Below are 69,841 nucleotides of genomic sequence, written 5' to 3'. Positions count from 1 at the left end.
CTCATGGAGAAGGAAGTCAGGAAGTTGGCTGGCAGTCGTTTTTGTAACAACTTGCTGCAACTAAATGACTGATAAACTGGCATCTGTTCTCAGCTGATGATGACGGTTTGATGGTTCAGGTGTTGTTATTTCTGGATCTCTTTCTAAGCAGGAGTTTTATTTGAAGCAGATGATTTTTACAGTGAGGCTTTACTCGAGAAAAGTATCCAAATACTTCCTGTGCACTAAACAGTGTTGAACAGATTCAAAGTTTGCTGAGTAAACTGAAAGGATCAGCAAAAAGCAACTGTCTTAAAAAATGAAAAATGTTTTTACATGTACAACAACTCCAGAGAGAGAGAGAGAGAGAGAGAGAGAGAGAGAGAAAGAGAGTCTCAGCGGAGGGCGACCGACACAAACACACGTTTCAGAGCATTTATTTATTTATTACATCTGCCTCAGCGCTCCGCTCAGCCATGGAGCTGTAGGTCGTGATGTAATCCTGCACATGTCTAAGAGAAAGTGTGTGTGTGTGTGTGTGTGTGTGTGTGTGTATGTGTGTGTGTGATGCCTGGCTGAGTGGACAGAGCATTGCTTTACTTAATGAACGCTTGACTTGAGCGAGACCCTTCTCTCTCTCTCGGGCTCTCACACATCTGTTGGAAGTGGAAGCTGGAACGACTCAACGATGAAATCAGTCACTCAGCAGGAAATCAATCAGCAGCAGGAGATGATGAGTTCACTGCATTATTAATAATGTTTGTTGTTTTAAAACACTTTAAAAGATAAAAAAATTCCGCTTTAATTTAGTTTTTAATATTTATTATTATAGATTGTTTGTCCAGCAAAATTAAATTGAGAAAATACCTCATCTGTTTGTTTCAAAACATAAACGTAAGAGGACGCCAATACGTTCTTACTTTCCTTTCTTCCTTTTTCTTGTATTTTATTTTCCTACCTTCCTGCCTTTCTTTCTTTCTTCCTTCCTTCCTTCCTCTTTCTAGTATCGTACTTTCCTTCCCTCCTCTTTCTTGTGTCTTCCTTTTCTTCCTTCCTTTTCCTTTTGTCTTCCCTTCCTTTCTACCTTTTTCTTGTATCTTCCTTCCTTCCTTCCTTCTTTCTTTCCTTTCTTCCTTCCCCTTTCTTGTATCTTCCTTTCCTTCCTTCTTTTTCCTTCTTTCTTCCTTTCCTTCCTTCCTTTTGCTTGTATCTTCCCTTCCTTCCTTCCTTCCTTCCTTCCTTCCTTCCTTCTTTCTTTCTTTCTTTCTTTCTTTATTCCTTCTTTCTTTCTTTCCTTCTTTCTTTCTTTCTTTTTTCTTTCTTTCTTTCTTTTATTCTTTCTTTCTCTCTTTTATTCTTTCTTTCTTTCTTCCTCTTTCTTGTATCTTCCTTTCCTTCCTTCTTTTTCCTTCTTTCTTCCTTTCCTTCCTTCCTTTTAATTGTATCTTTTCTTCCTTCCTTCCTTCCTTCCTTCTTTCTTTCTTTCTTTCTTTCTTTCTTTCTTTCTTTCTTTCTTTCTTTCTTTCTTTCTTTCTTTCTTTCTTTCTTTCTTTCTTTCTTTCTTTCTTTCTTTCTTTCTTCCATCCTTTTTTCCTCTTTCTTTCTTTCTTTCTTTCTTTCTTTCTTTCTTTCTTTCCTCTTTCTTGTATCTTCCTTTCCTTCCTTCTTTTTCCTTCTTTCTTCCTTTCCTTCCTTCCTTCCTTTTTCCTGTATCTTCCCTTCCTTCCTTCCTTCCTTCCTCTTTCTTCTATCTTCCATTCTTTGCTTCCTCTTTCTTGTGTCTTCCCTTTTCTTCCATCCTTCCTTCTTTCTTCCTTTCCTTCCTTCCTTTTTCTTGTATCTTCCCTTCCTTCTTTCTTTCTTTCTTTCTTTCTTTCTTTCTTTCTTACTTTCTTTCTTTCTTTCTTTCTTTCTTTCTTTCTTTCTTTCTTTCTTTCTTTCTTTCTTTCTTTCCTTCCTCTTTCTTGTATCTTCCTTTCCTTCCTTCCTTCCGTCCTTCCTTCTTTCTTCCTTTCCTTCCTTCCTTTTTCTTGTATCTTCCCTTCCTTCCTCCCTTTCTTCCTCTTTCTTCTATCTTCCATTATTTGCTTCCTCTTTCTTGTGTCTTTCTTTTTCTTCCATCCTTTTCCTTCTGTCTTCCTTTCCTTCCTTCTTTTTCCTTCTATCTTCCTTCCTTCCTTCCTTTGTCTCCTGATGTTTGCATAAATGTTTCAAATCTGTTAAAATGTGTTTATTTGCTGAGAAAAGTTGACCATAGTGTGCGGGAATAGTAATTATTCTCACCACTGAAAAATATCATCTCTGGTGGAAGTCCTGGGTTAGGTTGATCAAATGCTGAAAAGAAGTGAAGACATGATCCTCACATGTTCCAGAAGCTGAAGTGAAGTTTGGAAAGGGGTAATTGTCACCGACCTAAAGTCCAAAACTCAGAGACTAAGAGTTTCTGTCCTCACATTGAAGTGTGTGCTTTAACTGACATTATTAATGACTTATTAACTGATTTTTAAAATAGATGCTGATTAGTTTTCCTTTGATTATCTCAGAGAGTAATCGACTTATCGTTCCCGTTCTTTCAAACTGTCTGAGGAAGCTGCATCTCCTCACTGCTGCTGCAGCGGAGAGTAAACTGTGAATGGTTGTTTTTATCAGATTTGTAAACCCAGACAGCCGCTGCTTCTGCTTCTGCTGGGACTCATGTGTGAGGCTGTGAATGAAAGGTGAATCCTTCAGAGCGTGTGTACATATGCTGTCGGAGAGTGAGGAAGCAAGATTGTTAGAGAGGGGGGAGAAGAGGGAGAAGAGGGGGGAGGTGGAGCTTACCCAGGCTTACATAATGGAAGAGCCCAGCTTCTTTAACCCGACTGTGAGAGACGAGAGAGAGAGAGAAAGAGGAGAGAGAAAGGGGGGAGGCTGCTCCGGCGACGCTCTCTCTCTCTCTCTCTCTATTTCCCCTCTCGCAGCGTGCACGGCGGGGGATCGGAGCTGATGCTTTATTGATGCCCAGCTTGTGTTAGTCTGTGTTAGGCTGTGGATAAGAGCAGAGAGCGGGCATAGAAACAAACGCTGCAGCTGTTTGAGCAGGTGAACATCAGCAGAGGTTATCCGTGCAGAACATGGACATAGCTGCTCTGCATCAGGGTTACTCCACTAACATCTACTCGCCTCACTACCAGGTAGGAGCATCTGCTTCTCTTGTAAAGCAGGTCAGTGCAGCAGCAGCAGAGCAAGGACGTTTTACTGTCTCTGGAAGCGGGAAGCAGTGTCTCAGAAATCATGCTTCTCTTGGTGGTTGTAGTGGGATTTAATTCTGCAGCCTCTCAGTGGGACCCAGTGTTTACTCACTTACATTCTGCATGCATGTGTGTGTTTAAGTGTGTGTTTGTGAGCACGCTAAGACTCACTTTGGAGGCGCGGATAAATATTGAGGCACCAGAGACTCACGTGCAGAGGAATCAAAAACACAGCTGATGCCACACTTCACAGAAACACAGCAGACGGCTTTCAGGCTGTGCACACATTTATCAAAATCTTGCAAGTGCATTGATTTAAAAGTCATTTTTATGACTTAAACATTGATTTATTTGAAACTGCTTTGATCACAGAGCTGCAGGATTGTGCTCCTGCTTGAATTCTGCATGTTTTGCATGCATATTAAAGTTCACGTGCACGCAGAAACACACAGCAGCTGTATTGATCTTAGAAAGTGTGTTTTCTTGCAGGATTTCATGCTTCAGTCTTTCATCGTGTCCCAGCTGCTTCCATTGTTACATGTTTTGCATGTATTTGTGAGCATTACTGTGAGGAGGAGCATTTTCTGCACACTCAGACTCACTGACAGAGTGAATCTCTGTTATTTTACACAACCCGAAGCTCGCTGTAGTGCATGCATTGATTCTAAAGTAACCCTCGTTAATTAATCATTGATTGTTGCTGCTTTAAAGCTGCTGTGATCACAGAGCTGCACGTGTCTGACATGCACTCATAACTCTAAAAGTTTCTACGAGGTGAAGTCGGAGGGTTTGTATTTTTAGTTTCACGTGGACCGAGCCTCATCTGTCTAGCTGACTCATCCAGATCATCAAGGCGCGTGTATTTTAAGTATAAACCGCAGCGTCTCCATTAATGACCCAGAATCCGTCTCGTCTGTCTGCAGCTTTTGAAGCTTTTAATCAGATGTGGGAAGAATATGATGTCAAAGCTGTGTTCATGGTTTACAGTGAAGCTGAAGGACTATCTGATTAATCAGTTAATGAGGTTTAAGAATTAAATCTGCAACTTTTGAGAAAGTTTTTATAGAGACTGGAAAGAGATGACTGGAAATGTGGTGGACAGAAATGCAACAACGGTCTCTGTTCTGACTCAGACTGATGACGGTGCAGCTCATGGTCAGATCGAGGGCGGCACACAGGCTTTTATTTTTTATTTGAACGTGTCCTGCTTCTTTTTGTCTTTGCAAACATGAGTCAACTACCTTTGTGTTTTAGGAAAGACATTTTAAGATGTCACCTTGGAGTCTGAGAAACTGTGACTGTTCCTTATTCTTCTGAAAACAGTCAGACACAAACTCAACAAAGCACTCTGAAAGAGAATCAGTGATGAAGACAGCTGCAGCCTTGGTTTGTTGCACGACTAACAGAAAGAGGAAACATTATTTGTCTCCTTTAAAAGTCGACTGAAGTGTGCGCTCCATTTTGTTCCTTCACCTTGCAGCGCTCGCTGTAAAGACCACTTAAAGGGCACTCACGCATTCTGGTTTCAGGCTTTAAGGACGTTGGAAGATATGCAAGAGACTAATTTACAGAAGAAAGACAGAAATCAAACATTGTCCATATAAAAAGGGAGTCAATCAATCTTTATTTATACAGCACCAAATCCCAACCAACATTATCCTCAGACTCTTCCCAAACAGAGCAGGTCTAGACCGTACTCAAAGACCCAACATCAAGACCGGATAAGATCCAGACCCCTCTTACAGACAGGACTCAGTCTGATCTCATCTTAATCCACCATGAGCAGAGCACTTTGCAGCATTTAGCAAGTTACAGTGGCAAGGACAAACTTCCTTTAACAGGCAGAAACCTCCAGCAGGACCAGACTCATGTTAGACACACATCTGCTGAGACCGTGTTGGAGAGAGGGATAGAGGGAGATGAAGAGAGAGAGAGATGATAGTGGGGAGACGGATAGTAGTAGTTGTAGCAGCTGGAGTCTGGCACGTCCACAGCAGCAGAGATCCAGAGGAACCTACGAGACAAGGGAGCTCAGGGACTCCAGAAAGGTCTATGGTTAGTAACTTTAATGGGACAGGAAGAGTTAAAGTAAGAGACAGGCAGAGAGAGGAGAGAGAGGGAAAGACAGGATCCCAGTGTGTCAGTCTAAGCCTATAGCAGCATAACTAAGAGCCGGTCCAAGCCTGATCCAGCTCTAACTATAAGCTTTATCAGAAAGGAAAGTTTGAAGCCTACTCTTAAAAGTAGAGAGGGTGTCTGCCTCCCGGACCCTGGCTGGTAGATGATTCCAAAGGAGAGGGGCCTGATAGCTGAAGGCTCAACCTCCCATACTACTTTTAGAGACTTTAGGGACTGATGGAGGAAGATACGTTCTTCTCTTTATCAAGTTACAGTGGCAAGGACAAACTTCCTTTAACAGGCAGAAACCTCCAGCAGGACCAGACTCATGTTAGACACACATCTGCTGAGACCGTGTTGGAGAGAGGGATAGAGAGAGATGAAGAGAGAGAGAGAGATGATAGTGGGGAGACGGATAGTAGTAGTTGTAGCAGCAGGAGACTTCCTAGGTCTCAGCTGGTCGAGCAGGCGTCCCATGTACAGAGGCTTCAGTCCTCATCGCACTGATTGATTCCAAGTTCCAGCTTGAGTTGGTGCACGTCATCCCTCCCTCCCTCTCTCACTCTCTCAAGCTCTCCTGTCTAAATAAAGTTAATAAAAGCCCTTAAAGTAATCATCAGTGTTTATCACTACACAAGAGAGCCATACTTGCAAGATATCCAAGCTCATTTCACCCCTAAAGTCCTCCAGAACAGTACACTTCCTTGGCCCTTGCACATTTGGAAGAGGTGGATTCAGTTGCTCATGACGTACAGTATGACGGGTTATAAAGGGCTCAGACTGGTGTGATGCAGAGGTCGACTGTTTTCTGAATTTGGGCACACAGGAATAATCTCTGTGTATGTGTGTTACTCACTGTTTCTGACTCCTTTGCTGACGTAAAACCATGCATCTGTCATATTAGGAAGTGATGACGTGTGTAAGAGGTTACAGTGCTCAGGCCCGGTTGATCCTGGAGCAATGTGAGGGCGTCCTTAGTCTACTATAAAACCATTAGAGGAAAAAGTACTCCTTAAATTGCCAGAGTTTTATCACAGTTTTAAGTTTTCTGCTCTGATTCTTAAATGTAAACTCCAAAATGATTAAAGAATAAATGAAGTGGAAGCACCAGCAGCTGTTCCTTCTGCAAAAATTAAAGAGTGCCTCTATTAAATATGAGAATAACACTCCAGACAGAATTTAAAGTACAAGAGGAGCAGACAGTTCTATTAATAATTTGTAGCTGTGATTATTAATCGGGATGGACGGATGAAAATGACCCAAACAAGCTCTCCAGACGGGATTACAATCCCAGACCGACGCAGGTTTCATGATTACCTGACTTCCTCTGGAGGAATAAAATCACTCTGATTGGAGGATTATTTTTTCAGCCTGTTTATATTCAGATCTGTCCCTCTTGTGGTGTGTGTTTCTCTTGTTTGTTTTGCTGTGTGTATATATTCTTTCTGACTAATGTTCCCGTCCTGTATCCTGTTTTTGTCTCTCCAGCTCGAGGCGTTGAAACAGCAGAACTCCAAATACCAGGAGGAGCTGAGTCTGTCCAAAGAGCGGAGCAGCTCGGAGAACCAGCGGATCGGAGTCCTCTGCAAGGAAATGTGAGTACTCAGGATAACTGATGTGTTTTTTCCTCTATAGGTGACCCCGGCCTGTTCGTGTATTAGACTGTGTCCTGCAGGGTCTGCTCTGATTATTAGAAAGAGAGAGCAGCTCTAATTCAACACAAAGAAACGATTGTTGCTCTATTACACAGAATCATGATGAAACAAACATGTAGAAATAATCTTAATGAGTCTGAAACAGAAAAGGAACATGTGTTATTAAGGTGTCTCCATCTGTAAGTCTCCAGAGAGACACCTCCACTCGTAAATATGTTTTAAATTGCTGCGAAGAGCCCGTAATTATCCAGAGGCAGCTATTCTGTGATTATGTGTATGATAGAGTGGAGAACAACGCACAGCAGACGTAACTAAGACCCTACAGTATCCTCCATTTAAAGATTTACTACAGCATGAGTCACTGAAAGGATTACAAAGGTTGGGGACCACATATGAAAAACCAGAACCACAAATCATCTAAGATTTACATTTTTACTAAACTATGCATGATGAACTTTCTGTTTCCTGTTTTGTTTTCTGTGTTTTTTTGTTTCCATTATTTTATCATGGATCACAGTTTGAGTTATTTGTTACAGACTAAGGTTTCGGTCCATCATTGTAGGTGGTTCAGGTTGGGATCAAAACATCCCTAGACACAATACGACATGATATGATACGATTTGTTACGTCACGTTATGATAAGATGCGAAGAGATGCGATATGATACATTGCAATTCGATATAATGCGTTACCTTCCATTACAATGTGATGCGATACAATATGTTATGTTAGGATAAGTTACATTACGATACGTTTTAATACGTTATGTTACAATAAGTTACGTTACATCACGTTATGTTACGATAAGTTACATTACGATACTTTTTAATACGTTATGTTACAATAAGTTACGTCACGTCAAGTTATGTTAGGATAAGTCACATTACGATACGTTTTAATACGTTATGTTACAATAAGTTATGTTACGTCACGTTATGTTACGATAAGTTACATTATGATACGTTTTAATACGTTATGTTACAATAAGTTACGTTACATCACGTTATGTTAAGATAAGTTACATTATGATACGTTTTAATACGTTTTGTTACAATAAGTTATGTTACGTCACGTTATGTTACGATAAGTTACATTATGATACGTTTTAATACGTTATGTTACAATAAGTTACATTATGATACGTTTTAATACGTTATGTTACAATAAGTTACATTATGATACGTTTTAATACGTTATGTTACAATAAGTTACGTTACGTCACGTTATGTTACGATAAGTTACATTATGATACGTTTTAATACGTTATGTTACAATAAGTTACGTCACGTTATGTTACGATAAGTTACATTATGATACGTTTTAATACGTTATGTTACAATAAGTTACGTTACGTCACGTTATGTTAGGATAAGTCACATTACGATACGTTTTAATACGTTATGTTACGATAAGTTATGTTACGTCACGTTATGTTACGATAAGTTATGTTACGTCACGTTATGTTACGATAAGTTACATTATGATACGTTTTAATACGTTATGTTACAATAAGTTACGTTACGTCACGTTATGTTACGATAAGTTATGTTACGATAAGTTACATTACGATACGTTTTAATACGTTATGTTAAATTAAATTAAGTTACGTTGCGTCACGTTATGTTATGATACTTTAAGACATCATACAGTAAGATTGGATAGGAGACGTTATAATACAATATGATATACGATGTATGATACAATAAAACATGATACAATATGTTACGATACGATAGGATACAATAAGACACGATATACGTTAAATTACAATACGCTGCGATGCGTTAAGACACAATACGATATGTTACGATACTTTAAGACATGATTTGATACATTACATTGCGATATGATAAAACACGGTCTGTCAAAGTAACATCATCAAGTATTATAAATTGAGCTCAGTTTGTGTATCGTGTTTTCTTACCTTTAGACTCGTTGGTTTGTCGGAATTAACATTTTTAAAAGTGAATATTATCTGGTTTCTTTCCAGCTCTTTGACAGTAAACTGAATATCTCGGGGGTGTAGACAAAAAACAAAACATTTGAGGACATCTTCTTTGATTCTGTTGAAATCTTATTGACATTTGAAAGACCGAATAAACTAATCCTGTAATAGAGAGAACAATGAAGAGAACAAAAGTCCAGAGAAATGATTATTAGTCGCAGCTTTTGAGTGACCAGGGATCAAATAAGTGAGAATATCCTTCTCTCATCTCTCCATTAAATACACAGAGAGCAAAGTGATACGAGTCATCCAACAAACTGTCAGAAAAACAACCAACAAGTAAACACCGAGAGGTCAAAGATTTATTGTGTAGATGGGATAAGAAGCTGTAAAGTAATTACAGGATTACAAATGTTAAGTCCTTTAAATACTTGTTACGTAACACAATTAAACTAAGATTAATTTGAATTGTCTTCACTGCTTCACTGTCTCAAAGCTGTTGGCCTTTGTGTGTTACATCTAAATGACATTAAAGTGTATTAACGTGTGTAAATAAAACACTGTACTCAGCATTAATAGCATGAGGAGGATCCCACTCTTTCAGATGTACATTAAAGAAGAAACCCTCGTCTTATATTCAGATCAAAACGGTGAAAAGAGAGCATGATAAAGCAGAAACACTCTCTCTCTCTTTCAGCACGTTGTACCTGACTTTGATGATTTTGTTGTGAATCTCCAGCCTGACGCTGAGGTCTATTTTTAGACTCTCTGTGTGTCACATGAGGATGTATGTGATGTGTCTCCATCCATGTGTGTGAGAGTCTTTACATCATCCTGCCACACCTCCACTGAGTCATCACAGCCCCCCGACTCATGACGTCACGGCTGCAGATGGCTCTAATTGGCTGAATCTTAATCATCAATATGAAGGAGGGCGAGCAGACGGAGACTGAGATGTCATCACATGTTTTTAGTTTCAGTGAAAAAGCTTTGTTCTGTTTGTTTAATGAAAAATTCAAATTCACCAAACAAACAGGACTCGTGTAAAACACGTCTCCCCTCCTGTAGAGGCTCGTCCGTCCTCCCGCTGCTGCTGCTGCTGCTCTTATGTAATCGCTCCAGCTCTCCTCCGAGGACCGCCTGGCTCCAACATGGCCGAAACTCTCAGTATGACATCAGAGAGTGTGTGAAAATGTGTGTGTGTGTGTGTGGGAATCAATGTGGCTTTGTGTGAGCACAGAGAGCAGCTTTAATCTCCACGCATCAGATGGTTCGATTGTTTTTTTGGTGCCACCGGAGTTCAGAGCCGGATCGATTTGTCTTTTTTAAACACAGCTGTAGATCAAAATATTTTTATTCCTCTCTTATTATCTGTTTTTTTTTAAGCTCTTCTAACTAATATAGGAACAGTAACACTCAAATATTCAGTGACAAAGCCCAGGCACCTGTCTCTTCTGGCAGGCTGTCAGTTTTGGCATCCTTACTGTGTCTGTGTTTAGTCCCCATGAATAAGGATGGATAGAGTCCGTACTCCACAAACACAGAGAAGACAAAAATGTCTTTATTGGAATGATTAAAATAACTCTGGAAAGGAAGGAACAAGTGTTAGTAAATCTAGCTTGGATTCACTTTGAGTAAACATCTTTGTTTGTGAATTTTGCATCAGAAAAAGACGCTTCAGGAGCTTTACATGCAGCGTGAGAATGAAAAAGGTGACCCTGTTGCTCGAGCATCCTTAGCAGGTAATTTTTGGCAGTGTAAATTTCACAACTGATGAGAAATGGTCGTATTGGAGATACAAAAAAAATAACTCTGACAGCTCAGTGAATGTGACATTTCATAGTTTGTGCAGCAGATTCTGGATCTGCAGAAAAATGCAAAAAATTTAGTCCAACATTTAATTATTTAGGGCATTTTTATTTGAGATATATGCACTAGGTTATGTCACATAAATTCTTAATATAATGAAACAATAACAGTATATTAATCTAATTTATCTACAATGCTAATAAAGTTTAAAAGGCTTTACTGAGAAGGTTTTAATGATTAATATTTGTTATTGTTATTTTCACAGTGAACAAGCATAAACAAGCAGTGGCACCCTGAATGGCAAGGACCACATAGAAACTAAAATCAAAACAAAACAATTACATCCATCCATCCATCCATTATCTTGACCGTTTATCCTGTTAGGGGTCACGGGGGGCTGGAGTTTTTCCCAACTGGCTTCGGGCGGAAGGCAGGGTACACCCTGGACAGGTCCCCAACCTATCACAGGGCTAACACAGAGAGACAGACAACCATTCACGCACACACTCACACCTATCAATTTAGAGTGATCAATCAACCGGGTGAGCATGTTTTTGGACTGTAGGAGGAAGCCGGAGTACCCGGAGAGAACCCACGCATGCACGGGGAGAACAATTACATACATACATATAAAAATAACTAAGAATAATAACAATCAATACACACAAAAACAGATGCACAGACAGCTTAATATTTGACTTAAATGATTTGCTACTACCTAAACTAAAATCGATTTAGTCACTTAAAAACCACAGATGTTTAACTCTGTTAGTGCATAAAAACGCTGCTAATTTTTAATAGTAATGTGGTTAAAGCCGTGTGAAGCTTCAGATCAATCCACACTGCAACCTCATGTCTTGAGAAATGAAGTCTAAAAACTGCAGTTCCTCGAGTGTCCACTAGAGGCTGGCTCCAAAAGCAGCAGAAGCTACATACACACCCATTCTAAGAAGGTGATCTTTACACCAGAAATAAACATGTTTACAGCCTGGTTCAAATTTTGTTTTTAGTCAGAATAGCTTATTTATCTGACTACACACTGAACTGGGGTGAATTATTTTATATATTTTGTTAGTTTTGATGATATTCAGGTTGAATTTTGCACGATTAGAGGTAGAGCTGACGGGCGGGCACACTGTAGCTCTTTACCTCCTTCTAGGTCGATCTAAAGTTAGTTTGAGTCAGCATTTCTTACATGGTGACCACGGATAGGCTCCAAAACGCCACATCAGAAACCAATAAGTGACGTCACTAAAACTACGGCCATGTTTTATAAAGTTTACGTACAAAACTTCCTTAATCATCAAGCTGAAGGACGCATTTTTGAAGCACAGGTGACTTTAAGCTCAGACTCTTCCCTGGCACTGTGCAGTTCCCCTAAATAATACAAGCTTTGGCGCTTCAGTTTCATACGCCCATCACAATTTTTTAGCAAAGACATAACAAACATGTTTAACGTCTCCTTTGGGGGCCAAAAATGTCTTTACAAATTATTGTCAATCCAGAAACTCTCATCTGATCGACGTGGTCCTCCTGTAAGATTTGCCCATTTCGTGTGTGTGTGTGTGTGTGTGTGTCTTTTTTTCCTTGTTTCATTTCAGTTTGGCGGAGCTGAAAATTACAGTAATAAACCGTATTAAATTTTAGATGATGCATGAAACAATCTCACGAGTAGAATTGGAGGAGCTGAGCCCCAGCTGCTTCCCTCCCGTCTCTTTCAGTTTGAATCAAGCGTCAGTCTGTTCCTGTTTCTCTGACTGACACATGGACGGGTAGAACAACACGGCTCTGACGCTCCCTCTCTCAATCATGTTTAATAAACCACATTTTCATCACGTGCGGGTTTAACTCAGCTTTCTTTGAATGCAGTTTGACGCTATAGAGCCTCAGCCGATGTAATTATACAGCAGGCAGTCGGATATTTCACCCAGCTGGTGCTCAGACGGGTTATTAGTCACACAGATAGCTTCCGAGTTCGTCCTTTGACACAAAGCCTAAGAGCCGCCGACATGGAGCTAATTTCAACTTCTGCTGCAGATCAGTTTCTGTTTCAGCTCCCAGAAATATCCAGAATCATAAATACCCAGAGAACACGCCTGTGCTGCAGTCTCAGGTCTAAATATGATTTCATGCACAGATCACGGTATCATCTTTATGATGTCCTGATGGTCTCTGTTACTGTGTCCTCACTGTATCGCTCTGCAGGGTGTTTAAGTCACAGTGGGGGTCACAGCTTTTAAATCCTTTAAGATGTTACAGAGAGGACGGTGCAGCGGTCTACATCAGCAGCAGATGTGAACACACAGATGGCTTTCCAATGAGGAGAATACGTCAGTGGATTAAACCGGTTTAAGAGCGGTCCTTACTTTTACTGTCAACGTGGGACTAAAGGAGCGATAAAACTTCAGGCTTTTCCCTGCCTCATAAAATCAGAACAAAGCAGATCTGAAGAATACATCTTTAAAAAAACATTTCTTTTGACTTGGTTGGATGTTTTTCTGGTTCGTTCAGAAAGTGGTGGAGACCAAAAACAGAGGTAAAAGAGAACTTTTAATATTGAGTGGTATTTCCAGTAGCTATTAGTGCTGAATGTGTTTTTTCATGATGTGGGGGAATAATGAAGGAAAGGAAAACTCAAGGAGAACCACGGGACGGGGAACAGGTGTATCAAAAGGGGGTCGAAGCCTTCAGATGTAGACCAGCAGCCTGTTGCACCAGCTGTGCATAAGTTGTGTCCTAAGGTATAAAGTCCTCCCTAAACCATAAGTTGAAACTAGTTAGTTTGTAACTTAAGTTGTGTCATTGTTTGGTTGCACCACGGAGATGTAAGGTTCATCTTAACTAGTAGACCGTAACGTCCAAACTAACCAAAACATTGTTGCAAATATGACGTTTACACTTCCAGCAGCCAATCAGAGGAAAGCACCAATTTTGATGCATTGTTATCTTTCGTGCCTAATCGTCTCAGAACTGACCGACAGCTGAATCAAACTAAAGTAAGGTGATAACTACAGCCTCAATCCTTAATCTACGGTGTGTGTATAATAACAGTGACATCGAGTGGTACAATTATCAACTACAACATATGTTAATCATAGGAGGGCAAATCTTGGTCATCATATTTTTCCAAAGGATTTAATCTCTCGCGGATATCGTGTTGCAGACGTCATATAGCTGGGAGGACCCTCTGTATCTCCTCACCACCCCACTTTTCAAAACGACGCTCCATGGCAGCCGATATACTGTACGGAGGACTTTACACCTACTAGGAGCCAAGTGTAAGAATTAAGTTGCAACTTAGGCTTACGTTGGAACTATCTCAGCTGGTGCAACGCCTAAAACGTTAGTAGAGTGTAAACTCCATCCTAAATGAGAAATTACGTTCTAACTAGGCTACGTTTGAACTTACGCACAGCTGGTGCAACAGGCTGCTGGTATCTAGCTCTTGGATCCTTTGCCTAATCAGGTCTTCATTATTTTTAAAGTTAACCATAAAAAGACGATTAAAAAAGTTTTATTTGCAATTTTAGGGCCAGATAGCATCACTTTGTGCAAAGAATTGTGATCAAACATTATTGTAAACATCTGTTTTGCCTCATTGAAATTTAAAAGCAGCTGTTTGGTGAAGTTTGGGTAAACTGCAGATTGTTTTTTGGGAAATCTTGATCCGTGTCTGTATCAGTGTGAAAATATGCACCCCAGTCTCTCTCAAGCTCTCTTAAACGCTGGAAAATGTACTGACATAATCAGTTAAGGCTGTGAGTGTTTACGCAAATATCCCAAACTTTCACCTCGACTTCATCAAGAATTTTTCTTGTTGTTCAATTTCCCAAGAAGTTGGAGGAGCTGATGTGAGAATGCAGCAGGAAATATCTGTAAAAACTAACTTTGAGCGATCAGGCGAACGTGAAAACGTCTATTTCATCTGACTCTAGAAGAGCGACACGTAAAGCAAGATGAATCAAAACATCTGAGGTTGCAGAAGGAGAATCAATTTCAGGATTTGAACAGTGCACATCCGTCAGTTTATATGCAGCACTGATACTCATGCGAAAACTGCATCATAGCATCGGTCTCTGCTGCGCTGTCCTCTATCATGTTGTAAGCTTTACACACACAACATCTTGTCTGGCACTGGGAGGACATGTGTGAACAAGCAATTTAGGGAATAAGGGGACAGAAAGGAGGCTTTGGTCATATGTAGCATCTTCATATTGTTTGATTTGTGTGACCAACAGGTGAAAAATCACAGACGTGCACTTAAGGATGATACAAAGCGTGTAAAAAGGAAGAAACTCCTCTATTTCAACTGATGAAAACTGCTTTATTCACCATTTTCACTCCTGAAATCCCTCATTGATTTATAAAAACGTTGCATTTAACGAACTGATTGTTTCTGCAAGTAGAGAAAAACAAGAAGCTTTGAAACCTTTTCCCCAGGCAGCAGCTCTGAATCAAATCTTTGATGGTTTTGTTGCATCCTGCTGCTCTCACCCTGCAGAAGGTTTTTGGATCGTAGCAGGTGATCGTGCCGTCCTCTGGTTGCATGTCAGAGTCTGTATGTTCGTAATGCTTTCTGGATGTTAAACAGATGTGGCACCACCAGATTAAATCTCACATCCGTGACGATGACACAGATATCAGAGATCTGACTGCAGCTTTTTAAGTGTGTCATCATCTCCCTTCTCTCTCCCTCTCTCTCTCAGTGAGGAGCTGAAGCTGGCCTCCCAGAAGTCTCAGCATCTCGAGGAGGTACTGACCTTTTCTTTAAAAGATGGAGTTATTATATAAGCTGCTTCTTTCATCCCGATACGAGCAGGAGAGTCAGGAGCAGAGTAATTTGATTAATAGGTCTTGGCATAGCGAGGATTTACTTCCTGCTGTGAATGAACTCTTAAAGCTCAGACGGGTTTAGCTTCTATTTAAATGCCTCTTGGTCTGTGTGTGTCTTCAGAACAATGAGGAGAGGAACAGTCAACAGGCAGACATGAAGACCAGGTAAGAAATCTTCCTTATTTACTCTTCTTTGAGAAATGTCAAAAATTGCTGCACTTAAAAAAAATCATATTTCATATTTATTTGACAAACTAAGGATGTAAGTCACTCATTATTTAAACAGATCTAAAGCACACAGGTTTGTTTGCATTGGGAGTCTCTTTCCCTGTTCTCTGAAGTCATCCTTAAAGTAGATATCACCTGTGTCTGATTTTCAAGCCCGTCATAAAACGTAATAAATTCAGCAAAACTCCAAACAAGTTAAATAAGTTTCAGTTTGTGCATGAAGGTTGAGATTAACATGCAAGGAGGACTGAAGGCTGATGCTGCTAGCTCTGCAAAGACCATGAACTTGATGATTAATAAATGTTCACTGAGGGAATAAGACGACTCAGAACATCGTTTTTATTCTCATAGACTTCAATTCAGTTTGAGTTACTTCTGTAACGAGGAGAGTCGCCCCCTGCTGGAGAAGTCAGAGGCTAAAGGCACAACTTAATAACAGTCTTTGATTTTAAGTGCATTAAAAAGCTGCTAATTATTAGTCTAACTATTCTTTGTAAAATTATTTTTATTTATTAATTTAACTCTTTTTATATTTTTTATTTTGTATGTTTGTATTTATTCATTTAAATTTATTAATAAGCTTTTATTTATTTATTTATTTATTTATTTTGTACGAATATATTTATTTATTTTTCATTATCATTTATTTATTTATTTATACTGTATGAACATAAGTATTTCTTAAGTTCAAATTTTTAATTATCTTTTTGTACAAATATATTTAGTGAATTCACATTTTTATTATTTATATATTTAGTTATTTTTTATGTATATATATTTATTGAGTTTACATTTTTTATTATCTTTTATTTATTTATTTCTTTATTCTGTATGTACATACATTTTTTGAATGTTTAATGTTGTAATTATCTTTTATTATTTTTTGTACAAATATATTTAGTGAATTAACATTTTTTATTATCTTTTATTTATTTATTTGTTTATTTTGTACGTATATATTTATTCCATAAAAAAATGTGTTATCATTTATTTATTTATTTTGTATATATATATATATTTCTTATGTTTAAATTTTGTATTATCTTTTATTTAGTTATTTATTTATTTGTTTATTTTAACTTTTGAACTTTGGACTAGGTGTTTTCAAAACACTTTTTTTTATATGATATATTTCTGCATAAGATCTGCCTCCGAGTCTAATGGCTGCAAAAAGCTGCTAATATCCTCAATAGTAATAAATTATGATGTTAAAATGTCATAACAAACATTTTATAGTCATGAAGAGAGGAGACTCTACATAGTTAGGTTGTAACTCTCAGTGGAAGGAGCCGTTCAGCCTCCACTTGGATACTTCTCAAATCTGAGCATCTTAAACCTTCCTCCTTTAATTCAGCTCAGATGTGCTTTGAGTTTTTACATCTGTTCATTGTGTTTGTTTGCTCGTATTTTAAGCCCTCCGCCGTCTCTCATGTCTCAGCTCAGTAATCAGAGGATTAAAACGTGTCAGTGTCTCCACAGAGCAGCGACTGAAGCTCAGAGGGAACGTTTGATAAGAGCGGGGATGATAGACGGCGAAGGCCAGCGACGGCCGTGGATCAAAGTCGTGTTTGTGATGTAAGATAAGAGCAACGGAGCGATGTGAGGAGCACAGCCGGGAGCTCGTGGTGTTAGCTGGAGGGGAAGAAGAGAAGAGGGGATGAGTAGTTAGAGAAGAAGTTGAGAGAGTGATGTCAGGTAAATCTCAATCAAACAGGAGCTCACGAGTAGAGATGTTGTCGGGGCGTCAGCTGGAAGTCCCTGATCTGATGTGATTGAATCTGAAGGAAGGTTGTCACCACATGGCGCTGTTTACCTCCGATAAGAAGAGTCGTTCTTTGAATCCTCTTTACCTCACAGTTCACGTCTTTAGGTTGTGTTAGTTGTGACATTAAACATACATTTTGATGTTAGTATAATGTTTTTTAAGCTGTTAGGGAGAAAATTGAGTACATGTATACATTAAAGGTACTCTGTTGAATTTATGACCACTAGAGGTGCTGTTGAGCAATGTTTTGATGGCTGGTGCAAAAAGAAAAAGTGCAGTGAAACAAAGTCCTACAAATCCAAAAAATACCATATATGAGAAATAGATGTAGCCACTCTGACGTCTGTGCCTTTTTGAGATCACTGAATTCTTGAGTTCAGCATTTTGGTTGCCACCATCTTGGTCGAACATAGCAATACTTATCATAGTTATCCACCTGCCTTACTCTGACGAATACGTAAGTGAAACAGCTAGCCCGTCGCTAAAAACAGTAGCGCAATTTTTCTTTAAATCTCTATTTCTTTTTAACTTAAATATAAAGATCACATCCTGATCACAAGAATCTGTTATTCTGTGAGGTTATTTACCAACAGAGCCATATTAGCTATTTCCCCCTCTTAACTGTCTATGCTAAGCTAAGCTAATCTGCTGTAGATTCAGTTTACAGGCATGCAAGATCATGAATGTCAAACTTAGCCGTAGAGTTCAAAACCTACTTTGTACCGAGCTGTGACGATGTTTAATCAAGCTGTGAAGTTGGACATATATGAATGGAGGTCAATAGAGATTGTCACCTCTTGGGACCAGCCTCTAGTGGCCGTTTGAGGAACTGCAGTTTTTGGCACTTTCACTTTGGCGTAATTTTTTGAGATCTGGAGATTATTACTTGAAAGAAACACAGTAACACAAAAGCAGATGCAGGAAAGAAGAAGAGGAAGAAGAAATGTTTATTATTGAGATGCAATGAATAACAAAAAGTTTGTTTATAAATCAAACCAAGACTGTGAACCTCATCCTCAGTTAACTGTTACCCTTGGGGAATAATAAAGATGAAGAGTTTGGGACGCTGGTTTGCTTAGAGAAGTCATCTTCATAGTTTCTTAATCCTCCTTTCTCCACAGAGACAACATCTCAAACCAGGGGACAGAGGACATCAACTTCCAGAACTCCACTGGATCCTTACCCTCAGACAAAGACCGCGAGCTGGAGACTCTGAGGAACGAGGTACGCTCACTCCGGTTTCTTACACTTAACATCCTGTTGTCAGCGAGGTATTAATCTGATGTCCGTCCACGCAGATCGCGGTGCTACGAGGAGAAAACGCCATGGCAAAGACGCTGCAGACGGCCGTGGAGACGCTGGAGAAGGACAAAGCTCATCTGCAGGGACGAGTTCACAGCCTGGAGCAGAGGCTCATGGGAACGCAGGGGTCAGAGGGAGACAGGGAAGCTCCGCCCACAGGTTAGGAGATAATGATTGGAGTGTTAGCATCAGTCTGAAGAGGTGTGTGTGGTTTGTAAATGTGTTGTGTGGATGTCTCTGCAGCTTTGGAGCAGCTGAGGGAGGAGAAGGAGTTTGCAGAGGGACAGATTAACTTCCTGAACAACGTGATCGTGGACCTGCAGCGGAAGAACGAGGAGCTGAAGATCAAACTGAAGAAGCTCGCTCTGGCGGAGTTCAACGGCAATGAAGGCACCGATGGGTAAGACTTGTCTAAAGTACAAGAGACATCTTTGCACCTTTGTTTTCATCTTGATATCGTTCCTGAGAATGAACCGTCACCGTCTCTTCTCCATCAGATTCATCGAGGGGACGTCAAAGCGGGAAAAGAAGGTTCCGCCGCGTCTCTTCTGCGACATCTGCGACTGCTTCGACCTCCACGACACGGAGGACTGTCCCACTCAGGCCCAGAGCCCCGACTCCGTCCCCCACACCACCTATCACGGGAAACCGTCCGACGAGAGGCCGTACTGCGACATCTGCGAGGCCTTCGGACACGCCACCGAGTCATGTAACGACGATCAGACCTTCTAGTAGCTCCAAAAACTCTCTACCTTCCTCTTTCTTCTTCTCCCCCTTAAAACACAACTCACCTTCTACTCTCCCCACATGCCTGACACCTTACAGATTTTACCATATTGTATTTTTATACTGTATTTATGCATATCACTGGTAGCCACTGTCCTAATCTGAACCCTGAACCCTGAATCCTGAATCCTGAATCCTTTACTCTGCAGCTCTCTAAAGATGTTCTGAATGCTCGTCCAAATCCGCTGCTTTGGTGCAATATTGATGTTTCTAACGAACGGATCCCGTCCGCTGCACTCGTTGTTTTTTACGTGTTGTTTTGATTTGAGTTTGTTTCTAAATTTAGTATAAATATATTTGTTATTTAACTTAAAAAAAAAAGAAAGAGAGATGCAACAGATTGAAGCACAGATGAAGCTGAAGGGAAATGAAGCACCAGTGAGACTCTGCATTCCTGTTTCCTGCAGCACATTCCTCCGTCTGTACGGCGACACACCGACATCAGAGCGACACTGCCGAGTTCAACACTTTACTTTAACTGTATGTTTAAAATCTTAAAGAGTCTGTCTCCTGTATGAACCTCAGAGGGAGTGTTAGGGCCACTATCAGGACAAATATCTAAACTTTTAGGGAGAAAAATGTAAAAGCTTCTTTAAGACTTTATTTAAGAAATATTACACTTTTACTCTGAATATTTTAAAAATATAATGTACGCATTTGTTGAAAAAAATATTTAAATTAAACTAAGAACTCTAATAACTTATTACCACCTTATTAAAAACATATTCTAGCTTTTTCTCAAAATTATTCCATCTTTATTTGTGAAATATTAAAAAGGAGGATTAAAATATGACCTTATTCAAAAAATGTTTTTCAGAAATTAAGACTTTATTATGACTTTAAATATTATGACTAAGTCAACAATATATAAAAGAATTTTAACAACTTTAATCAAAAATATACTCAAGGAATATTTTACTTTATTTTATTTATACTTGTATTTATTTTTCGACTTTATTAAACAGACATCTTTAATTTTATTTCTCAAAATTATTCTCGAAAAGTTATCCAAAATAATAAAAAATATTTTTACTTTTTCAACGATTATTTTAAGTTTTCTCTCAAGATAAAACAACATTTAAGAAATATGTTAAATATTACTTAAAATATTATAAGTATTTTAAAAAATCACATATTTTTGTTTTGATTTTTTTTCTTTTTTGAATAATTCTAACACTTTTTTCTTGAATCTTGTCATGGCATATAATTTGATTTTTTTTCTCAAAATATTTAACATTTTAATTCAAGAAATATTAAAAATATTTCACATGTATGATCACAGTTTAACACTCTTTCTAACAGTACTTATTTTTGAACTCTGTTAGTGGCCCTAACACTCGTTCATAACTAACCCTAACACTGACCTTTGACCCCGTCAATAATACAGACTAACATGGCGTTGGAACAATGTGGCGTTCAGGGTCACCTGCTTGTTTTGAGCTTTAAACTGTCCTCAGTGTTAAATCAAACAGATAAGAGCTGCAAAAGAAGCTGGTAACACAACCTTGAAGTGAAGGGACTCTATTTTACTGTGTGAGGTCAGTTTCTTCTGTTTACACTCTTTTTTTTACAGACCTTGTTATTGATAACAAAAAGTCTCACCACACGGTCAGTCTGAGATCAGCTCTGGAGCTTTAACTCTAACCACACCATCCATATCAGAGAGTTTGAATCCTAAGAGTTCAGCTTTCAGCACTTTAAGGACTTCTCATCTTAAGTGTGGTTAAAGTTTTCTGCATTAATCAAAGCTCCAAACAGACTCTCCTGTACGCTTCTTTCATCAGCCGTCGTTTCCAATGACATCACTTCCTGCGGCGCTCTCCTCTGCAGATCATCGTACAGGTTTACATCTTCATATAACGCCGCCGACAGTCCCAGAGGATGTGTTGTAGTCACAAACCAAGTCGTTCTGTTTCGTTATTTATGGTCTAATCTTTCACTAACCAGTAATGTTCATACAGGAAAATAAGCTAGCACTGATCCCAGGAGTCCGGTCTGTACGAGGACTACTGTAGTATAGGTGGGTCTTTAAAATGCATCTGCCTCAGAGAAGCCTCCACTAACTTAGTTTTGCACTGTCCACTTTAAAGATTCAGCAGAAATGTACGCCGCTTTCACTTTATGATTCAAAGGAGGAATAATTCTATGGACTAAAGGTTGGTTCACTTTATTCTGTGTACTGTTCCAGTTCATGCAGCGCTCTGTAAAGCACACACTCAACATGTTTGGAAACACGCTCTTTTGTTTTGGAGAAAAGGATAAAACAAAGAATTAATGCAACTCTTGTGTCTGTATGCTGAATAGGAATCCACAGGAAGTTGGCTTAGCTTAGCATAAAGTCAGCTCACCTAGCTGGTTGTCTCAGTTCATGTGGAACAAATATTATATGTGTTTGTTTAGTCTAAATACATTTGAAACCTGTAATTAGGGGGGATTTAAAGCTAGCATGATGCACAATTCTCAGCATCATGCTAGCTGGTTTCAGTTAAGCTAAGCTAACCATCTATGCACTGTTTTAAAGGGGGGACTTTCCCAGTTATACACATCAAAATCAGTTTGAAAGTCAAAATATGATCTTGCAGAACATCGAATTGATATTTTTCAGGTTTTGATGTACATTAAAATTAAACAAATGAATTTATGCTAATGTTGCTAATCAGCAACTAGCTAGCTTACTCCATTATAAGCGTAACCAGCTGTCTACTGGCTTTAACTATATTCTGTCTTTAAAGAGTTACCTTTAAAAAATGTTCAAATGAAAGGTAATTAAAAATCGAAGCTATCTGCTAAATAGCCTCAAATGTTAGCATAGCTTAGCACAAAGTCTTATAATACAGAAATAGCTAACCTGGCCTCGTTGAAGTGTAACTTTGTAGAACACCAATTTTCGTTTTCAGGCTTTGATTTCAGGAAAGATTCAACCAAAACACAAAGTTATATTTAAAGTTTTTTGAAAATGGAGTTAGCTTTTGTCAGCATAGGGCTACGTTTAAGTTTAGCTAGCAGTCTATGGACTCGAGCCTATTTGGTTTTGAAGGTGAACTTATTTTACAAACCACATGTTTTTGATAGTTAAAGAAAATGTGAAAGGCATGCATGTGGACGAGGAAATTAGCATTTTTTAAAAAGTTTTCATGTAAAATAATATAAAATGGCGAATATTTACAAATATAGCTTTCGCTAGCAACAGGTTAGCTGTTTCTACTGGAGGCTTAGATAACTTGTCGATTGGCTTTAGCTGTAAAACAATTTTAAAGAGGAAACTAGACACATCACATTATTTACTTTTTGAAATTAGCAGAAAAGTTGGAAAAATTGGACAAATTGATTCAAGTGATGTCACTGGAGTCAGCCTTATTTTGGACCAAAAACTGCAAGTTAAAAAAAATATTTTGAATTCCCATTTCAGAATAAGCTGAATTTAAAAAGACAAATTTTGAGTCCCAAATCTCTAGTCCCTACATGGCTAACTGCTCCTCACAGTTTTAATGCTAAGATATGCTAATAGCCTGCTAGCTTAGCCTCACATTTAGCATACAGATATGACCCTGTGAATTCTCAAAACAAACGAGTGCGTCTCCGAACATGTTGAATTATTTAAATGAACCCTACACTGCAACACGTATCGGACTAATGAAGCACAATATTGAATCATATTGAATCTTCTAGTGTAACAGTGTAATAATACATGATGTAACTAACCGCTGACACTTTGTAAATACTAATCAGAGGCTTCTTTCTGATCAACGTGTACACAGTGCCATGGAAACTAAATAGAGCTTTGATGTGTACTACATTTTATTTTTCTGCCCTGTGGATCAGATTCACGTTGTAGAAGAAAGTTTCCAGGGACAAAAAGCTGATTTGTATAGACTTATTGTGTAACTTTATACGTGATGCGTCCAATTATTAGTGTACTGTTTTATATGGCACCATCTAGACGTGGTTTTGAAATGTTGAAACCAGTTTTACAGATGTTGACGTGGTGTAAAAGTCACTGTTTTCTATGTACTGTATACTCCTGAACAGTCCAATAGAAATGCTACGAAAGGAAATACTTTGTGTTTGTGATATTTATTTTCAGCCCGACAGTATTTGTCAAACCCGGCTTACTTACTACTTCTACTTAATAATAATTCAAGGTTTATTTTTAGGAAACAGTATCTTTAAAGCTCCTCTGAGGAGTTTTTAACTGGTTATAAAACAGACTAAAATTAATCTTGATGTTTCTTTATGAGCTTCAAAAGCAAACAAGACCAAAACAAGAAAGATTTGTTGTTTCCACAAAGTTGTTTTAATGCCTCAAACCACCACTAGGGTGTAGGTGTGAGGCAAAGTGAGGTACAGCATGTGCAACTGAACTTTCAAGAGATATATTTGACTTTTTTACTAAATCAGAATGAGATTCTGTTGAAATATACCACTTATGCATGAATAGGGTGAGATCTGAAAAGGATAAAAGGCATCCTAAGAGGGGCGCCAAAATCGACACAGCTCAAAAGTTCCTCATAGAAGCTTTAAATATCTTCCAAGACCTATACTTTCAGATAAGTCTGGCTAGGTTTCATCACAAGAATAACGTGAATTTCATTTTGAGTTTCTAAGATTTTTCTAACTATCCCCCAATTTTTGCTATGTTTTTGGTCTCCTCCACATCCTGACGCAAAGAGCTGGCTCTATTTGCTTCCACTTTTGAGCCAGAAGAGTAGATTTTTTTAAAATGTACTTATAAACACAGCTACCTTCTCAGAAAAATGATGCTACAAGCTCATCTTTGGCTGCACCAATTGATACACCAACCAGCAGCAGAGCAAAAACCACTCGGTGATGGTGAACACACGGCAAAATATGCCACCTGTGTATATTTCCCGGGAATGCCGCCATCAGTTCAAGTTTTTAATACATAAATATACTTCAAATGCTCCTGTGAGGAACTTTAAATAACTTTAATGTCTGTTTTAGATAGTGTCATGGGTGTGGGATGTTACTAGCATGATCGCTTCTGAGCTTGCCTTTGTTGCAATATGTTAGCGCCCATGGAGGCGGTCTATTGGCTTCAAAGCTCACAAAGAAGTGACCTTCTTTCTGTGTAGTCAATGGTCCAAACCTGTAGAGCCCAATATTCACCAGAGGGTTAAATATGTATGCAGCCTGGTTCTCTACAGGGTGTGTAGCTTTATTCAAACACACTATACTGGGTTTATTTCTTTTCAAAGTTTATAGTTAAACATATATTTGCATAAACAGGAACACAGATGACTGACAGGGGGATAAAGCCCACCTCAGCTCCATCTCTTTCCTGTTTCTTCATTGAAAGTGAAGTTGACACCGTTTTTCCAACATGGCTGTAATGTGAGAAATCTGACACTGAACACAGACACCAACATGTTTTGTGAATTTTATTAAGAAAACAAACCATTGGACATGATAAAAACCAAGCACTACTGATGGAATAAATAAGTCAAACCAAACCAGAAATCTGTACAAGATCTAAAGTGAAACAAAAATGGTCCCAAGAAAAAAAAAAAAACAACATACAAGATTTTATATCTCACAGCTCTTTTTTTAAACACACAGTTATGAGCAAACTATAAGCAATCGGCTCAATCAGGTGAAAGCTACAACATAAGTGAGATCGTTTTTAAAACTGAGTGTACATAATGCTGTTTATAACTGTTAATGTCATTACAATAGCATTTTAAGTTCCAGCGCTGCTGGACTGGGAATGAGGTATATGCTAATCCATCCTCTAAACTGAGACAATTCTTGTTTTGTTTCTTTTCTCTCCATCCATGTGAATGCTGATTTGCTGAAATCTGATCAAGTAATCTGTGGTAAAGTTCTTCTGCAGCTCGGTCATGTGATGAAGTCATTGGTTTAATTGATTCTGATCCATATTCACCAGAAATGAGATCTGACATGTGTGAGGTTAGAGGTCAAAGGTCTGAATCCGTACGAAAAAGTTCAAGTAAGTTGCACAAATCTGGATAATAACCGAGACCTTGATGCCAGGTGTGTGTTAGTGTGTGTGTCTTTGTCTGTGTGTGTGTGTGTGTGTGTGTGTTTATGTGTGTGTGTGGATTCAGCCGACAGACAGCACCTTAAAGGAGGATTAGAGAACCACCGTTTGAGCTAAGAGACTGGACCCTTCTGTGTGGAGCTGCAGAGCCGTGAAGGTTGTGGATAAGTAGTGATAACACGAAGCACGCACAGAGATGAGAGGCGAGGACGTACGGGGTCGCGGTGACGGGAAAAACTCAGCCCGAGGGAACGGGTCTGCTTCAGAGGGACAAAACAACAACAACAACAACAGAGCGCCACCTGGAGGACACGTGGACCAGAGGACCGGGGTGTCAGGTGTTGGAGGACTGCAGACACTAAACGAACCTCTGGATAGTGTTCAAATCCAGTCTGCGTGCTTTAAAGGAATAGTTCCACATTTTTGGAGAGTCAGAGAGGGACATCGACGCTCCTCTCTTTACCTTCAGACTATCATCACCTCACTGTTTCGGCTTCTTTCACAGTCTAAGCCAAGCTAAGCTACCTCGTTCATGTCTGTACGGTAAATACGGGAGTAGAGCTACAGCTAGGAGACGTTAGCTTAGCTTAGCATCAAGAAATAAAACAGTAAAGCCCGCACCTTTTGTCGTTACTTAATCGGCATAAAAATGTACGTTCTCGACGTGATTCGCATAAAAAAACAAACGATATGTAACTTTTGTTCCCCGTTTTTTTGCGTGGGAATTTAACAAACACGTAAAAACTTCTCCTTGATTCCGATACTTAAAATCCAACAACGGTGATTACTTCTCAACAACAAAGGCGACGCCAGAGACATCCATGATCACACGCGTCATATCAAATCCTGCAGGAAGGCACGTTCCCCTTCTGCCTGTTGACACTGTGGTAAAACCGATGCTAAGCTAAGCGCCTCTAGCCTTTAGCGTCATAGTCTTGAGTGGTATTTTAGTCAGAATGCATCCATCAGAGCGTCTGGAGCTAGCTTCTTCAGAGTTTGTGAGATTGCTCGTCTTCAGGTCACGGTTCTAGCCGCTCTTCGTATTCAGTCTTTAAGTGCTTCACAAACACTTCCTCAAACTCTTTCCCAAAATGTGGAGCTATTCCTTCCATGAGAAATCTATTGCGGTTGTAAATAAAAGTGGGCGAATGCTAATTAGTGACGATGATAAGGCAAAAACAAAACTAAGCATGGCACCAAAGTTGTGATTCAAAAACCTGTTTGACCTAAAACGTGTATTTAATCGTAGCAACTCAAGGCACACCATCAGGATCTACGCTACCTATGCCTGTCTTCACTACTTCTCCAAGGAGTTTCTTTTGACCAGTACCGTCTTCTTCTTCTTCTTCTTCTTCTTCTGCTTCTACCAACCACGAGCTAATCACTTTTAAAAACATGTGAATGGAGAACCTTTCATGGATAGAGAAAAAAGACTTCCACTACAGCAGCAAATCTATCTGTGATCGATTGTGACATACCATAACAGTGCATTGACCCTCCTGAGAAAAAAACCCTACACATTTCCTAAACAAAGATAGAACATTAGTCTAACAGGAGGCGAATCGGGAGGATTGAAGTGACGTAGGTCGTAGGGTGGAGGTTCCCCCTGCGGCGGCTGATCTGAGACCAGGTCGGCGTCTAAGCTGACCCGTTAGCAGTATTTAAAAACGGTCTCAGAGCAGCGCGCAGGTTCGACCTCGTCCTACAGTCAGATCCCCAGTGTTAACTCTTTTAGTCACAGGTGCAGGTCAGGGGGTTTGTGGTCTGGCCTGGTGGTGGCTGGAGCTCGGCTGACAGCGCCGCCCCCCCTGGTCGCAGAGGGGGATTGCAGCTCCCGGGTTCAGAGCTTCTCTTGGCATTAGTGAAAAAGTGGAGAACTGGAAGGAAGCACGGAGGGGACCAGTGAATAGAGGTAATATCCATTCTCCCTCTGTGGCAGAGGAGTGTTAGGGCTGAGGAGGCAAACTGGAAGGAAGGAAGGAAAGGAGGGAGGGAGGAAGAGAGACGTCCATTCTCCCTTTGGTATAGTTTGGGTAAAGAAGAGAGGGAGGAGGGAGGGAGGGTGAGAGGAGAGGGAGGAGAGCTGGTGTGTCCATTAGCCCTAAATTATCTAGAGTTAATGGAGGGAGGAAGAGAGGGAGGGAGAGAGGAAGGGGGGAAGGAGACGGGGATTTAACTCTCCTCATAGTCCGGAGGTGAGGACTCCACTTTGCTCTTCTTACTGGGCGGGGCCTCCTCCTCTAGGTCCTGAGAGAAACACAGAACACAGAGAGGAACCATCAGTGACGGAGGAAGGACTCAGACACTCAAGTGTTGAAAAAAGACGCTAACGCAGAAGTGCAAAAAACTGCAGTTCCACACGTGTCCACTAGAGGCTGATTGATAAACACGTGGTCACACTGTAGCCGTTAACCAGGCAGCTTAAAGCCTGCCTCAGCTCCACCTCTGAGACCCTGTATTTCTGGGCTCCTCTTTGAAAACCAGTGAGACTACATCCTTCATTTATACAGTCGACTCTTTCACACTCTGTGTGTGTTCGGAGATAAACTCTGACTTCATCTTTACGTTCAGAAAGAAGTACATTGTGACACACGCGCTCCAAGGACAGCAGCTCCCTGGAGCCAGTGCTGCTGTTGTTGTTGTATCTATGTGGCTATAAATATCCACAGCAGCATTCACTGAATGCCCCGAGGCCGCCGCACACATTATGGTGGAGTTGTAGTCGGAGCAGCTTCAGAGGAAGAGGAGGGAGAGATCTACAACTTCTTCACTTTAGTTTGGTTTTATTTATCGTGGTTTCCAGCGGGGGAACAGAGTCATGCTGTGAAGAGTCAGTCTTAACTACTTTAAAGGATGTGGTTTTTGTCAGTCCTTCAGTCGTGGTCTCACCTGAGTGGCTTTGCTGTCCGAGGAGTCTTTCTCTCCTGAGGACAGACTGTCTCTCTTGGCACTTTGTGCTCTCTCTGAGGTCTCTGATGACGGGGTGGTCTTACCTGAGGATCAAACACATCAGCATCAGAACAGGAACACAGACAGGAGACAGCTACTAAACATCATGATGTAGAGTCAGACTGTTTTCTGACTCGTTACTGACGCCGTGTGGCCGTGTGAGGTAACTGCAGCGTGACGTGGAGCATGAAAAGCAGCAGATACAGACGACTGTTTTGCTTTACAAAATTATATTTAAAATAAAACTGAGTATGAGGAGCAACAAGGAAGTGATGTAACAGTTTAATGAGGGTATATTTAAGCTGTTAGACTGGGTTTTAATGCTAAAGGGTCTTTTTCTGGATCAGTTCACTGTATTTTAAGAAAGAACGACCAATATCAGACTCCAGGAGGGATGTTATTCTGACATGATGGGCTTCATTTCATCCAAATTTCAAGACAAGGACATAAAAGTCTCCTAAATTAAGAAATATAAGTTCTGTTTCTGATTAAAAGAACACATGAAAGTGATGTTTTTGCATTAAAAAAAAGACTGAAAATGTCATTTTTTCCAGTTAGAATGTTAAGAATGAACAGATCAAACTGCTGTTTTTATGATCTATGAAGTTCTGAATCATTTTTAAAGGAATAACGTCAGAAGAGCACTGTCCCAGCTTCTTATCTACGACATCCTGCTGCTTTATGTTTAATAATGTTGCAGTAAAATCGTCTCCTGCTGTTATAAACTGCTGATTTGACTAAAAAAGGAACATATAATGTGCATATTCTGACATTTCAGACCTCAAACGACAGCTAAGAAGAATATCTAGAGAGTTCATTCTTTACTTTCAGCTTTATCCGCTCTCTTTCTGTCTATTGTGATGTATTTATAACTCTGACTCTGTCGGCGTGCTGCTCAGACGCGTTTAAGCGTCCTGTAAATGTCAGTGAGATCGCCGTCCGCAGCGTTCTCAGAGCGTCTGATTAAAGAGCCGCTCGGAGGTCAGCGTCTGCGGGGTCTCTGAGGGAGAGTGACGGAAACGAGAAGCAGGGTTGACGGTTGAAGTCCCGGGGGAGACGGCGAGGCCGCAGCTGTTTGTCCTCCAGTAAACTGTGTGTGTCTAACTAACGAGGAAGACGTCGCTCTGATTCTCAGAGTGATGATGTTTGTCCTGATGTCACCAGACAGACGGAGGAACCAAAACAGGAAGTGCTCATCCTCCGCCCTGACACCTGTGAGCTGTAGAAGGAGCCAGTGTGTGTGTGTCAGTGTGTGTCATTGTGTGTGTGTGACAGTGTGTGTGTCTGACCCCTCTTGCTGTCCGGGCTCTGGTCACTCTTGGTCTCGCTGCTCTCGCGGTGAGACGTGTTGGTGGGCTCGGGGGCGGGGCTCGTGCTACAACTGTTTTCCTGTTTGACCGGAGACGAGTCGGCGATGGAGCTCTGGTTGCTGTTGTCGTCTGAAAACATGAAGAGTGATTCACTTTAGAGTTTCGTTTACGTTTTCCATCATCAGACATTCATTTAGAGAAGAAGATAAACATGCAGACAGTAAGGAGGGATGTTTACGTCCTTAAAAGTGAGGTCAAAACATCTAGAGCTCTTCATACTGGCTGGCTGCAGTACAGCATTATCAGATGCTTCTAACCCACGTAGGAATCTGTGATGCTGTGGATTAGACCCACATGAGGGAGCGACAACAACGCTATCAGGAAGTGAAACACGTGTGTGTTCTGGTGAGTGAAGGAGGCATGATGTGAATGCTGCAGCTCCACCTGCCTGACTGCTTCTGTTCACGCCTGAGCTCCATGATACGTCACCAGTGCAACAAGCTTTACTTTGGCCTCTGTTCTTTCACAAAGGGAGGACATTTAAGGCAAGCTGTCCTTGTATACATTCAGTCATGTGACTGCAAACTTTAAAAGAAGTCACTATACATTTATTTATTTGTTTTTTGTAAGTTATATTTTTGACAGCTGAAGAGAGACAGGAAATGTGGGGAGTAGAAAGCGGGGGAAGACATGCAGGAGATGGTGGACCAGCCTGGAGTTGAACCAGCGACCTCTGCGACGAGAACTACAGCCTCTATACGTCGAGCGCTCAGACCGCGAGGCCACCAGTATTTTTAACCAATCAGTTCAAGCAGGGCCAACCAAAAGTAAACAAACCTGTAGTCCACAAATGACGACGGACACAGAAATGTATCCGATGGCAGCGTAGTTTCCTAATTTGACACAGAAGCCAGAGTTTGAAAGAATCTGCTCCTTAGAAAGTGCTTAAAAAATGTGTTTTGGTGGCGCTGGTTTCGCCCCATGTACAGAGGTAATGGAGCGTTCCATTTAGCTCACAAGTCGGACGTCAGAGCTGGGAATGACGACAGAAACAAGTCGACTGCGCTCCAGTTACGAGCTGTGGTTTAGCCATTAGCTCCTGCTGTTGTTAGCCATTTCTAAACAACACTATGTGATAGTTTGTGGGCTGAAAGCAACAAGACAACATGTCCACAGAATTAACTTTCACAATACTATGAGTGTGATCGATTTGGTTACATAAATCAAGACTTAAGTTGCAAGTTAAGTCCAATAAAAGCACAGTTTTTGAACTGTTGCTGAAGGGAGACGCCATCTTGGATTTTAAGCGTGGAGTTGCTGAAGTTTCAGAGTTTCTGGGGGAAGTTTTGGTTTCATATCCGGATCAAGAAAGACATGAAAAGTCCAGGAAATGATCTTTACTGGCCTAAAGTTTGACCTTGCAGGGTGTGAGGGATTACGCTTTGCTGAAACAAAGATCTGCATGGACGAGGATGAAGATGAGGCTTTAAATGCTACAGCGGGGTTACCCTCTGAGCAGCATCGTCTCGTGCTCTAACGTCCCTCTGTCAGCCGTTAGTTTGAATTAAAGTGTGTTTTCAGTGTTTCATGTTAAAGTCTGAGTCACTACGTGTTCTTCAGCCATGCTCTACTGGAGCTCCTACTTCCCTCTCCCAACCCCCACCGAGCCTCCTTCTCTCCCTCAGCCCTAAAGGGAGACTCAAAGCGCCTCATTTAAAACTCCACACGGACTAAAGTGATCCGGCTCCGGAGCGCCGTCGTCGAATGGATCCAGAGGAGAGAGTTTTGGGTCTTTAGGGGGGTAAAATAAAAACCCCTCCGCCTGCTTCCCTGTGAGCGGCGGGCAGAAATGGCTTCTGGTTCAACCCAGCCGTTAAAAGCAGCGCGAGGGAGAGAGCAGGAACACCGGGGACAGGGGTCTGTCATCTTGGATTTTAAGCGTGGAGTTGCTGAAGTTTCAGAGTTTCTGGGGGAAGTTTTGGTTACATATCCGGATCAAGAAAGACATGAAAAGTCCAGGAAATGATCTTTACTGGCCTAAAGTTTAACCTTGCAGGGTATGAGAGATTATGCTTTGCAGAAACAAAGATCTGCATGGACGAGGATGAAGATGAGGTTTTAAATGCTACAGCGTGTGATATGAAGGGTCTCCAGCTGTAAACGCCTCACAGTAAAAAGGACGGGTCTCACATGATGATCAAACCCCCCAAACAATCAAAGAGTCTCTGAATGATTCTACACGTTGAACATGAATTAAACTGTGATATATTCTATCTTCTCTCTGAAATGAAGGCAGCTTAAAGAAGTCCTGAAGTAAAGCCTGTATCCTCCTGAGTGTCTGAGAACAACATGTTTTTAAATCCTTCACATCCTTTCATAGTATTCTAGTCTTTTGTTGTAAAGTGTGATTATTTTGATGGTAGGAAACATGCAGGATTTAACGTTCTTACCCTCTGAGCACCTACCATGCATGTCCATCATCCCCGGGGAGGAGCTGTTCTCTGGAGTCGTCAGCTCGGAGCCGTATTTCTCATCTTTGCCCTTCTTCTTGTTCTTGTTTTTCTACAAAACCACCAGAAAATAAACCAACAGTTAAGAGTTAACTCAGACTCAGTCATCGTCTGATTTAACAGCGAGGTGGAGGGAGTTTAGAAAAGTGTGTTCACGCATTATAAAATACATTTTGTCCTTGATTCAAAGGCGGAACGTTCTGGACTCACATCATCTGATTTGGGCTCCGTCACCGGCACCCACTTGTAGATACGAAGGGACGTGTCTCCGACGGTCACCCATTTCTTCTCCCTGTGTAGGAGAGAGAGAGAGAGAGAGAGAGAGAGAGAGAGAGAGAGAGAGAGAGAGAGAGAGAGAGAGAGAGAGAGAGAGAGAGAGAGAGAGAGAGAGAGAGAGAGAGAGAGAGAGCAGAGCTGACTCAAAGGCTGCCAGGCTTTACATACTTTCATTACGTCTAAATTAAGACGCTGAGACGTCGTGATGGGAGACGAGCACTGAACGCAGCTCGCTGTCAGGAAGCCGTACAGTCATTACAGGCTTCTTATTCTAATCTCCACATCTTGTTTTTAAACAGAAAACACACATTAAAAGAAGACAACATCACGTGTGCACACAGTTCATACCCCAAACCAAAATCTACAACAATAAAAACCAGAGAAGAAGAATAAATCATCACATTTCAGAGGCTGGAGGATTTTACTCCTGAATGAACGACTGAGATCTGTTGTTTACTGTGAAATATTGTGATTAACATGCAGGAGAACATATGTTTAATAATAAACAGCAGATATAACACGATCAAGGATGATGACGGGGGCTTTATGGAGATTATCTGTCATTTAAGTGACTTAAAATCAGGTTTAGAAAATATATAGTACACTAAATGGTGATGAAAATACTTAAAACTGGAAGAAAAGCAACAATAAAAACATTTAAAGTCATATTTTAAACTATTTTTTGGCCAAAAGAGACAAAAAAACGATGCAAATGTGGATAAAATTACAACATGTGGTACCCTACAATATATTATCTGCACACAAACTCTATTTTTGTCTGTAACTTATGAAATATGTTATTAATGAATCTAATAAGCATTTGAAAGTGAAGTTTAAATGTACTCATCTTTCCAAAAACGGCTTAAAACCCTACAAATTACTTAGAAATAAAGAATAAAAGTACTCATAATTCTGATAAATATCCTCTGGGTGTTCTGTAGAATGACTTTAATGATATAAAAGTAGCTTCCATTAACTGATATATATGTAGTGCATGTATTAATGTAGTGTTTGTACACTTGGTTCTTAAGATTTAGCCTCAAAATGTACAAAAAGTGACAGAAGTTGAATTTTAAAATATTAAAACTCTGAAAGGTGAAGTTTAAAGTTTCATAAAATGGATATAGTTGTGTAAATTAACTTATGTATGATGTATATTCTTAGCTAGTTATTTTCCATTATCATCTCATAGAAACTACAAAGTTAACATTTTATACTTTAAAAAAACAACTTGAAAATTACCTTAGAATAAATTGACTTAATCTCAGAAATGTGTTTACAATAGAGTAGACCAAAAAAGAAAATATTTAAGTATTATTTTCTGTATAGTGAACTAATAAATCACTTTCCATCACTGTCTTCAATATACAAAAAGTTATTTCCCCCCCAAAAAAATTATATACTTTTTTAATAATAATAAATCAAACTTAATTAACATTAACTGTTTGGTTTTAGTGATTGTATTTAACAATACAACATGTTTGTAATTTAATCTCTGTGTAAAATGTATTTATATAGGAGTAGCACAAAAAAGAAAATATTAAAGTAAAGTGTGATTATCTGTATGAATAACTGAATTAGTACAATTGTATAATAATTAATCAAATATAATTAACATTTACTGTTTGGTTTTAGTGATTGTATGTACTAATAAACAATGGTTGTAATTGAATCTCTGTTTCCTGTCTTTTAATCTGTTGTATTTTTGATGCTAATATTAACCAAAGTGTTTAAAATGAAGAAATAAAGTATATAATCATCTATAAGGTTGAGTGGAAGAACAAAATAGAAATATTAAAGTGTAGTTTTATTAACAAAACACTTTTGTACTGTGTAATATTAACCAAGGTGTCTGAAATGTATTTATATAGGAGTAGCACAAAAAAGAAAATATTAAAGTAAAGTGGGATTATCTGAAAAGTTAGTTTTCCAAAAGAATTAGTACAAAAATTGTCTCATAATTAACATTTACTGTATGGTTTTAGTGATTGTGTGTAGTGATGTTTTTTATTTAATCCCTGTGTTTTCTGTCTTTTAATCTACTATAAATCTGTTGTATTTTTGATGCTAATATTAACCAAAGTGTTTAAAATGAAGAAATAAAGTACATTATCCTGTAAAAGGTTTGGTGGAAGAACAAAATAAAAATATTTAAGTGTAGTTTTATTAACAAAACACTTTTGTACTGTGTAATATTAACCAAGGTGTCTGAAATGTATTTATATAGGAGTAGCACAAAAAATAAAATATTAAAGTACAATGTAATTATCTGTATAAAGAACTGAAAAGGTAATTTTCCAAAAATTGTATAATAATAAATCAAACGTAATTAACATTTACTATTTGGTTTTAGTGATTGTATGTACTAATAAACAATGTTTGTTATTTAATCTCTGTGTTTTCTGTCTTTTACTCTACTAAATATGTTATATTTTTTATGCTAATATTAACCAAAGTGTTATAATAAAGTATATAATCATCTATAGGGTTGTGTGGAAGAACTAAATAACAACATTTAAGTGTAGTTTTAGTTAAAAACACTTTTGTACAGTTTGTTTTTTAAGTAATCTGCATTACTGTCACAAAAAAAACACATTTAATAAAAAATAATAATTTATTAAAAATGTCTTTTGTGTTTTGGTTTTGTTAAAAATGTTCTTATTTAGTTAAATATAAATTTAAATGAATGTTTAAACTTGTTTTGTTCTCTGACTTTGACGTGGGTACGTTTGATTAACCCACCTGATAACATGTAACATGTCTGAATTAAACCCCCCGGGCGGGGTTACCCTCTGAGCAGCATCGTCTCGTGCTCTAACGTCCCTCTGTCAGCCGTTAGTTTGAATTAAAGTGTGTTTTCAGTGTTTCATGTTGAAGTCTGAGTCACTACGTGTTCTTCAGCCATGCTCTACTGGAGCTCCTACTTCCCTCTCCCAACCCCCACCGAGCCTCCTTCTCTCCCTCAGCCCTAAAGGGAGACTCAAAGCGCCTCATTTAAAACTCCACACGGACTAAAGTGATCCGGCTCCGGAGCGCCGTCGTCGAATGGATCCAGAGGAGAGAGTTTTGGGTCTTTAGGGGGGTAAAATAAAAACCCCTCCGCCTGCTTCCCTGTGAGCGGCGGGCAGAAATGGCTTCATGTGACTGCATCGAAATGGCTTCTGGTTCAACCCAGCCGTTAAAAGCAGCGCGAGGGAGAGAGCAGGAACACCGGGGACAGGGGTGTCCGTTTCCCGGGCTCTCAGGTGAACCGGAGCCCTGAATCCGGTTCACTAATTCTCCTTTTTTGTTTCCTTTTCATCCCTCACTCCTTCCCTCCTTCCCTCTCCTCCCCCAACAAGCCTTTCTCCTGTTAGATAACGAAGCCAGCTCTTCTTCCCCTTCTTCTCTTTCTTACCATTTTCGTACTTTCTCGATGGCCGCCATGACCCTCTTGATGTCATCCTTCGCCCTGCTCCGGGTCTCAGCTCGGACCGACCTGCCCGACATTGTGCCGCCGCGGTGGGTTTAATATTTTTAAAGCTCGCCGGCAGTTCAGACACAATGCAAACAGTAGAGCGCACAGTGGAGCGGACTGCGCCTGCGCGGACTGATGTAGCATGGAGAGAGGGAGGGAGAGGGAGAGAGGAGAGGGGAGCGTGGCTGCAGCTGCACTGAGAGGAGAGATGTGTCTCCCTGCTGTGTGTGTGCAGGAGAACAAAGAGGCTGCTAACAGCATGGATGTCCTCCGAGCTGGAGGGACAGTCCTGAAGTTCTTACTGTAATAAAAAGTATTAATACCTCACTTTGAATACAACACATTACAGGGACGAGGCTGCACTCAAAATGGTGCAGAAGAAGAACAGCCATGGAAAGAGACAGGAGGCCTACTTTAGTACACATTTAAGGCTCTCTTACTTTACTTACAGACATCACTTTGCAGCCAAATTATTAAACAGTTGATACAAAAATATTCATTTTAACGTGATTTGATTAATTTAGGAATTATTTCAATTATACAGCAAAAAGAAAACAGTCCTTGTAGAGCTTCATTAGCAGCCTACTTGTGGGCAAATTCACTTTTAGATTATTAAGCACAAAAATTCACAGTAAAATGAAAACATTAGCGTACTCCTGTTCTTACGAAGCTCATACTGTGTTGTGGTTTGTGTTGGCTTCATTCGGACAGATGTTTCTTTATTTGATCTCCTTCAACCTCCTCCACCAGTTTCCTCATCTCTTCTCTTCTTTGCCTTCGATCCTTTAATCTAAAGTTGAATGCTCTCCAAATAAATTTAAAGTAATAGAAAAACTTTCCTCCATTTTTTTTACTGATTTAGAATGTAAGCTAACATTATTGCCACAGTGTCAACAGGCAAAATAAAAAGTGTGTGATTCCTTTCCACTGATTTATTTATTCTTACATGTGAGATCAGAGGTAATTGGAGGTAACTATTTCTTAGCTGTGTTTGAGAAACTATTTGAGCTTCTACTTAAGTAAAGATACTAATTTAGTTGAATATATAAGCTCTATTCTACTTACTGTCCTCAATTTTAAATCTTGCTAAAGTGCAGCATTAGAAAGTGAATAGTTATTTTCACAACATTAAAACTATAAGCTTATTTTTATTTTACTTGTGAGCAGTGCTGTAGAAAATATTCATACTTTGACTTGAATAAAAGTACCAGTACAGGATGATTATAGTACATTAATAAACAACCTAAAAGGAAGAGGCCACATGATTAATAAAACTTTCAGTGACGAACACTTTAGTAAATAAAAATCTTATTTTGATGACCTTTGACCTTTCTTCTACATTCCACTCACCTTGAGTGAGGCTGCAGCCAGTTATTATTTCTACAGCTGATTAATCTGTGAATTAAGAGTACAACCAAAACAAATCTGACTATCCTGCAAAGTCATTTAATTTTTCATAACTTTAGTAGCTTTAAATTATTAAATTATTAATCTGATATGAAATATTCTAATTTTATTTTTAATTTTGATTAAAAATGTTGAACTTTTCCTGAAACTTAAATGTCATTTTTTTTTAATTCAATTATTCTATTCTATGTAAAAGTGCAAGTGTTGTTATTCTACTCAACTTGGCCCAAAATCCAAACAAGCACATGGCCAGACTTTCAGTAAAGTTTTCAGACATTAAAAATAACAACACTGCCCTCTGCTGGCTGGAATTAAAACTGCAGAAGTCAGTAACTTCTATACAATCCAGAAAACTAAGCAGAGAGGGACACATCAATTGTTCAACATCATTATTTTCAGTCTTTTTTATTCATATTTATAACAAAAGTTAAATAAAAACATAGATACAGGTAGTCTGAAAACTTAAAGAAGCCATGAAGTGCATTAAAATAAACTTAAGTTGTCCAATTCTTTAATTTTAGATGAAATTTTATTTTGTCTGCTCTTCCAATCTGTATTAAATAAGCTGTGGTGAATACAGTTTATGTCTAATCCATTCAGCTACATCTTGATACGTCAAATTTGGTATTTATGAGCAAAAACACAATAAAATAAAAAGCACATAACAAAAAAGGAAAAATACAATGCAGTGAGAAACATATAAATGGACATTTTACATGTTTATTAAAGCACAGTAATCATCAGCAATTGTGATTTCTACCTTATAAATAAACATTATGTATATTACTTCAACTGTGTTTCACCCTGTTGTCATTTTTTTCTACTGCAGTGGTTATAAAATGTTGGTAAATTCATTTAAATATAACACTTAAATATGTTTACAGCTTTGTTTCTATTAAATGTGATTAATATGCTAATTCAAAGAACTTAAAATTCAATTTGAACCAATTTTCTTTGCATAAAAATCATAAAGGTGTATAAATAGTCAAAGTAAATAAGTTCAAAGACAACAGAAACATAAACAAACAATGTTTCCTCTTTTAAATCCCCTTTTGACTCAAAATTGACCAAAAAAATCCCCTAAAATTCGAGAGGCACCCTACTGCAGGCAAGATGGCGCCGCCACAACATCCACACCGGAAGTCCATACCGGAAGTCCATACCGGAAGTCCATACCGGAAGTGATTCTTTAACCCCCTCTCTACCCAATGCCGGATGCTTCGAACTGGAAGTTTCTTCTTCGTGTAGCGTATTGATTGCATTAGTCTGTCGCTGCTAAATCAATTAGCAGAAAGCTAATTGTGATAGAGAGAGTGAGTGAGAGAGATCCCGCTGTGTATGAAGAACAGAATAATGTAGAGTGTTAGTGTGTGTGGGGGGAGGGGATGAGAAGGAAAAGACTGTAAGTAAGAGGGAAAATACACTCAAGCTGTACACAGAGATCTATATTCACCACAAAAACAACAGAGGCTCCCCAGAAATGTGTACTGTACATCTATCATCAGTGGCTGACAGTGGTGCCTCAAGTTGAAATATTTTAGTCCTAATATTTTATGTTGATTTGGAGTTTGTAATAGCAAAAGTGCATTGTTCTTTTTCAAGTACAACATTATCAATACAAAAGGGTTAAGACATCATACATATAACATTAAAAGAACATAAAATAAAGTATAATTCTACATTTCAAGTAGGGGTTGGATGGAAAGAAACAGTAGCTATGTATACATTTGCAGTTTTTCTAGTCATTCTAATTGAAGGTTCCAACTTCAATGTTTTCATGGACGCCAAATAAAGTGATCTTGTTAAGACATTGGTGTACATGCATAAAGCATTCAATCTGAATAAAACTGTTTGACAAGCTCATAGTGTTTACGCCCATCTAATGTCTCAAACTAGAAGGAGAAACCATTCCCTCCGTTTGTTCTTGTGGTTAATGAACACCCCTGTCACTGTGTCATTGTAACGTGTTACAAATTATGTTAAAAAAGAAACAGTCACCACACACCTCTACATTTTCCTCCTCCACTCGCCCCTGCACCATAGATAACATTCTGCTCTTCTCTCGTGACTGTGGATCTACTCTGGATCTGTATTTCATTCATTCATTAATCTATACATGTGATCACATAGGCAGACAGCATGCAAGGTAATTTGGAACAAACACTACAGCAAACTGTACTGAGGTACAGTCAGGCTAACACAACATAAAATAGCATATGACCCAGACAAAACAAGAGAGGCATATGCAGATGTCATCACGGCAGCATCATAATCAGCTTTAAGTATTTCAACACACACTCGGAACAAAAGGCTGTGCATGGCTGAGACGTTAACACTATAACTTAGTGATTCGTGCAGGCTTCTAAGTAACTTCTCAAAACAGTAAATTCTCAACAGCCTATACACTTTTGGAGTAATAATACTGATACGATTAAAATGTAAGTGCAAAAAAGTTCATAGAATTACTTGTAAACCTACGTGTTTTTGAAGGCTTTTATTTTGCGTTCACGTTCCTGTTTTTCAAGGCTTTTATTTTTGTAACTTTCGGTATGGACTTCCGGTGTGGGTGTTATTGCAACGTTTTTAGCTTTGTAACTTCCGGTATGGACTTCCGGTATGGACTTCCGGTGTGGATGTTGTGGCGGCGCCATCTTGCCTGCAGTAGGGTACTCTTGTAAAATTCAGCTGCTGAGCACCGACAGCACCGGAAGAGGGCACGCTGTTCATGGAGGACACGTTAGAAACGTCATGACGTCATCTCTCTGCGACACATCAACACGCAGCTCTGTGAGAGATGAGCTAACTCAGTGCAACTCTGCAAATATCGGTTACAGAACTTCACACGCTGATCCAAGCTCAGTGTTTGAGCTTTACTTTGAGAGCTGTGACTGAAAGGATTAAATCTGAAAAGTTATTTTCACATTTTTGTTTGGAGTTTTGTTCAAACGAAGGCTGGAGTGACGCGGAGTCAGCAGCTCATGTGTCAAATTTGACGAAACTCATCAAAAAAAATCCTCCTGGTTTGTTTTTAACTTAAAGATAACAGCTTTAGGCTCTCCTTTAGACATTGAAGATGGAAGAAGAAGGTGAGTTAGTTCAACTTTAACATTTTGGATTATTTTAAATTATTATCAGAGCTCAAATTAAGCTTATTTGACTGTTTCCACTGCTCAGAGCTGGTGGAGTACTTCAGGACCCAGATGAGGAAAGACCCGGACATGGCCTCAGCTGTGGCTGCAATCCGAACTCTGCTGGAGTTCCTCAAGAGAGACAAAGGTGTGTTCATGAAAGATTAAAAAATACTCTCAAAAAAAGCTGCAAGAAAACAGAAATACTCTCCTACTGTGAGACATTGTTTTAAAATCTGACCCTTCCCTCTTCAGGTGAGACCATCCTGGGCCTCAGCAACAGCCTGACGTGGGCCACAGACTGCCTGACAAAAGTGGACTCCTCTGTGGCCGTGTCCTCAGGAGGAGAGCTCTTCTTGCGCTTCATCAGTCTCACATCCCTGGAGCACCAGGTGAGCTACCAGGACCCCCACATGCTGGTTTAAATATCTTAAAACACAGGTTACTTCAGGAGAAAACAATGTGAAAATCAAGGAGTTTAGTAGTTACAATTTGAGTTGAACACAAAGTGCTTGAAGAAAGGATGAACGCTCAGTGAAGACACCCACCTCCACCCAAAACACAGCAAGAAGAGTCTGCAGCGAGACGTGGAAGACAGTGGAGGCAGAGCTGAGATGAGAAGCCTGTTTGGGCTAAAACTCATCCCCCAAGGGCCTGCACGCTCTACCTCCCCCTACTCCCTAAGGACAAACTTCCTTTAACAGGCAGAAACCTCCAGCAGGACCAGACTCATGTTAGACACACATCTGCTGAGACCGTGTTGGAGAGAGGGATAGAGGGAGATGAAGAGAGAGAGAGTATGTTCTCTGTTAACCGTTGTTCCTCTCTCTGCAGGATCTGTCTCGCTGTAAGAAGGTGATGGAGGAGAGAGGAGAACTTTTTCTGGAGAAGATCTCGTTGTCCAGGACCAAAGTCGCCAAGCTGTGTCACACCTTCATCAAAGACGGAGCAGTGAGTGTTTACTCTTGCATGATGCAGAAGTTATGAATCGTTCAGCTGAAGAACAGACGTGCAGATATTTAACACAGCTGAGAAACATGCAGACTTAAAGGACATTAAACTCTTCCTTCTCCCTCCCTCAGAAAATCCTGACTCACTCGTTCTCCAGAGTGGTCCTCAGGGTTCTGGAGAAAGCTGCAGCTGAGAAGAAACGCTTCTCTGTGTATGTGACTGAATCGCAGCCTGACGCCGCCGGGTGAGTGAGTGTGTGTAAACTGCCTCTAAGTCTTAGTTTCACTCTAAAAGGACACACACTCAGTGAAGTATCCTTTCTTTACTCAGGCGAGAGATGGCGGACGCTCTGAGGAAACTCAACGTTCCTGTGACGGTGGTCCTGGACGCTGCTGTGGGGTAAAAACATGAGGATGACGTCAAACAGAGAGTTAAGGAGCTCAGGTGCACGTCTTAAGTGTTTTAATTTTGTGTTTTCCTTTCAGGTACGTGTTGGAGAAAGTAGATCTGGTCATCGTTGGTGCAGAAGGAGTCGTAGAGAGCGGAGGAATCATCAACAAGGTGAAGTTCAATATGCAACCTCCAGTCTTCAAATATGAAGCCCGTGTTGAAGTGTTAAAAACTGCAGTTCATCAAGCGTCCACTAGAGGCTGGGTGCAGAAACACAGGAAACCACATACACGTCCTGTGTGCAAAAACCAGCCACTTAGGATGAATTCATTATGCTCTCTCTGACAGAATAAATGTGTTTCAGGTTCCTTTAAAGACGAGTGTGAGAATCTTAAAGGACAGACGAAGGAAGTGTGGAGAAAAAACAGAGTTTATTGTATAAATTCATAAATTTAGAGACTCTTATGAACAAAGATGAAATTATTGAATGACAATGGCAGATTTTTTTACATTTGTTACAAGAAAATGGGTTTTTTTAAGGGACAGAGTGATACATCAGTCATTATTTCATCAGGAGAATTTGAAAAGAGCGAACATGTAAAGTCTCCCTCCTCCCTCCTGCAGATCGGCACCTATCAGACGGCCGTTTGCTCCAAAGCTCACAACAAACCCTTCTACGTGGTCGCGGAGAGCTTCAAGTTCGTCCGCCTCTACCCGCTCAACCAGCAGGACGTCCCCGACAAATTCAAGGTGAGGCGTCAGAGACTCAAAGATCCACGTCAAGTTTGTTCCTGAGGATTTACTCTTCACGTTTTTTCCTCCTCAGTACAAAGCCGACACCCTGAAGACCGTCCAGAACCTGTCAGAGGAGCACCCCATGATCGACTACACGCCCCCCTCCCTCATCACGCTCCTCTTCACCGACCTGGGAGTCCTCACGCCGTCGGCCGTCAGCGACGAACTCATCAAGCTTTATTTATGAAAACAAACTGTGCCTCTAATCTCTGAATAAACACATGAAAAGGTCGACACGTGAAGGTGATTTATTTCTGATGTTTGGTGTCAGACGTCCTCGCCGCCCTCCTCGCCGTTGACTGGCGCCGCCTCTGTTTTGTGTTTGGACTTCGGTCCGCTTGTGATCTGTTTCTCAAAGTCCTCGGCTGTGATCTGTCCTCTCTTTAGCTTCTTTAGGAGCCGGGTGTCGTTGGCGAGCTCCTTCATGTCCTCGTCCTCCACCTCTGATTCCGGCTGAAAGAAAGAGAACAGAACGGCGTGATTTGAAGCTGAATTTAAAAACAAATATTTAAAATGTGATCATCAAAGATCTCTGTTAGAGCGTTACCTCGTTCCGTTTCCTCTTGGCGGCGTTCTTCCTCCTGCGGTCCTTCCTGTTCTTCTGTTTGGACCACGACTTGTTCCTTATGAAGTTCCTCTTAGGAGGCGGGTCCTTCTCTTTCTCTTTCAGCTCGGCGAGCATCTTCTTCCTGAGCTTCTGCCGCTGCTTGTCCTTGTAGCGGATGGTCTCCGTGTCCACCTTCGTCTCGATGAAGTCGGGGAAGGTCTTCCCCCGCAGCTCGGGCATCTTCGGCAGACGGAGGAGGGCGAAGCCGCGAGCCAGAGCGGCAAAATCCAGATCTAGATGAAAAAAAAGGAACAATGAAAGATGTTTAAACTTTAAGAACGCTGCAGAAACAAGCGTGAACAAAAGTGTGAGGCGGCTGTTTCTCACCTTTGACTCTGAAGATGAGGCTGCACTCGTGTTTGGCGTACGCCTGGACGTACGAGACGAAGGCTCTCATGCTTCTGTCAAACATGGCGCGGTCTTCCAGAGACAGAGTCTGAACTTTGGACGTGACGTCCACAACGTCACCCACAGAGGGCATCTCCTGCAGCGGGCACTGGAGTGAAGAACAGAGACGGAGAGAGGTGACTATCTGAGGTTTAGATCAAATATGGACTTTAAAAAGAGGCTTGTTTTTAGTATTATAATTATTACTATTATTATTTATTTACTTTTCTTTTTTATTCTTATTATTTATATATTGTTTTACCTTTTGCAATTATTATTATTATTTTTAAATATTAACCTATTTATCTTATTGTAGTTTCACTATTTTTATTTGTTTATCTTTTATTTTAAATTATTATCATTTATTATTATTGGTGCCTTTTCGTTCATACAACAAATATCACTTCCTTTAATTGTTCACATTTATCTTTTCAAAGTAATGTGTAAAAATTAAAATAAACAGATCTTTGAAAAACTTTAACTAAATAAAAAAATTGAATTAAAGTGTCCTGTGAGTCTGGAGAGTAAAGATCTTTCCAATCCACCAGCAGGGGGCGACGTTGCTGGTTGCAAAAAATAAGACTCCAGGCCTGATGCATGAAAGGATTGTGCAGCTTTCATGCTCACTAAACTTCTACAAGTGAGACATTAAAAACAAGACAGTGTGTGATTCACAAAGCATGCACAAAGGTTCAAATGCTCCCAAATCTGTGTCTCTTAAATTGGAGGTTGGTGGTTCGATTCTAGCGTCACGTGTCCTGCATGTCGAAGCGTCCCTAGAGAAGACTCTGAACCCAAAAATTGCTTGCATGTTGAAGGGGTTAGTTAAAACTGATGTGCACTTAAAGCATCCTCTGTGAGTGACAAGAGAGCAGCAACCAAAAGGACAAACTCTTTAACCAAAGGTTTTAGGACTCACCTTCTGGTTGAGGGACAGGAAGTTGACGTAGGACTCCTCCATCGGCAGCAGGAAGACGAGGGCGTTACCCTGATTGCCGATTCGTGCCGTTCGCCCGCAGCGATGAACGAACGCGCTGAGAGAAAGAGGACGAACATGAGACACAGCTGAGCGTTATAAAGTAAAATCAAGATGTAAACTTTTTATTTAGATCCTTAAATACTCACACCAACACTGAGTTTAACTTTTTATCTACTGCTGAATATTTCCTGTAGAGCAGCCTCTTCCCACACACTTCATTCTGACTCATCCCACACACACTCTGAGCACACACACAGATTACTCTGATGCTAAAAATAGTCCCTGAACACTCTGAATACTATTCTGACTTTCTTTAAATTTCTAAATAAGAAAAATAGATCTTAAATGATGAGAAATGCATCGTTTGTTTGTGTTTTGCACGCCCTCCTCACCTGGCACTGCTGGGAGGATCATACTGCAGCACCCAGTTCACATCAGGGATGTCGATGCCTCTCGCCATGACGTCCGTGCACACCAAGATCCCGCTGCAAGACGACACATAGAATGCATAAAAACAAAGAATGCCCTGAACACACCACCAGGTTTTTAATGGATTTTGCGTCTCACCTCTTCAGTGCTCGGAAGTCTGCGAAGATCTTGTTGCGTTTGTTTTTCATCTTGCCGTGGATGCAGTGCACCGGGACCTTCTTCACCAGCACCTCCAGAACTCGACCGTAGTACTCCACACACGCACACGTACTGAGGATTAAAGAAACAGGTCATCCAGATCATTAAACAAACACCAAACTAAGGAGTTAAGGAACCAACATTTCCACAAGACGAACACATCAGAAGAAAGCAGAGAAACTCTCCTGAACGTGAGCCCCAAGACTGGACCTGCTGCGTTCACACACATCGACTAATCCTGACTTCATGAGCTTTATTCACACAAAAATAAACTCACAACATTTTCAGGAAGAGCTGCATGTGTTTTCACCCTGACTTTTTCCTGCCCCCTTCTGAAATTTCAAGCCTAACAGGATGAATAAAAACATCCGAGGGGTAGTGATGAGAACTGTGAATAATAATAATAACTGATATTTATACAGCGGCCTTCAAGAAACCCAAGGTGACAGGGTCAGGTAGGGGGTCTGGGGAGTAGGTGGGGATATCTAACGGGGAAAGGCCTTGAGGAAAAGGTGCGTTTTGATTGCTTTCTTCAAACCGTCCAGAGTTGGGACGCTGCGGATGGAGAGGGAGAGAGTTCCACAGAGTAGGGGCTGCCACACTGAAGGCTCTGTCTCTTAAGGTCTGCAGCTTAGTCTGGGGGATGGAGAGGAGACCCAGGTCCAAAGACCTTAGGTTCCTGGATGGAGTGTGTTGGTGGAGGAGGTCAGCCAGGTATTGGGGGGCGAGGGCGTGCAGGGATTTGTAGGTGAGGAGGAAGAGTTTATAGGTGATGCAGTACTTTACAGGGAGCCAGTGGAGGTGAATGAGAGTGGGGGTGATGTGCTGCCAGGGCTTGGTGTGCGTGAGAACCCTGGCAGCTGAGTTCAAAAGACGTCTGCATATCCGTCTGTTTTCATGAAGCATTGATGTCATCATCATTTAAGTCTTTGTTGCTCCGTCTGCCATCATGTGTTGCTTTCACAGCCGGATTTTGACTTCATGTATTTCCTGTAGAGACCCTTCGTTCTGCAGAGACGTCTCCACCTTGTCAGGGATGTGTGTGAACGAGCAACTTTGGAGAATTCAGGGGCAAGAACATTTCAGAAGTGCACGTGTGAAAGAGATGACGCCCGGATAAAGTCTGAGAGAATGAATTCAGATGCACAAAGTCTTCAGGAGTGAAGTGCATGTGTGAAAGGGACTCATATTTTTGATTAACAGCTTAAAAAACAGGACATTTGGGGCGCTGGTGACCTTGCAGTCTAAGCGCCCCACATACAAAGGCTAAAGTCCTTGTCGCAGAGGTTGCCGGCTCAACTCATGACCGCTACCATGTCCTGCATGTCTTCCCCGCTCCCTGCTCCCCACATTTCCTGTCTCTCTTCAGCGGTCTTATCATAAAAGGCAAAAAGCCCCAAAAATATAACTTTAAAAGAAAGGAAATTTAAAACCACTGCATCCCTTTAATGTCTGATGAACTCACCTGAAGAAGACGAGGTTCTTCTCGTGCTTGTGTTGTCGTAAGAACGCCACCAGGTTGTTGAATTTGTCTTCAGCCTTACAGATCTGAAATCAAACGTCTCTGTTTTAATAAAAGTTGTGATGTGTGTGAGTCAGGCTTCAGGCTGAGATCAGACTCACGGTGAAGTAGTTGGAGAGTCTGGACGGTGTCTTCTGGACGGCGGAGGCCGCAACGCCTTTCTCCTTGACGGTGATGCGTACGGGGTTCCTAAGCCCCGCCCTCACCAGCTTCTCCAGCTCCTGCGTCTGAGTGGCCGAGAACAAACCGGTGCGCCTCTGTTTGGGCAGGTAGCCGAGGATGGTGTTCAGACTGGAACACAGACACAGACTCTGTTAGACCTGCTACAGACGAGTCTGATTTTAAAGAAGCACTTTAACGGTTTGCATCTTCACCTGGCCTCGAATCCCATCTCCAACAATCTGTCAGCCTCATCCAGAACCAGGACATCCAGACTCCTCACTGAGCTCGCCAAGTCCAGACCGTCCACCTTCCTCCTGAACATGTCCTCCAGACGGCCGGGCGTCGCGATCAGGATGTTTGCCCTAAAATGTGAAACCCAAAGAGAAACTCTTGTGACTTCCTGTCTCTCATTGGACTCTGACAGCTTCTGGTTTTTAGTTCTTTAATGGTTTTATTCATCACCCACCCTTGCTCCTTAAACTTCTCCACATCCTCGATCGGGTTGGTTCCTCCAATCAGTAAAATCTGCCTGAAAAACAGAGATTCAAAGATTTTAAACGACTCAAAATAGAAATGAAGATCATCATGAAATCTCTGCAACAGGCTTCTCTGAAAATCTGAGAGGATCAAAAACTGGAAAGCCGTCTGTGGAGTCGAGCTTTCAGGACTCTTTAAATAATCCCTGTCTTACTGAGATGTTTGATTTCAGTTTGTCTTGACTCCACAGTTCAACATCTCTCACAGACTTCAATCAGCTGTTTTCTGTTCTTACTTAAACTGAGGAAACTTCTGGATGAACTGCTCCATGACTTCACTGATCTGCAGAGCCAGCTCTCTGGTGGGCGTCACCACCAGCGCTCCGACCTGCAGAGAGAGAAACACACTTAAAGATCAAACGTCTCCAAACACACAGAGGAGGTTTAAACGCTTCACTGTGAACATCAACTCATCCTCACCTGCATCTTCCTCAGCTTCTCCTCTCTCTTCAGGAGCAGCTCGATGATCGGGATGACGAAAGCAAGCGTCTTCCCGCTCCCGGTTACCTGCAGAGATGATCAGTGAGTGAGCAGCAGAGAGATGAGGCGATAAAGCATGAAGGATACTGAAGTTTAGAGACACACTGACTGAGGGAACTAATGGTTATGAACAACCTTTAATTTAAGGTTCTTATAAGTACATAAATAAAAGCTTTTAAAGTCTCTTTATCTGTTTTGTAACACAAACTCAGTCAGAACTCATGTTCAGTTCTTACTCAGGCTGACAAAAACCTGCTTTTTGAAAACATGAATTAAGTTGTGTCACAATTAAACCCACAAAATGTTAGAGAAGCTGTAAAATTAAAACAAATATAGATTTATAATGAGTGGGAAGAGCCATAAATAGTGCTGTTTCAGAAAGTAAAAACCTTACAGCATTATTTTATTATTATTTAAATTTTTTTGCAAGATTTGTTTTATTAGCAAAATGCAAACTTTACAATACAGGTCCAATATTCAAACACGTTTTTATGTGTTTAAAACATATTTATCAAATATATATACTTTACATTTAAATAAAAACAAAATATGTATACAAATTAAATAAAAACTATTATATTAATAATAATAAAAATAAGGAACAAATGCTAAATTCTTATTATTTATGAGTAATATTATTATTACAGAGCTCATATTCACCTCTTTTGCTGTTTCCAAAAGGAAAACCTTACAGTTTGATAATTGTTCTTATTTCAGATTTATTTTATTAGAAAAATGCAAACTTTACAATATAGGTCCAAAATTCAAAGATATTCTTTTTATGTATTTTAAACAGATTTATAAAAAATATATATAAATTAAATTTAAATTAACATAAAATATGTATACAAACAAAATAAAAATATTATATTAATAATAAAAATGAGGAAAACAATGCTATATCATTATTAATTAAATAAATATTATTATTACAGAGCTCATTTTAACCTCTTGTGCTGTTTCCAAAAGTAAAAACCTTACAGCTTTATATTATTTTTAATACTCAAGATTTATTTCATTAGAAAAATGCAAACTTCACAATGCAGGTCCAAAATTTAAGTTATAAAACACATATAAAAACTATATTTAAATGAAAATAAAATATGTCTAAAAATAAAATTAAAAATACTACATTTATAATATTAATAAGGAAAATAATGCTTAATTATTCTTATTTATAAGTATTATTATTATTATTATTATTATTGTGTATTTATTATTATTATTATGTACAGTACATGAGATTGATATCTGACACTCACCGCCTCAGCTGCTACATCCTTGTTGCGCATGAACAGTGGGATACAAGCCGACTGTGAAGAGTAAACAACAATAAAAACAAACATTAGAGTAAATAACGACAGTAAATAACTCCTGTGTTCTCAGTGTGAGGTAACAGGTCTGTAGAGCAGCTTTAAAGCTTCATGTTACCTGTACAGGTGTCATGTGAGTGAACCTGAGCTCCTCGAGCGTCTGTAAGATGCTCTCGTGGAGGTGAACAGGTAAACTGTCCCACGTGCCGTCTGTCGAGTTCTCCATGGTGATAAAACTGAACCTTATTCAGGAGGATGAAGCTAAACCTGTTAGCCACTGCTGGGCTAACTCTCCACTCCACGCTGCTCCTGTTTCCGGATGTGCTGATGTTTACAAGCCGGGTAGGAACTGAAGCTGACACGAACACCGTTCCGGGTACCCGTGGAATTTTGACTTTTTAAAAAAAGTTTTTAATTTAAAAAATATTTTACTTCCCTTTATTGAAAACAGTGGCTGATAATGTTAATCTTTGTTATCATTTATTTTGGATGAAATATAACTTTATAACTAATATAGAAAATATGCTTCATCTTTATTTTATTATTTATTTCTTTATTTAATTTGTTTATTTGTTCAACTTTGTAAAAGATAACAGTATTATTTTAATTCAATGTATTTATTTAATTTAAATATTCATGTTTTATTGTCATGTCTATGAATGTAAAGGATAATTTGTCATTCTATTTAATATTATTTTTTGTTTACAATGTTTATTATGTAAGTATTTGCTTGTTAATCTACATATTTACTTTCTTTTTAATGAGCTTTACTTTTGCTATTATTATTTTATTATTATGTTATTTATTTATATTTTTCAGTCTTGTCACTTCTCTGTAAGATTAGGATGGTTGAGTGTATGAAGGTAATAAATGTTCTTGTTTGTAAAATGAAAAAATAAACATAAAGCATCAAAAAGAAAGAAAACATATCTGTCTAACTTAATAAAGTATAAAAAAGTAGTTTCCTCATTGTATGGACTTTCATGCATCTGGGATATATTATTGTGTAATACCTGATTCATATTCAACAGAGCTTTTGAAATGAGGTTGCATTCAATAATAATTCAATCATTTTTAATTCATTGTTTTCCTCTTAAATAGAGATAAGTAAAGGCACTCAAATCCAGAGAGTACATTTACAGAACTTAAATTAATTATCAAATATATTGTATAACATTTGACCATTGAAGATGTTTTTACCACCTCTGAAGGTCGTACTTAGAGGAACTCATACATTTGTGACAATTAACACACACTTCAGTGTTTTATTTACTATTGAAAAGCTTATTTGATCATATTTTATATTTCCTTCCACTTTCATAAATGCTAGAATACTCTTGTAGTCTTGTTTTATTTTCTTGTATAAAGAATAAGAGAGGGGAGAGACTTATTTTCCTGTCTCATTGCATCCTGTCATGTTTTGTTTGTGGTTTATACACGGCTTCTGTGTGTTCATGTATTTTGCACAACATATGAGACTTTCAGACCTGAGACATTTTCAACAATATTCACTTTATATTTTAAACTTTCCCTTCATGACTCTTATGAAAGTATGTGCTCAACCAGAAGACACTTTGTTTCCTGTAAGTGTTTTAATAAAAGTAAGTTACACATAAACCAACAGTATATTTTTGAAATATTTAGAAATGAATGAACATTTTAGAGTCTTTCATCTCTCTGGAGCACCCGGAGAAACCCCATGATGACGCAAGATTCACGGCTTGCAGGAGGTGAAGGGCCAGGATATAGCTTTGGCCACCGCTGAGAAGAATCTGCGTAAGCGGCATTTCTTGTGGGATTTCGTCTTAGACGGTGCAGTTTCATAAAAGCTCTTTGTGTTCTCAGACTCCAGTTCGGAGGTTTGGATCCTGCAAAAGGGAGCCATGAGGACATCGATGATGATTTGGTCAAAGGCCGGGTCTCGCAGTGTGAGAGCTGAGTGCAGCAAGCTAGCCGAACCAAACTTCTCAGTGAGCTCGTTGAACAGACTGAAGACGAGCTCATCTGTGTCGAAATCCTCGGGAATGGCCCAGTTAGATCTTGTTTCCATTTCTGTGAGACACAGATCTGTGAGATAGTTGACTGTTTCTTCACAGTCCGTCTCTTTGGATGGTTTGTTGATGGATGCAGCTGTGTGAGTTAACAGCCTCGTCAGCAGATCAGACACCATCCCATCGAACATCATGGTGAGGTCTCCAGTACACAAGTCCTGGACTGAGTACTGGAATGAGTCTTGGAATGAGTCCTCTCTGAGCTCCTCTGAGTATGTTGTTGACTCGTCATCCCTTTGACCCGTCAGAATCCCTGAGATGACCCCCTCGATGTCAGTTAAGTATTCCAGCACCACATTCGTCAGGTTCATGCTGTCAGGATCACTCCTGAACCAGAGGAGCATGTTCAGCAGGAAACACCTCACCCTGTTTTCTGTTATTGTGTAGGAGAGTTCAGGTGACCTGGCAGGCTGAAGGGAGTCCGCTACCCAGGGGATAGCTGCGTCGGACATCATTTCACCTTCAGGAACTGTGGGGATTTGATAAGTCTGCCCCTGCATCAAGTAATGATAGACCTCCTCTGTGAGCTTCTTGGTTAAGCTGCAGGTCTTCTTATGGCACATGATGTTCCCTTGATGCTCGTAGTTGGACTCGTCGCCCGCCTGTTGATTTGGCAGGAACACTTCCAGCAGCATCCTTTGAACTCTGTCTATGACCGTCATCATGTCCTCCTCACAAGCTTCCTCATCATCTGAATCCGAGAATGTGGTCCGGCTGACAGTAAAGACGGTCTCAGGGGAGGCTTGGAGTTCCTCAGGATCCTGTATATAACCTGGTAATTCACACTGACTTAGTGATGGTGTCTTTATTTCAGGTGATTTGGACTTCATGACTTCAGAGCAGTCACGAGCCAGCACATTCATAGTGCTCTGGAGATCCTCCATGAGGTCACAGATGAGCTTTTCGGAAAATCGATGAAATTCGTGCCATCTCAGGTTGATGCGTGCCTCATGGTTTTCTGACATTGGCACCTGTGAGGCCAAAAAGGCCTTGAGCGTGCTCACCAGTGAATGTAGGTTGTCACAAGTCAGGATGGGGAAGTTCAGCACAGGGGACATTTGGCTGATGGCATCTCCAAAGTTCAAACTCTGCAGGGATTCAGTGATCGTTTTAACGATGCTGGCTGATACATCCAAAGCCTGCAGAGCAGTCTCAGGTGTGATCTTATCTCCGGTGCTTTCAAAGAGCTTCTTCAGAAGGATGGAGCTCACTTCTTTAGTGGCTGCAGTGATGAAGCTGTCCAAATTCTCCATGAGCTCTCTCAGATGAATAGCAGCCGCCTCATCTTCATCGAGCCCTTTCTCAGAAGTTGTCTCAGAGAATCCTCTCCAGCTCAGGGTTTGTTTGGTTTTGCTGTCGAGCTCTGCGAAGCGTTGGCTCAGTATCTCCGCAGCACAAACAACCATCTCATCCAGAGCGCTGGTGCTCGAAACGGTGCTGTTAACAAAGAAAGCCATTCCCACTGATGGTGAAACAGGCGTTCTGACGACCACTGCGAGGACAAAATTGACCTTGAGTGTCACTTCTTGAGCCACCAGCTGGGTGAGGTTCTCTGAGAGCACACAGGACTCGCTCTGGACTTTGAAAACCTTGTTGAAACTCTCTGTGAGTGAGTCTCCCAGGGAGGCATGGATTTGCTCCTCAGACACTTTGAAGTCATCTGATAATAAAAATAATAATACTTTATTTATATAGCACTTTTCAATACAAGTAACAAAGTGCTTTACATGGGCAATCAAAACAGGAAGTGCAAAGCAAAAGGAAGCGATTAAAAATAAAATGAAATAAAAGCTTAAAAACATACAAACTTATAAAACAGACCCTTAAAATCAGAGATAAAACTAAATAAAATCACACACTAAAAGCTTTCCTGTAAAAGTGCGTCTTGAGTAATGACATAAAACAAGGGTCTGACTCTGCAGGTCTGATCTCCTCTGGGAGGCTGTTCCAGAGTGTAGGAGCCCTGACTGAAAACACCCTGTCCCCTTTGGTTTTCAGTCGGGTCCATGGAACAGCTAACAGAGCACTGCCAGAGGATCTCAGACTGCGACCAGGTTTGTAGGGGGATAAAAGCTCAGATATATATAGAGGGGCAAGTCCATGTAGTGCTTTAAAAGTCAATAAAATAATCTTAAACTCAATCCTAAAATCAACAGACAGCCAAACACAATGACTTCAGATTTCGAGTCATTAAGTTTTAAAAAGTTGTCTGCCATCCAAGATTTAATTTCTGACAGACAGTTGTGGAGATGAGTGATTTCTGATTGGTTATTATGTTTTATTGGGATGTAAAGTTGAGTGTCATCAGCATAGCAATGATAACAGACATTGTATTTATGAATTATATGGCCAAGGGGGAGCATGTAAATGGAAAAAAGAGCGGGACCTAGGACTGAACCCTGTGGAACCCCATGTGATAGGTTCGCCATAGATGAATATGAACTAGCCGATGACACTACAAAACATCTCCTCTCAAGATATGACCTGAACCAATTCAAGGCCATGTCATTTAATCCAGCCCACTTCTCCAGTCTCTCAGTAAGAATATTATGGTCTATAGTGTCAAAAGCGGCACTCAGATCCAACAGAACCAGGATGGCGCAGTCACCAGAATCTTTAATTAAAAGGAGGTCATTACAGATTTTGAGCAGAGCTGTCTCGGTGCTCTGGAGAGATCAGGTTTTTTAAGGAGTGGCTCAACCAGAGCAGTTTTTAAAAAATAGGTAGGAACAGAGCAAAGAGACAACAAAGAGCTATTCACAATAGATACAATAAAAGGGCCAATGGTGGGCATGGTCTCCTTTAGTAGTCTTGTAGCGACCACATCTAGAGGGCAAGTTGAGGCTCTCATGCCTTTAACCAAGTCACAGAGTGTGGATAAACACACAGGGTACCTGATGGTATGTTACCTTTAGAGCGTCTGCTGCTGGTGTTCTGCTCTGCCACGGGTATTACTGCGTTCAGGATGACTGTGGACACAGACCGGACCATTTGCATGCAGGTTCCTGCAAGTGCAGCCCGGGTTAGAGAGTCTAGCTCCCCGTAAGCAATCATCCTCCACTGTTCAAGGCTCAACCCCTCGAGGGTGGTCTGGATCAGTGGAGTCAGGATCTTGTCAGTGATCAGAGGGATTTCATAAATCATCTCAGATCTTGGTTGTGTCATTGTAGATAGCGAAGTAATAGTTTTCATAAGAAGCTCAAAGTGTGCTCTCTCTCTGTCGAGTACTGAGGCTGTCTGATAAGTGAGATCAAGCTGAGGCTTTATATACCAACCTGAGGTTCCACATGGAACACAGGGGTCTGTGTGTGTCTCTGTGAGGTCACAGGGGCGTGCGTTCTGAAACTGTCCCCACTGTGATGCTGTTTCTCTCTCCTCAGCTGAGATTTGACTCTCAATTAAAACTGTTATTAAACCACCATATTGAATTAAAACAAACACACAACAACAAGAAAACAACAGACTTCAATGTGTTCAATTAAAGTCAGACATTTAAATATTAAAGACACGCTGTCAGAGTGGATTTTACTGCTCAAACATGCTGAAATAAAGCTAACTAAAGGCTCTCTAACAGCAACTATCTGTTGCTGCTAACTTAACCTGCTTTATTGAAATGATTACATTCATATTTAAGTGTAAAATACAACCTTGTTTTTTAATCTTAAAGGCTAGCCTAGTGCAGATTGACTTATTGGCATGAACACTTCAGTTATTGCTGAAACAGTGGACAAAACAAATACAATAATAAATCATATTTTCATAGATTACAGTGACAATACATGTTTTACAATAAAACACAGTTGATCTATATATAATTAATTAGTATAATACAATGTATTTATATGTAATTATTCAATACAAAACAATTTATCTATATGTAATTAATCAAAAGAATACAGTTTATTTATATACAATTAATCAGTATAAAAAAGACAGTATAATCAAAATAATACAATTTATCTATATATAATTAATCATTATAATAAAATATATATATATGTAATTATTCAATATAATACAATTTGCCTATATATAATTAATCAAAATAATACAGTTTATCTATTTATAATTAATAGAGATAATAAAATGTATTTATATGTAATTATTCTAAATAAAACAGTTCATCTATATATGATTAATACAAATAAAAGAGTGTATCTATATATAACTAATCAGTATAATAAAGACAGTAAAGTCAAAATAAGAGTTTATCTATATATAATTAATCAGTATATTAAAGACAGTATCATCATAATGATGAACATTATTATTTTTTTCTATATATATTCTTGTTAAATTCTTGTTCTGTACACCTTTTTGTTTGCTGCTGTAACTCCATGAATTTCCCTGTTGTGGGACAAATAAAGGAGGATCTTATCTTATCCTATCTTATCAATATAATACCATTCATATATATAGAATTAATCAGTATAATAAAGACAGTATAATCAAATAATACAATTTATCTATACATAATTAATCAAAACAATAGTTCATCTATATGTAATTCATCAGTATAATAAAGACAGTATAATAAATATAAGGCAGTACATCTATTTATAGTTGTTTTGACAGAATTAGCATGCTAGTTTTCAGGTTACTGGACAAAACAGTAAAAGAAGTCTCTCTGAAATGTTAAATTTAAGTTCAGTACACCATTATCAATGGTAGGCTAATTTTAAAGCATGAAATCTACCAAAATGTACCTTAATATGTTGCTTCAGTGGAACTACTTACCTTGTACTGCATCATCTTTTTAGCCTTCACTCTTTTATACTGCTTTATTAGTTTTAACATTATGTGCATAATCAAGGAACTCACTTATGTTTAATATTTTATCAGCACTTATTTTTTTAGTTGCTGTCTTGTGTGCTAGGTTTGTTTTTATGTTGCACCAAGCTTGCACTAATGCTCAACACAAGAATCCCCCTCAGGACAATAAATTGCATCTAATGGATTCTAATTATGTTCAAATCTCGCTCACGTGATCTAAAGTAGTCAATAAGCACCATGTTACTCCTACAGCGGATATTTTGAAGCTAGTTTAGCTTTTTTTTACAGCTTCTTTTGGTAGTTTAACACAGCGGTTCTCAACCTTTTTGAGTCGCGACCCCCAATTTAACATGCACTGGTGTCCGCGACCCAGGTGTCCTGAATGCGGCGTGCCACAGTGTCATTTGAAAGGGGAATGGTTAAAAGAGTGTTAGATATTTTCTCTCCATGCAATGCTCTTGTCATCGCTACGGCTGCGGGGCGGATAAGACTCTCCGCAATCGTGTGAGCCTTTTTCGATTGAGCCACCAAATATGCCACCTCATATGAAGCTGCCAGGGCCTTAGCTGGGACTGTAGCATAGTCACTGACCACCGTTTTTTGGCTCCTTAGTTCTTGCTCCCTGCGCCGAAAAAACTCAACTGGCTTGTCAATGAAGCCGCTGTGTTTTGTCTCCAAATGTCTCTTAAGTTTTACTGGTTTCAAGCTCTCGTTTGCCAGCACTTCAGAGCAAATGACACATTGTGGGTATTCTGCGTTGCTTTTAGTCATGTACGAAAATCCAAATTTAAGAAAGTCGGGCTGATATTTACGGAGCCTCGAAGCTCTGGAGTCAGCCGGTGTCGGCCCCAGTGCCTTCCGTTTCTCAGGGGGTGGTCCTGCTGTCAGACTGTCTGGTGACTGACTCTGAGACCCCTGCTGCTGACCCAAGTCTCGAGCTGGAACACTTTTTCTCTTAAGCCATCGCTCCATTTTACAGCATCAGAAAGCTAGCAAACTTGTTGCAAAATGTAGCGCGAGGTTAATGGTTTGTTTTTCTTTGTCTTTTTTCCCGCCGTGGGTCACGGAGCATGATCTCACGCGCACAGGTCAATTCATACAAATTTAGTTGATACAATGCATTTTAAAAAAGTAATGAAGCACAAAGCAACTAGAACAGCTCCCTGACTGAAATTCTGTAATATAATATTAGATATATTTTTCGAAAATTATTTGGCGACCCCCCAGAAATCATCTCGCGACCCCCATTGGGGTCGGGACCCCAGGGTTGAGAATGGCTGGTTTAACATGCAGCTGTCTGTATCAAGACATCATACTTATCATTACATGACCTAACATTTATGTACATGTTTAACATGACTCAACTTTTACATGAATGCAGAAAATGTAAAGTCCAAACTCTTTGTAAACGTTGTGAGTGAGACACAGACCCCCCCCCCCCCTCTGAGAAAGACACCAGTGATTGTACAGAATATTGGCTTTATTATGAAACCTGGGGCATTTTCCACAGACAACCAATCTACATTTGTACAGATCCATTTAATCAGATTTTTGTTGTAATCACAAAAAGGAGAGACTGTGTTCAGAGCAGTTCACCTGCCTGAGCTCACCGAGGATTGTTTCTGATACAAAACTGGAGCATATTCGGTAACATGCAGCCCGCGATGTGACAGCTGTGTGCTCGATGTGAAGCTGCAGCCTCGGACGTGAGTTTATTTACCTCGTGTTGGAGGAAAAGAACGAGGTAAAAAGATGTTTCAATCGAAGGCATCGTGCAAACAGCTGCATGTTACAGAATATGCTCCAAGAAAAAAAACTAACAGTTCAGAATTGTATACAATCATAATTTAAAATCCCTAACCCCAACAAAATAACTAGAATAGAAGCAACTAAAGCACACAGCAGTCATTAGGTGTCCCCCCCACCCGCCCACGCACCCGCCCCCACCCAGCCAGCCAGCCTCACCCAACATGTAACATGTATTTCAGTACTCCTCTACACTTTCCTCAGGAGTTGCACTCCCGAGTAGTTGGGTTTAAAATCCAACGTTACTTAGCTTGTCACGGTCTTGATGCTAAGTTGAAGATTGGAAAGAAACTGGGTGTGAAAATTATCAACGTATGAATTCCAAAGCCAAGAAACCACCCGTTTGTTTCGCCATTTTTCTGAACTACAAGGAGAGTCGCGCTGCTTCCCTGCAAAATAAATCTGCTGAAGCCACCCCCCCTTCCCCTCGTGGCGTGTATCGCTATGAATTAACAGACAAAGCCAGAAGCTATACAGTTTCCCTTAAACACCAGCTGCAGTGGAAATCCTTCAGATATTTAGACGCATTCATCAGGAGTGCAATTTGTTGTTAGAGAGCATAGACACAATGTACAGATATCACATACCCACCAATTCACCGTCTGACTCGGCTCAGACGCAGGAGGAAAGCATCCCCTGCTTCTCACACCAAATCTGCTTTTCTTGTTATCAGGATAAAGGGTCCCATTTATATCATACTCAGGGCTACATTCTCCTGTGGTTACTCCACACATGCCCATCCATTGTCTTTATATACGTGAAATTATGAGCCTCATCGCCTCTCACAGACAGATCTGTGCTGGCAGGTATAACTGGTGTTTATCAAATAATAAAGGGACAAAAAAAAAAACAGTGTTAAAACAAAACAGAACAGCATCTCTCTTCGAATCGTTTGGCCATTCGCTCCATACAAACACTAATTACAATTTGTTTTTTTAAGAAGGAACCAAATTGGTAACAGGAGAACAAAACCATCTGAGATCCAATCATAAGGAGGCTTTTACTCGAAACTGCCAGTCTCATATCCAGAGTGTAAATAACTGTCTTGGTGTTGGAGAAGAAAAAAAACAAAACAGTGGAGGACACAGAGGGACTCGATCACACTACACCACTCGTCGTACTTCGAAAAATCTCTTCAGGTAGTAAATCTGTCCGAGTGTCATCGCCACCAGAACCAGAGCCTCGAAGAACGACCACAGCACCACTCTGCTGTTCGTGTTGTCGTTAACTGGAGAGGAGAAGAAGAAGAAGAGAGATGGTGTGAGATTGTAGTCAAGCAGTAACAAGTGTTCATTTCGTTAACGAAAATTATGACAAAATATGTTTGTCTATGACGAATTTTTTCATGACGAATATGAGACTAAGACGCACTAAACTGCATCCCTGATAATAAAAACTCAGAGGAAGGGGTGCTGGTGGCCTAGCGGTCTAAGCGCCCCACATATAGAGGCTATAGTCCTCGTCGCAGGGGTTGCCGGTTCGTTTCCCGGCTGGTCGACCATTTCCTGCATGTCTTCCCCCGCTCTCTGCTCCCCACATTTCCTGTCTCTCTTCACTATCCTATCAAATAAAGGCAAAAAGCCCAAAAAATATAACTTTAAAAACTCAGAGGAACGTATATTAGTTTTCATTGACGAGACGATGACGAGACGAAAACTTTAGTGGCGGACAGTTGGACATTGAAAATCCATGTTTCCCCCCGCTGTGTGTCTTTAAAGGTAAAGTGATGCGTTCCTGTGATTAGGGATGGGTACCGAATTCGGTACTTTTATAGGTACCGACCATAGACTGTATAAAATGTGGACGTAGTATCCGTGACGTCACCCATCTGTTCCTGAGAGCTGTTTTGAAGCAAATGGACGGCGGCAGCCATATTGGTAATGCGGAACTCAACTAGGCAGAGTGTGACGTAGTGTGAGTCTCTTAGCCAATGGCTGTGTGTTCCCGACCGGGAGTCACGTCAGTCATGTCCTTATTTGGGCAAAACTCATAATCTTAATATCTTCTTAACCGTCACGTTAGAAAAAAATTCACCCCCCGTACAGTGTGTGCCATTGGAGAGATTAGCGTTGTAGGGCCAAGCTGTTTTTTGAACCAGGCTGTAAACATGTTTATTAATGCTGCAAAGATCGTCTTTTTCCCATTCATGTCTATGTGGTTTCCGGTGTTTCTGCAGCCAGCCTCAAGAGGATTTTCGATGTATTGCAGTTTATAGCACTTCCGCATTGGCTTCATCGTTTGAGACCGGAGTTTGCCGCTTGGTACCGACCGAATTCCGTCTGTACTACGTAGTACCGATTCATGTAAAATTAAACGGTACCATGTTTCGGTACCTGAACGCATCCCTGTGACTGTGAGGGAGTGGAAGAGAAGGCGATTTTCATACTTTCACCCTGTAATAAAGTCAGAGACTGACCGGGTGGACGTCTCTGCTCTCTGCATCTTCGCGGGAGCGCGCCAAACGGAGCCTGCAGCTTACGGGCGCGCGCACTCACCGCGAGGCAGAGCAGGAGGATTGAATTTATTTTAAACAGTCTACGGTTGAGACTGACCCTCTCGCTCCGACTACCTGCCCTGTTTATAACCGTTCCTGTGTGCGTGAATGCCCAACAAGTAAGTTGTGTGTCTTGTTATTATAAAGAGACGGAGAACTGACTGTTTCCAGTCTGCAGGCGTTCACGTGTGTTCATTGATAAACTCCCTAAAGAGCAATTAGACGCCACGAGCACGTGTCAGCTAATATATCTAATCACCTATATAATCCTGTTTCTGTTCATTTCATGTTAAATTAAATAAATATGTTAAGAATTTAGATTTAATAGATGATCAAGTGAATGACTAAACTAAGTAGACAATGCAGTTTCAAAGCATGTTGAATCTTTCTTTTTTTCAAAGTCTGTATTTAATGTATTTATATACTCCAATTTGTATAGATTACCATCTATTGTAACAGGAGAAGTGTTCTTGTATTATTATTATTATTACTATTACTATTTTGTTTTGTTTGTCTGTTTGTTTGTTTTTTCTTGGGGGGGGGGTTGTTTTTTTTTTTTTTTTTTTTGTGTTTTTTTTGTTTTTTTTGTTATGTCTTGGGGTTTTTTGTTTTTTTTTACTTGTTTGTGATGTGTAAACGCAGCAGTTATATGTCTTGAGTATAAAAAGCTGTAATTCATGCTGCTGAAAACTAAATAAAAACATCGTGGTGGAAAAAATAAAAAATAAAAAATATGTTAAATTAAACAAATTTGAGATTTTTTTTTTTTTAATTAAAATTTATTACCACATAAAAACACAAAAGTACCGAAAATTGGTACTGTTGAGTACCGGTACCGATTCCCAGGTACCGGGTATCGGTTCAAATGTGAAAGGTACCCATCCCTAACTGTGACAGGCTGAGTTATTATCTGAGGGGCTCAGTGTTAGCTTGGTCTCTACCTGCAGCAGGTGTGCTTTATGAACCAGCTCTCCTCACCTCCATGCATCTGTCTCATCTTCATTGAGGATTTTTACCCCCCGGTGTGCGTTAGTGACAAAGACACAACCGGGGGCGTCTGTTAAATATTTGATGTTGTTGCCACTCTCACCGTAAAAACATCGGTGTCTACAGCTTGATTTAATCCAGTTTGGTGAAACATCAGACACATTTAGTGAGTTTGGATCAACTTGTCATCAAAGATGCAGATGCATTTCAGAGTGCCGTGAACTGACTGTCTGTCCAGTGCAGGTGCATTCAGGGACCGTCGTAAAAGTGCAATACAGCCCTTATATTGTGTTCAAGGCATTTTTATGTGAATCATGAGAATCAAAACATCTTCATAGTGGTCACATCAAGAATGTTTTCTTTTTACTTTTTAGCAGGCTAAATCATTAAACTTCAGATATTACACAAAAGTGTTAAAAGAGTGAAATATTGACGATTTGAACACTTGGTAACCCTCATACTGATATCTGATCCACTACATGAATTATTTTAAAGAGAGAAAATGATTTGGCAAAAATCAAAGACTAAAATCTGACTAAAACTAACAGGCATTTTTGTCTAAAGACTAAGATTAAATCTAAAATAGCCGCCAAAATTAACACTAGCAGTAACTGTATTCACATGTGCAGAAGACTCCTGAAAACTTGGTTAAATTTTCTGGGTAAGCTGCATGTGTGAACACGAGTAGCCAGCTTCTTACACGCCGTGACAGATTGGAGACGGATGCGGTGGAATTTGGCCGTTCTACATTTCTGTAGAAAGTCTGGGTGATCCAAAGTGAGAACACGGGCAGGAACGTCATCATGAGCGAGCAGGAGGGCGTGATGATGTCTTTATTATATGACAGGTGCAAAGAGCGACACGTCACAGGATGAATCAAATATCTGAGGTTGAAGGAGAATCAAGGGACAACGTCTGCACATCCGCATTGATATAAATGTGGATGGTCTCAGTCTCTCCTTCACCCTCGCTTGAAAACATCCCACTTTAATGGACACGTGTAAACAAGCAACTTCAGAAACTTTCAGGGGTAGAAATCCTGAAAACATCCTGGAATTTTCTAAATTTCTACATATTTTCAGCGCTGCATGTGTGAAAGAGGCTACTGATATAAAACAAAGTGCACCCTTGTTAGTTTGTGACTCACTCGCTCTGTGTATCCTCTCCCGAACCTCCATGTACTCCTGCTCGTGCTTTACAGCTGTCATAGCAACTGCCAGCTCATTGATCATCTCCTCCAGCTTGTTTTGGTGGGCTGAAATAAGCAGACACAGTCATCAGTCACAGGCCGGGGACACCGTCGTCCAGCACAAAGAACATGCATGAGGAGGTATGCAATTCATGCGCTACTTTTTCGTGACACATGTCTCTGGTGATGCCTCCCCATCACCGGAGACATTCATGGATCCTACCTACGCTGTGCAAATTATCAAACCAATCACAAACAGCACAACCTCCTGTGTGTGTACAGCGGAAATGCAAAATGATTAGTTTATGCTATGGAAACAACACCGGTTAGAGAAAAAGCTGCAGTGCATCCAAACTCAAAAGTCTATTTGAAGTAGCACTTTTGCCCTGAGCCCTACCATCCCAGCTGTCTCCACCTACAAGGAGAAAGAGCCCCCAGAGTACAATCAAACAGGGTAGAGAGCAGCAGAAAACAGCAACAACAACTGCTTTAGAGTATTCATGTGGAAGAATGACATGTGAAGTGTCTTTATGTACCTTCTGTCTCCATGTCTTGGCCTTTGGGGGCCTCTCCGATGTCAATGGTGAACATGACGATCTTGGGCGTCATGGTGGACATCTTGTTGCTGAAGCAGAACTTGTAGGTGCCGTCCATGTGTGCCGCCACAGAGTATTTCCCACTGGACTCTCTGTCGCCTTTGTAAATCTGCTTACCATCGGGCCCTGTTATCTGAGAGAAGAGGGAGAGTAAATACCTGAGTCAAGAGCACAGCTGCAAACATCTCAGAGAAAGTGTTTCACAAATACATCCCCATAGCTCACAAATCATAAGAAGTTCATTCTAAGAGTGTAACTTATTGAAACAGCACTTTGGGTTATTTTGCAAAGATACACTCTGGAAAAAGCTTTTGTACAGGAACCCAGATACATAAAAAGTGAAACCAAAGCTCTGTGTATTTTTAAAATAGTTGGAAATGAATAAGAAAAATAATTTTCCTAATAATGCTGGAGATAATAATGCCCTAGCTCTTTAACATCATTGATTATATCTAATTATTAATATTATTTAAACGTATTATTTTCCCTTGGATGCACCTGTTCCTTTAAATAACACTATAAAGATGTGTTTTGATGCACTTCCTTGATCTCACTGCTGCATGAGGACACTGTACAACCATCATGAATCATCAGCTGTAACATATGGCATCATCATATGTGAACAAAAATCACTTACAGCAGCCTTTCTGCACACAAAACCCAACATAAGGCTTGCAAAACACAGTTTCAGACCATATAAGGACAACAAACTGAGTATTTGCTGTATGGTTAGCTAGCTTAACTAAGCTAACCGGTGTTCTGTCGAGTTTTGCTGCTCTGCCGTAAAGCGCGAATCCACAGCAGATGGCCTCTAAAGGTTGGTTGTTTATCTATTTTATTCCAAATACAAACAGAGGTAAGTCTACTCTCAGAATAAGGCGGGTGTGTTTAGCTATCTTCTATTAAACGTGTTTTAAAAGAAGGGGTTTCAGTTGGATAATATCCCCTGTTTAACACCGCTCTGAACGATGACAAGCGCCCTGGAGTGAGGCTCTGCGCATGCCCAGACGCTAAGTGGACAGGTAGCAGTCTTCGATAGAACACCAGGCAAAAATACTAATGCAGCACTTCCTTTAACGTTATGAATAATGTAAGGATATTTGTAACACAGTTTTAACTAGAATTATAGAAGTATTATGATTCTGTGAGGGTTTAATGCTTTAATTTGAGTGTTTTAGGACAAATGATGATTTTAACCAACAAGTCTGACAGCCAGTAGTTTCAGTTGACGTTACGCAGCCGCCGCAGGTTAGCTAACATTAGCACAGGCCTAAAGTGTCACAATCACAGCTTTAGTTATAAAAATGAGACATCCTCTGCATGTTAGCTTCCTGATTCATGATCCACATGATAGTTCTCACCTCCACATCGATGTCCAGGAAGCCTCCCTCGGCTACCTCGAACATGAGGCCCATCTTGGTGCCGGAGTTGACCCGCTCGTAGAAGCACTCCTCGGCATGGGCGTCTATGCTAACGAAGTAGCCGGACGCAGTGGCAGACAGGACGGCCAGTAAGACCACCAGCTCCGAGAGGGTGAACATGTCTGTAAGGTTTCACAGCTGGGGGGGTCACAACAAACCTGGGGGTACAGAGAGGGTCCCTGCTGCAGTGTATCCTGTCACAGACCGGGAGGTTGTCAGGTTGTATGAGTGGATAATTGCGGAGTTGAGCCGCATCAGCCTCAGCTGCTGTATGCTCACTATGCTGCTCTCTCTGACTGCCACGTACGGGCTTAAACGGCGAGCGACGAGGGACAAACTTCCGCGAGTGCGCAGCGGCGAAGCTGTCACAAGGAAGACAGAAGTGACTCTTCATTAGCTCAGAGCAGATCTGGAGAGAGATTCTGCTGCTGCACAGAAAAAAAGAGATGAAGATTTTGTTTTATATTTTCCTCCAAATATCTGTTATTTTCAGTCGTGATGTGATGCAGTGCCATTAAAAACCATATGCAGCTATTTAGATAGTGAATAATGATCAAAACATGGAGCCTCTGAAACATTAGCAATCAGTAAAGAGCCCCTGAAGTACCAAAAAGTATTTTATATACATAAATTGCATGCTCTAAGTTGTGCACACAGGAAAATATTTAGTGCACAATATAATAGTCTTGTGATCAGAAATTATATTGTGGGACGAGTCACTTATCTGGTGCTTACAAGTTAGAATCTTGTACACACATATATTATTTTATGTGCACAAGATTATAACTTTTGCATACAATATGATTATCTTGTGGGAACAACAAGTTATCCTGTGCACAGAAGTTTTTATCTTGTGCGTTTTGTCTTCTTTTGTGTGCACAAGATAATAACTTTATTCTGCAAGATAATCAGGCTACAATATGTTCACAAGAAAATACCTTGTACACACATGATGGTTATCTTGTGGGAACAATAAGTTATCCTGTGCACAAAAGTTATCCTGTGGAAACAAGTCAATTATCTGATGCATACAAGTTATAATCTTGTGAACACGATAATAACTTGTTTCTGCAAGATAATCAGGCCATAATGTGTGCAAAAGATCATAACTAGTGCACAATATAATTGTCTTGTGGGAAAAACAAGTTGTCCTGTGCACACAAGTTGTTATCTTGTGGGAACGTATAATATTTTGTGTGCACAAGATAATAACTTGATCCTTCAAAACAATCAGGCTATAGTTTGTGCACAAGATAAAAACTTGTGCACAATATAAATATCTTGTGGGAACAACAAGTTATCCTGCGCACACAAGTTTTTATCTTGTGCACACAATATCATAATTCTTTGTGCACAAGATAACTTGTTCCTGTAAGATAATTAAATTGTGCGCACAAGTGATATAAAAGGTTGAGGGGTCTTCAGGGGCTATTAGGAATCAATATTTCCTTGTGAGAAAAACACAACTTGTTAAAAGTAAAATAACAAATTCAGCAGGCTTTAATCCTCCAAAAGACTTATTTGTCATTCCCTTCACAGCTCTTAGTAGGCCTATATTTTTTAAACCCTCAGCATCATATTTCCTCTTCCTCTGCCTCTTCATGTTAGGGAATCCTCACTCTGTGTCAGATGCCAGAGAGAGACACAGGTTCATCACACACAAAGTGCCACAGCAGCATGACAGAAGTGCTAGACACGGTCTCTGTTTTCAGATGGCATCATCACAAAGTGTGACAGTTAACCTGACATCCACGGCTGAGGTGTCTGTCACTGTGGGAGAAGAAGAGGAGCTTCAACTACATCACTGTTAGATAGATTTATGAGTGGATGTAAAGTGCTTATGTCCTCACTGGATACATACAGCTTGTTACATTAAAGCTTTAGGTAAACATCATGTGAGGGAACCAGGAATAACAAAGTAAGATTGTGTTTTAAAGGTTTGTATTGTGTCTGTAATCATTCTTGTGAAGGTTACAATCAAATATGACTCTGGTTAAAGACTTTAAAACTGGGTACCATGATAGCCCTCATATTTTTATCTTAGCAATCTATTCTGGTATTAATTATTCTTATAATGAAGATTAATTATCAATACGTGTCAGTTTAATTGTATGTTTTGCATCTCAACTTTTTCTTGTTTCTGTTTAGTTCAAATAAACTCTCATAAATAATTTCATAATAACACCACAGTATGAAATAATCCATCTCTGCTTGTTGGTTTGTTCTCTGTTGTTATAAATAAGTGGTCACGTGACACCCGCGGTCTCCGCGGTGGGCTCCGGAATGTTCGCTTTGACGCTGGCGCGGCAGATCCTCCGAGTTTTGACTGAACGCTCTCCGCACCGCTTGCCGCTCACTTCGCCTGCCGCTGGAAACCTTTATTAAGCAGTGATTGTCAGAGATGGGACTCCTCCTGGACTCCTCCAATAATGTCACACGGTTTCTCAGACAGTCTGGACTCTGTAGTTTATTTAAAGGGGGCGGATAGAAGAAGAGCGGTGAAGAGCGGTGGAAGAACAGATGAAAAAAGTCCTCTCACTAGTGATGGGGAGTTCAGATCCTTTCAGTGAGCCGGGACTTTTGGCTCGGCTCTTTTCACTTTTCACTTTTGAATTTGTTTGATCACTTCAGCAATGTTTTGGCCTGTTATTGGAATGTGTGCACATATATAGTCAAAATAAACTTTTAAAAATACCATAATTTTATATTTTTTATATAATAACTTAGTATCAAACATGATCAAATATTAAATATTTTGTGTTCAACAGTTTTTATTAATTTTCAGAGAAAATATAAAGAAATTCTGTCTGACATGATCATACACTGTTATGTGCAGCATAGACATGGTATGTCTGACAAAGACAGAGGGTAAACAAACAAAGACGCCGTTAAACAAACATACAAGAAAATGAAAAAATAAGCAAAAACAAACCCACACACAGTTTCCCAAAGACTGAATATATGAATATTAACATTTTTTACATTTTGTAATACTTGTTATTTCCATGTGCAATATTTTTCTGTTCTATGAAATAATTTGGCATTTTGTAAATTTTTTTTGAGTTTCATTAAATATTTTTTGCATTTTCTGAAATAGTTTGGCTGTTTTCAATTTTTTGAGTTCTATGAATTATTTTGTACTTCATTAAATATTTCTATGAGATAACCCTTTAGGTTCTTAAGGAGCCCCTGAAGCCCCAAAAAGTATATATATTTTTATGTTGTGCACACAAGTGATTATCTGCAATATATAAGGTTGTGGAAAGCCTGTAATTTGAAGACTACGGGAGTAAGTTGCATTTAGTGGTGATAATAGCAAAATTTCAGGAGCAGGGCCACACCTCAACAGCGCCTCTTTCGTCTTTCCATAAATGAAAACCTGACCATTTCCTCCTTTCTCGCTCTCGTTTCCGCATCCCTCCCTCCCTTCCCTTTCTTCTTTCTGCTCCTCTCCTCCTTTCTCTTTATCCATAGGGCCCTGAGGGGGTTCCTCTTGCCCGGGTGCTACGGCGGATCCCCTATTAAGCTTCCCAAAAGCGACTACGTGTTCAAATCGATAAATATAATAATCCGTAATCAATAAACTATTTGTCAAATCTCATTCTGTTGTGAGTGTGGTCCTTGCTGGTGATTAGCCTTTTGCTGCTTTCAAATTGTAGGCTTTGGTTGCTGTCGTTGAAATGTGATTTCCATTGCTTCGTTAAACAGTTCTTAAAGCTGCTGTTGGTCGGAATGGTGTGAAAAACGTTACTTTTTTTCCTGTTGGGTTTAAAGAAAAGGTCATAATGCACATCAGTACTCATCGGTACTCATGCTCTGCGTTTTCCAATGCCTTTGTATCAAGCAATGTTCCCCTCATTCCCCTTATGACGGACCAATCATAGCTAATCTCCAATCCTCTGTCCTGATTGGTTAAGGGGCGGCCCCTATTACGTCCTCCGATTGGTTATAAGTCCGGCACTGTCATGTGTGGGGGGGCTAATTAACACACGCTCTTTGACTCTTTTTATTCCACTACTTTAGTTAATTTTATTTTCCTTATTCGATTCTTCCTTTTTCTTTACTTTACTTTATCTTTATCTCTTTATCACTCTACTTCCTTATTTCTTTATGTATTTATTTTGGTGCCTTGGTCCACTGTATCCTGTAACCTCCCTCCTCCTCTGCCTCCCTCCTCCTCCTTCCACCACAGATAAACATGGACGGAAACGGGTTACAACACCCTGAGCTGTCCCACCAGGCTCAAGAATCACCATAGCCTTAGTGGGGGGGCTAAGAGGAAATCTGGTTGGGAGGGATAGTGTTGACATTCGAAGTCCCTCTCTCTGAACAGATGTTTACTCTGTGATTACCAACAGCGGCTTTAAGGTTTTTGTGTTCAATGAAATGTTTATCTGTTGCATGAAATGTTTTTGCAGTTCACACCATAGACTGTAAAAAATATGGACGTAGTATCCGTGACGTCACCCATCTGTTTCTGAAGAGCTGTTTTGAGACCAATCGGCTGCGGACGCCATATTGCTTCTGTGGAGCCAGTGTGACGTAAAGAGGCGGGCTTTGAGCCTCCTAGCCAACAGCTGCAGTGTTCCTGCAGGCAGCTGTGCCTCTCATTGGAAGACTAGTAATCTCAATATCTTCTAAATTACCGAATTAGAAAAAAATTCACCCCCCTCACAGTGAGAGGACATCGAGAAATTAGCTATTCAGACTACACTCATCTTTTGTACCAGGCTGTAAACATGTTTATTAATGCTGCAAAGATCGTCTTTTCCCCATTCATGTGTATGTGACTTCCGGTACTTCCGGAGCCAGCCTCAAGCGGATCCTCGATGAACTGCAGCTTCTAACACTTCCGCATTGGACTCATATTTTTAGACCGGAGTTTGCCGCTTGGTTCACACCAAGCGGCAAACTCCGGTCTCAAACGATGAAGCCAATGCGGAAGTGCTATAAACTGCAATACATCGAGAATCCGCTTGAGGCTGGCTGCAGAAACACCGGAAACCACATAGATATGAATGGGAAAAAGACGATCTTTGCAGCATTAATAAACATGTTTACAGCCTGGT

At 40.0% G+C, this 69,841-nt stretch overlaps 6 protein-coding genes across 8 annotated transcripts in view; 2 read left to right on the top strand and 4 right to left on the bottom strand.

Moving 5' to 3' along the window:
• clip1b (CAP-GLY domain containing linker protein 1b) overlaps positions 1–23,705 on the top strand; it is a 45,750-nt gene extending 22,045 nt beyond the window's left edge. For both annotated transcript variants that reach the window (XM_034709674.1, XM_034709675.1), the window contains 7 exons: positions 6,816–6,922; positions 15,443–15,488; positions 15,691–15,734; positions 18,684–18,786; positions 18,861–19,023; positions 19,108–19,264; positions 19,362–23,705. In XM_034709674.1, coding sequence (XP_034565565.1) covers positions 6,816–6,922; positions 15,443–15,488; positions 15,691–15,734; positions 18,684–18,786; positions 18,861–19,023; positions 19,108–19,264; positions 19,362–19,596 — 855 coding nt within the window. In that variant the 3' untranslated portion in view covers positions 19,597–23,705. The remainder of the gene's footprint in view (positions 1–6,815; positions 6,923–15,442; positions 15,489–15,690; positions 15,735–18,683; positions 18,787–18,860; positions 19,024–19,107; positions 19,265–19,361) is intronic.
• A 2,594-nt stretch (positions 23,706–26,299) lies between these two features.
• On the bottom strand, positions 26,300–36,304 carry bcl7a (BAF chromatin remodeling complex subunit BCL7A). Of its 2 annotated transcripts, none has more exons than XM_034709236.1 (6): positions 36,112–36,304; positions 32,649–32,730; positions 32,379–32,490; positions 29,908–30,057; positions 28,559–28,662; positions 26,300–27,916 (listed from the first exon to the last, which is right to left on the bottom strand). In XM_034709236.1, the coding sequence occupies exons 1-6, from the start codon at positions 36,201–36,203 to the stop codon at positions 27,842–27,844; spliced, it is 615 nt and encodes a 204-aa protein (XP_034565127.1). In that variant the 5' UTR covers positions 36,204–36,304; the 3' UTR covers positions 26,300–27,841. The 2 variants fall into 2 exon arrangements, with proteins under 2 accessions (XP_034565127.1, XP_034565128.1); XM_034709237.1 differs by having other exon boundaries at positions 32,394–32,490.
• A 3,988-nt stretch (positions 36,305–40,292) lies between these two features.
• Positions 40,293–43,074, top strand: eif2b1 (eukaryotic translation initiation factor 2B, subunit 1 alpha). Its single transcript, XM_034709322.1, has 9 exons — positions 40,293–40,664; positions 40,753–40,854; positions 40,962–41,098; positions 41,541–41,657; positions 41,789–41,901; positions 41,988–42,056; positions 42,143–42,218; positions 42,672–42,797; positions 42,874–43,074. Exons 1-9 carry the CDS (start codon positions 40,652–40,654, stop codon positions 43,027–43,029), a joined length of 909 nt encoding a protein of 302 aa, XP_034565213.1. The 5' UTR covers positions 40,293–40,651; the 3' UTR covers positions 43,030–43,074.
• On the bottom strand, positions 43,073–49,807 carry ddx55 (DEAD (Asp-Glu-Ala-Asp) box polypeptide 55). Its single transcript, XM_034709321.1, has 14 exons — positions 49,574–49,807; positions 49,405–49,455; positions 48,083–48,169; positions 47,899–47,990; positions 47,593–47,655; positions 47,339–47,488; positions 47,066–47,255; positions 46,908–46,990; positions 45,383–45,514; positions 45,208–45,300; positions 44,756–44,870; positions 43,777–43,945; positions 43,390–43,682; positions 43,073–43,295 (listed from the first exon to the last, which is right to left on the bottom strand). Exons 1-14 carry the CDS (start codon positions 49,679–49,681, stop codon positions 43,110–43,112), a joined length of 1,812 nt encoding a protein of 603 aa, XP_034565212.1. The 5' UTR covers positions 49,682–49,807; the 3' UTR covers positions 43,073–43,109.
• A 1,168-nt stretch (positions 49,808–50,975) lies between these two features.
• Positions 50,976–54,785, bottom strand: LOC117830764. Its single transcript, XM_034709031.1, has 2 exons — positions 54,416–54,785; positions 50,976–53,166 (listed from the first exon to the last, which is right to left on the bottom strand). The coding sequence occupies exons 1-2, from the start codon at positions 54,696–54,698 to the stop codon at positions 51,170–51,172; spliced, it is 2,280 nt and encodes a 759-aa protein (XP_034564922.1). The 5' UTR covers positions 54,699–54,785; the 3' UTR covers positions 50,976–51,169.
• A 2,956-nt stretch (positions 54,786–57,741) lies between these two features.
• On the bottom strand, positions 57,742–65,071 carry tmed2 (transmembrane p24 trafficking protein 2). Its single transcript, XM_034709643.1, has 4 exons — positions 64,713–65,071; positions 63,292–63,484; positions 62,714–62,821; positions 57,742–59,313 (listed from the first exon to the last, which is right to left on the bottom strand). The coding sequence occupies exons 1-4, from the start codon at positions 64,890–64,892 to the stop codon at positions 59,189–59,191; spliced, it is 606 nt and encodes a 201-aa protein (XP_034565534.1). The 5' UTR covers positions 64,893–65,071; the 3' UTR covers positions 57,742–59,188.
• Between the last annotated feature and the right edge of the window lie 4,770 nt (positions 65,072–69,841).

This window comes from Notolabrus celidotus, chromosome 19 (assembly GCF_009762535.1).
Source record: "Notolabrus celidotus isolate fNotCel1 chromosome 19, fNotCel1.pri, whole genome shotgun sequence".
In the NCBI taxonomy this organism is placed as follows: domain Eukaryota; kingdom Metazoa; phylum Chordata; class Actinopteri; order Labriformes; family Labridae; genus Notolabrus; species Notolabrus celidotus.
This window is presented reverse-complemented; position numbering and strand designations above follow the sequence as displayed.

Bases quoted from the DNA above. Each gene is read 5' to 3' on its own strand.
- eif2b1 (XM_034709322.1), top strand. The intron at 41,099-41,540 runs GTGAGCTACCAG...CTCTCTCTGCAG, and splicing joins TCACATCCCTGGAGCACCAG to GATCTGTCTCGCTGTAAGAA. The intron at 42,219-42,671 runs GTGAAGTTCAAT...TCCCTCCTGCAG, and splicing joins GCGGAGGAATCATCAACAAG to ATCGGCACCTATCAGACGGC.
- ddx55 (XM_034709321.1), bottom strand. From the start codon at position 49,681: ATGGAGAACTCGACAGACGGCACGTGGGACAGTTTACCTGTTCACCTC. The intron at 49,456-49,573 runs GTAACATGAAGC...TACTCTTCACAG, and splicing joins CTCACATGACACCTGTACAG to TCGGCTTGTATCCCACTGTT. The intron at 43,683-43,776 runs GTGAGAAACAGC...TTTTTCATCTAG, and splicing joins CCTCATCTTCAGAGTCAAAG to ATCTGGATTTTGCCGCTCTG.
- bcl7a (XM_034709236.1), bottom strand. From the start codon at position 36,203: ATGTCGGGCAGGTCGGTCCGAGCTGAGACCCGGAGCAGGGCGAAGGAT. The intron at 32,731-36,111 runs GTAAGAAAGAGA...TCTCCTACACAG, and splicing joins ATCGAGAAAGTACGAAAATG to GGAGAAGAAATGGGTGACCG. The intron at 32,491-32,648 runs GTGAGTCCAGAA...GTGGTTTTGTAG, and splicing joins CGGAGCCCAAATCAGATGAT to AAAAACAAGAACAAGAAGAA.
- LOC117830764 (XM_034709031.1), bottom strand. From the start codon at position 54,698: ATGAAAACTATTACTTCGCTATCTACAATGACACAACCAAGATCTGAG. The intron at 53,167-54,415 runs GTAACATACCAT...TTTTATTATCAG, and splicing joins CAGCAGCAGACGCTCTAAAG to ATGACTTCAAAGTGTCTGAG.
- tmed2 (XM_034709643.1), bottom strand. From the start codon at position 64,892: ATGTTCACCCTCTCGGAGCTGGTGGTCTTACTGGCCGTCCTGTCTGCC. The intron at 62,822-63,291 runs GTACATAAAGAC...TGCTTATTTCAG, and splicing joins CCAAGACATGGAGACAGAAG to CCCACCAAAACAAGCTGGAG. The intron at 59,314-62,713 runs GTGAGTCACAAA...TCTCCTCTCCAG, and splicing joins GGAGAGGATACACAGAGCGA to TTAACGACAACACGAACAGC.